A 72,089-nucleotide genomic window follows, 5' to 3' on the forward strand; every position below is an offset into this window, starting at 1 on the left:
AATTTTAATTTAATTTTAATTTAATTTTAATTTAATTTTAATTTAATTTTAATTTAATTTTAATTTAATTTTAATTTAATTTTAATTTAATTTTAATTTAATTTTAATTTAATTTTAATTTAATTTTAATTTAATTTTAATTTAATTTTAATTTAATTTTAATTTAATTTTAATTTAATTTTAATTTAATTTTAATTTAATTTTAATTTAATTTTAATTTAATTTTAATTTAATTTTAATTTAATTTTAATTTAATTTTAATTTAATTTTAATTTAATTTTAATTTAATTTTAATTTAATTTTAATTTAATTTTAATTTAATTTTAATTTAATTTTAATTTAATTTTAATTTAATTTTAATTTAATTTTAATTTAATTTTAATTTAATTTTAATTTAATTTTAATTTAATTTTAATTTAATTTTAATTTAATTTTAATTTAATTTTAATTTAATTTTAATTTAATTTTAATTTAATTTTAATTTAATTTTAATTTAATTTTAATTTAATTTTAATTTAATTTTAATTTAATTTTAATTTAATTTTAATTTAATTTTAATTTAATTTTAATTTAATTTTAATTTAATTTTAATTTAATTTTAATTTAATTTTAATTTAATTTTAATTTAATTTTAATTTAATTTTAATTTAATTTTAATTTAATTTTAATTTAATTTTAATTTAATTTTAATTTAATTTTAATTTAATTTTAATTTAATTTTAATTTAATTTTAATTTAATTTTAATTTAATTTTAATTTAATTTTAATTTAATTTTAATTTAATTTTAATTTAATTTTAATTTAATTTTAATTTAATTTTAATTTAATTTTAATTTAATTTTAATTTAATTTTAATTTAATTTTAATTTAATTTTAATTTAATTTTAATTTAATTTTAATTTAATTTTAATTTAATTTTAATTTAATTTTAATTTAATTTTAATTTAATTTTAATTTAATTTTAATTTAATTTTAATTTAATTTTAATTTAATTTTAATTTAATTTTAATTTAATTTTAATTTAATTTTAATTTAATTTTAATTTAATTTTAATTTAATTTTAATTTAATTTTAATTTAATTTTAATTTAATTTTAATTTAATTTTAATTTAATTTTAATTTAATTTTAATTTAATTTTAATTTAATTTTAATTTAATTTTAATTTAATTTTAATTTAATTTTAATTTAATTTTAATTTAATTTTAATTTAATTTTAATTTAATTTTAATTTAATTTTAATTTAATTTTAATTTAATTTTAATTTAATTTTAATTTAATTTTAATTTAATTTTAATTTAATTTTAATTTAATTTTAATTTAATTTTAATTTAATTTTAATTTAATTTTAATTTAATTTTAATTTAATTTTAATTTAATTTTAATTTAATTTTAATTTAATTTTAATTTAATTTTAATTTAATTTTAATTTAATTTTAATTTAATTTTAATTTAATTTTAATTTAATTTTAATTTAATTTTAATTTAATTTTAATTTAATTTTAATTTAATTTTAATTTAATTTTAATTTAATTTTAATTTAATTTTAATTTAATTTTAATTTAATTTTAATTTAATTTTAATTTAATTTTAATTTAATTTTAATTTAATTTTAATTTAATTTTAATTTAATTTTAATTTAATTTTAATTTAATTTTAATTTAATTTTAATTTAATTTTAATTTAATTTTAATTTAATTTTAATTTAATTTTAATTTAATTTTAATTTAATTTTAATTTAATTTTAATTTAATTTTAATTTAATTTTAATTTAATTTTAATTTAATTTTAATTTAATTTTAATTTAATTTTAATTTAATTTTAATTTAATTTTAATTTAATTTTAATTTAATTTTAATTTAATTTTAATTTAATTTTAATTTAATTTTAATTTAATTTTAATTTAATTTTAATTTAATTTTAATTTAATTTTAATTTAATTTTAATTTAATTTTAATTTAATTTTAATTTAATTTTAATTTAATTTTAATTTAATTTTAATTTAATTTTAATTTAATTTTAATTTAATTTTAATTTAATTTTAATTTAATTTTAATTTAATTTTAATTTAATTTTAATTTAATTTTAATTTAATTTTAATTTAATTTTAATTTAATTTTAATTTAATTTTAATTTAATTTTAATTTAATTTTAATTTAATTTTAATTTAATTTTAATTTAATTTTAATTTAATTTTAATTTAATTTTAATTTAATTTTAATTTAATTTTAATTTAATTTTAATTTAATTTTAATTTAATTTTAATTTAATTTTAATTTAATTTTAATTTAATTTTAATTTAATTTTAATTTAATTTTAATTTAATTTTAATTTAATTTTAATTTAATTTTAATTTAATTTTAATTTAATTTTAATTTAATTTTAATTTAATTTTAATTTAATTTTAATTTAATTTTAATTTAATTTTAATTTAATTTTAATTTAATTTTAATTTAATTTTAATTTAATTTTAATTTAATTTTAATTTAATTTTAATTTAATTTTAATTTAATTTTAATTTAATTTTAATTTAATTTTAATTTAATTTTAATTTAATTTTAATTTAATTTTAATTTAATTTTAATTTAATTTTAATTTAATTTTAATTTAATTTTAATTTAATTTTAATTTAATTTTAATTTAATTTTAATTTAATTTTAATTTAATTTTAATTTAATTTTAATTTAATTTTAATTTAATTTTAATTTAATTTTAATTTAATTTTAATTTAATTTTAATTTAATTTTAATTTAATTTTAATTTAATTTTAATTTAATTTTAATTTAATTTTAATTTAATTTTAATTTAATTTTAATTTAATTTTAATTTAATTTTAATTTAATTTTAATTTAATTTTAATTTAATTTTAATTTAATTTTAATTTAATTTTAATTTAATTTTAATTTAATTTTAATTTAATTTTAACCGTAGTGTGGCCAGCAAAAAAACACCCGTAGAAGGCCGGCAGGGTACCCGGGTACCCACGCAATGGAAATGATCATATCTCAGCGATTTTTCCACCGATTTCAAAAGTTTTTGCCTCATTCAACTCAGAAACTCATTATCTATCGAGATCGTATTTGGTTAGACCGGTCGATCACCATAGGTACCGGAAAATCCGGATTTCCGGATCCCTGTTTTTATACAATAGAATATACGGGATTTTCGGTAGGTTAGTAGCAATTTCGGTACCAAGCATCGTAAAATTGCTTTGGCATATTGTATCTGACCGGCAGGGAATCATAAAACGTGTTGACTTTGAAACTGTGATTTCGGAACACGCTTCCCGTGAGGCCATGGTTGACCATAAACACTTTAAGGTATCCTAGCCTTAACAATGTGGGTTTCAATATGGTATAAGGACATGCTCCCAAAAATATGGATTTTCCGAAAACCACGGTGATTAGATCGGTCTAACCAAATATTTTCCCGATAGATGATGAGTTTCTGAATTGAATGAGCTAAAAATTTCCAAAATCGATGAAAAATTGACGGAGATATGATCATTTCAATTTCGTGGGTACCCGGGTACCCTGCCGGCCTTCCACGTAATAAAAAAATGCAGGAGCCCCTCCCCCTGCCCCTCCTCACTTTAAAATTTGGTCAACCCCAGTAATAGATGTATATTCACGAGTTCTAAGATCTAACAGAGTTCCAACATCCTAGTCTCAATAACCATTAAAATATCGAGATTTGAAATTGAAAAAGGTACCCGGGTACCCTGCCGGCCACATAAGTGTTAATTTAATTTTAATTTAATTTTAATTTAATTTTAATTTAATTTTAATTTAATTTTAATTTAATTTTAATTTAATTTTAATTTAATTTTAATTTAATTTTAATTTAATTTTAATTTAATTTTAATTTAATTTTAATTTAATTTTAATTTAATTTTAATTTAATTTTAATTTAATTTTAATTTAATTTTAATTTAATTTTAATTTAATTTTAATTTAATTTTAATTTAATTTTAATTTAATTTTAATTTAATTTTAATTTAATTTTAATTTAATTTTAATTTAATTTTAATTTAATTTTAATTTAATTTTAATTTAATTTTAATTTTAATTTAATTTTAATTTAATTTTAATTTAATTTTAATTTAATTTTAATTTAATTTTAATTTAATTTTAATTTAATTTTAATTTAATTTTAATTTAATTTTAATTTAATTTTAATTTAATTTTAATTTAATTTTAATTTAATTTTAATTTAATTTTAATTTAATTTTAATTTAATTTTAATTTTATTTTAATTTAATTTTAATTTAATTTTAATTTAATTTTAATTTTATTTTAATTTTATTTTAATTTAATTTTAATTTAATTTTAATTTAATTTTAATTTTATTTTAATTTTATTTTAATTTAATTTTAATTTTATTTTAATTTTATTTTAATTTTATTTTAATTTAATTTTAATTTAATTTTAATTTTATTTTAATTTTATTTTAATTTAATTTTAATTTAATTTTATTTAATTTTAATTTAATTTTAATTTAATTTTAATTTAATTTTAATTTAATTTTAATTTAATTTTAATTTAATTTTAATTTAATTTTAATTTAATTTTAATTTAATTTTAATTTAATTTTAATTTAATTTTAATTTAATTTTAATTTAATTTTAATTTAATTTTAATTTAATTTTAATTTAATTTTAATTTAATTTTAATTTTATTTTAATTTAATTTTAATTTAATTTTAATTTTATTTAAATTTAATTTTAATTTAATTTTAATTTTATTTTAATTTAATTTTAATTTAATTTTAATTTAATTTTAATTTAATTTTAATTTAATTTTAATTTAATTTTAATTTAATTTTAATTTAATTTTAATTTAATTTTAATTTAATTTTAATTTAATTTTAATTTAATTTTAATTTAATTTTAATTTAATTTTAATTTAATTTTAATTTAATTTTAATTTAATTTTAATTTAATTTTAATTTTAATTTAATTTTAATTTAATTTTAATTTAATTTTAATTTAATTTTAATTTAATTTTAATTTAATTTTAATTTAATTTTAATTTAATTTTAATTTAATTTTAATTTAATTTTAATTTAATTTTAATTTAATTTTAATTTAATTTTAATTTAATTTTAATTTAATTTTAATTTAATTTTAATTTAATTTTAATTTAATTTTAATTTAATTTTAATTTTATTTTAATTTTATTTTAATTTTATTTTAATTTTATTTTAATTTAATTTTAATTTAATTTTAATTTAATTTTAATTTAATTTTAATTTTATTTTAATTTAATTTTAATTTAATTTTAATTTAATTTTAATTTAATTTTAATTTAATTTAAATTTAATTTTAATTTAATTTTAATTTAATTTTAATTTAATTTTAATTTAATTTTAATTTAATTTTAATTTAATTTTAATTTAATTTTAATTTAATTTTAATTTAATTTTAATTTAATTTTAATTTAATTTTAATTTAATTTTTTTAATTTTAATTTAATTTTAATTTAATTTTAATTTAATTTTAATTTAATTTTAATTTAATTTTAATTTAATTTTAATTTAATTTTAATTTAATTTTAATTTAATTTTAATTTAATTTTAATTTAATTTTAATTTAATTTTAATTTAATTTTAATTTAATTTTAATTTAATTTTAATTTAATTTTAATTTAATTTTAATTTAATTTTAATTTAATTTTAATTTAATTTTAATTTAATTTTAATTTAATTTTAATTTAATTTTAATTTAATTTTAATTTAATTTAATAATTTAATTTTAATTTAATTTTAATTTAATTTTAATTTAATTTTAATTTAATTTTAATTTAATTTTAATTTAATTTTAATTTAATTTTAATTTAATTTTAATTTAATTTTAATTTAATTTTAATTTAATTTTAATTTAATTTTAATTTAATTTTAATTTAATTTTAATTTAATTTTAATTTAATTTTAATTTAATTTTAATTTAATTTTAATTTAATTTTAATTTAATTTTAATTTAATTTTAATTTAATTTTAATTTAATTTTAATTTAATTTTAATTTAATTTTAATTTAATTTTAATTTAATTTTAATTTAATTTTAATTTAATTTTAATTTAATTTTAATTTAATTTTAATTTAATTTTAATTTAATTTTAATTTAATTTTAATTTAATTTTAATTTAATTTTAATTTAATTTTAATTTAATTTTAATTTAATTTTAATTTAATTTTAATTTAATTTTAATTTTATTTTAATTTAATTTTAATTTAATTTTAATTTTATTTTAATTTAATTTTAATTTAATTTTAATTTAATTTTAATTTAATTTTAATTTAATTTTAATTTAATTTTAATTTAATTTTAATTTAATTTTAATTTAATTTTAATTTAATTTTAATTTAATTTTAATTTAATTTTAATTTAATTTTAATTTAATTGTACTGGTTGTTGCTACTAGAGACCGAGAGCACTCTGCGTCCCCACAATCAGCACGGACTGGGGTATTTGTTAGATGGAAAGGATGAGAGATCTGGGAGTCACCGTTGGGTCGGTGATGCGATCCATGGATTGGGGGTTATTTATAGTGTTCGTGATAGATTGTGTGGTGAATAAGGTGAATAAGGTCAAGCGGCACAGCACGCTTTGGTTGCATAACTTATAGGCGTTATATATTCACTGCACAGCTAGTTTCGATTACCAACTTCGGTAAAATTTTACTGGGTTTTTGAACTGCTGACTTCTCGGTAATGTTGCCATTACTGAAGAGTCAGTAAACTAGTAAGTTGATCAGCTGTCAAAAAAATACTGGGCAAGTCAGTAATTGTTTAAGGGCAATTTTACTGAACTTCAGTAATTTGTTTGTTTACCGTGGATTACCGAGTTTTTCAGTTTTCCTAAATTATTCCCGCATCCCGTACCCCGGCTTTCCAGTTCTAGTTTATTCGTATTTCATTCTGGCATTCATGAATACAGTGAAGAGGCTCGATTTTCTCTGCATTCCCGCCAACATGTGAGCGGAATGTGAGGGATCTGCGTCGAATTTGTGAAAGAAGCGAACACGGAGTTGTATCGGTAATAGTATCCGGCTGGAGAAGCCTCGTCAGCACCTTCGTCGATCTAGTTGTTTTAGCTCCAAAATAATCGCCTAATCACTCGTTTCACAAATTTACCGCTGATATTTACTGCTTATGGCTAGTTTCCACTTCGTACGTACTGTGCAAAAAGATAGGACAAGTAATGGTCAAGTAATGATTTCGCTTCAAAATTACTTGTGCAGTTCGCAGATGGCAAGTAAGGAGAAAAGTGTAACACTCGTAACGCCTCCTGTGCGAATCAAATGGAGCTGTCACTTTTCCTTGCGGAAAAATTGTCCGCGCTATTATTCCGTAAGGAAAAGTGACGTTTCTCCCCATACTGGATCAGTTGTCAAAATTACTTGCGGAAAAAGGTGGAATTTTACTTGAGCGCTCTACTTGGCAACACGAAACTTAGCTTTACCTGGCAGTTGGAGGGATCACAGAGAAAATCAATCCTCTTGTGCGTTCTGAAGACATTGTACCATTTTTCTTGTGCATCTGGCTACTGAGCGATTCCAAGCAACAGCATCAAAATTAAGGAAAATTTTTAATTCATGATTTTCTATTGAACTGAAACTTTGCACAGTTTTTCAGTTCCATCTAAATCGCCATTTTTCGATATCAAATTTTTATTTAGAGCCACGACTAACTTTTCAAAAGGGTGTATGTGAAAATGGTTCAAAAATATTCAAAAATATGCACAGCAAAAACGGATTGTTCGATTGTTATGAATTTTTCAGCAAAGTTAGATAGCTAAATGGTGATTTCTAAGAAAATATACACTGTGAAAAAAAATCTATTTTATCATTGAAAAACATCATTTTTGTCACAAAAACTCAAATATCTCAAAACCCTATCTTTTTACCAACTTGAATTTTTTAGGGAAAACGGTCCATTGTATTAGCAATCTACCATAAAAATTTGGTGATGGTAAACTAATAAACAAAACTAATAAACAATTTTTACATTTAGTAAAAAAAAATTTTCTGTGTAAATTATTTCGGCCGGGAATCGCGATTTGATGCTGATTTTATTGTTCAGCAAAGTTAGATTACTAAATGGCGATTCCTAAGAAAATATACACTGTGAAAAAAAATCTTTTTTAACATTAAAAAATATCATTTTTGTCACAAAAACTCAAATATCTCAAAACCCTATCTTTTTACCAACGTAATTTTTTAGAGAAAACGGTCCATTGTATTAGCAATCTACCATGAAAATAAACAAAAAAGTTATGACAATTCAAACATTTCACAATTTTCACATTTAGTAATAATTTTTTTTGGTGTAAATTATTTCGGCCGGAAATTGAAGTTTGATGCTGATTTTATTGTTAATGGCCTTGCGTGAGTAAAACAAGTTGTTTTTATTATATATTATATATACATATAATATACTATGTACCGTAATGTTCCGATTTTATCACGCCCTCCGCGCATTAGTCGTTTATTCATTAATTTGCTGTTACATTTGAGGACAAGTGTTTTCCCTCTTCTTCAAGATGAATGTTGAAAGCGTGTTTTGCAACGTTAAAAATATTGAAATGGGAATAGATGATGAAGAATATTACAGGGCATTTTTGAAAAGGGGCGTAATTAAATTGTTTAAACAGATGTCGCTGATGGCAATTTCTCAGTTGTTGTCGTTTTCGAACTTCCTGCGCCCTGCTTTACCGATGATATACAGATGGCTCGTTTGTCAAATTTTAGACGGCAGGACGTGCAAATGCGTAATTTTGTACACAATGTGGACATTTGGGCATAACCAGTCTCTTTCAGTTTATCTATGGTGCTTTCGGTGAGATTTCGTAACTCTTTTGAACATTTTTTTTCATCAAACGGTCTACAAGAGAGCGTTGAGTTGAAGACCTTTGAGAAAGCGACTGTTCATCTTGTTCGTTAGATTATAATAAACAAAATCACTTATTAATTTTAACTTACTTGTTTGGTGTTGGTGGCTGAAGAAAAAAAATACTATACAATTTTTAATATTCATAGCGGTAGTATTTTTTTGTTTTTTTTCGTGAGCATTGTCAGGTATGTACAAACAAACGTAACACTGGCGAAATTTTCATTGACCACGCCTTCAACGATCATTTTGAATCTTGGTTGTGGCTTTCATAACAAGAAGAGCGCCCATCGTTTTTCTTTGCGTTTGACGTTTCACACTAGCGCCTTCTGATGACGATATTGCACAACGCAGTGTTTCGTGAAACATTTCCACCAGGTGGTGATAGTGTGAACTGGGCGATGAATTTTCACTAAAATTGTTCTAGGCGTTTCGTCTGTTTGTCTGTGGTATGTACCTCTTATGCATTTGTTGTTGTTGAAGTTACTTGCATTCTTCCGATCATAAAGTCTGTTCTCTACACACTTAATTTTGATTACCGAGTTCGGTAGTTTTTTGACGAGATTAAAACTGCTGAGCACCGAACTCGTTCAGCAAAAATGCATTGTTTACCTTTTCCATACGATTTTGACAGTTGTTTTACTGAGCCTCAGTAAAATCGATTACCGAAACTACCGAGATCGTACTGCTGTTATAATCTCGTCAAAAAAGTACCGAACAGGCAATTCAGAAATAAGTGTGTAAGAGGGATTTTTTTTGCGGATAAACTAGACGTATACGCGTATAAAAAACTTTTATTATACAGCTTTTGTCTTAAAAATAAATTCAATTCCATTTTTTTTATAATCAACAGCTTTTCAACACTATCAAGGGATTTTTTCACCAGTCACGTACAATAAAAAGTATGACAATCTCAATATTTTTGATCACAACACTGGATCGCGTCTAAGTTTCAAATAGATACTATAGTAATTACGAATAATCAAACTAAAGTATCATGAAAACAACTTGTTTAATTCAGGCGGTAGCCTTTACAATAAAATCAGCATCAAAATATAATTCTCGAAATAATTTACACAGAAAAAAAATTTTTTTTGTTACTAAATGTAAAAATTGTGAAATGTTTGAAATGTCATAACTTTTTTGTTTATCAGTTTACCATCACCAAAATTTTATGGTAGATAGCTGATATAATGGGCCATTTCCCCTAACAAATTGAAGTTGGTAAAAAGATAGGGTTTTGAGATATTTGAGTTTTTGTGACAAATATCATATTTTTTCAAAGTAGAAAAAGAAATTTTTTACAGTGTATATTTTCTAAGGAATCATCATTTAGTTATCTAACTTTGCTGAAAAATTTATAACAATCGAACAATCCGTTTTTGCTGTACAGCTTTTAGAATATTTTAGAACTATTTTCGCATACACCCTTTTGAAAAGTTAGTCGTGAGTGAATATGAAGGTTTAATATCAAAAAATGGCGATTTATATGAAATTGAAAAACTGTGCAAAGTTTCAGATATTTTTGAAATGGTCGCTCAGGATCGACTGACATGACTCCGTGGAATTCCTCTACTGCTGCTGCTGCTGCTAGAAATGCTTACGCTTTGACAGCTTCTCGGTGGGGTAGTCGAATGTTTACGTTTATTTCTCGCGAAAGCTCGGTAGAAAAGCAAAAACTACTGAAAGTCGGTACTTGGCTTTACTGATTTTTTGACTGAATTCAGTAAAGTACCAACATTACTGTAGATCAGTTGTTGCAGTTTCCATACTCAGTAAAAAGTGATGTCTTTTCACTGAAAGTCAGTAAATATTCGTGCTGAATACTGAATTTTCGCTACTTTTGTGATTTACAATCTGAGCTCGGTTGAAAAAATTACCGAAACCCTAAATCATGAATAAGTGTGTGTGCTGTGAGTGGAAGTTGGAAGGGAGGGAAACGACTTTTTTCAATTCGTTTCTGGCTCTAGCGATGGCTATGAACATATGAATATATATGAGTTGTATATGTAGAGAAGAGAGAGCGAGAGAAAGTGGGTAGAAAGATACAAAGTAGGATGAAAAGGACGGGCCAGGGATTGAACCCATGACCTTCTGCATACGAATCAGAAGCGGTAGCCACTAGACCACCAAGCCCGTCTTAGGAACATTAGGAACACAATGTTCTTTCAGATAAAAACGAATAAAATGCTCATAACAAACTCAAAGTGGCAATATTTCGTTATTTTCTCGTAGATAAAGGATAGATTTTATTATTTTCAACTCAATCCATGTAAAAAGTTTGCTTGGGGCGATACAATTGTGGTTTAAGCATGAACCCAGTGCTTAACTCCTCCATGATCGGATCAATTACCCTACCATGCCGATTGTTTATCTTTTGGAATTCGATAAGAATTTTTAGAGAAAAGATGTTCTGCCCCTTACGATTTCTTCAGAAATTTCTCCTCGGATCAACCTAAATGTCTTTTTGTAAATTTCTCCTGGAGTTTTTTTTTGGGGATACCTTCAAATATTTTACCAGGAATAGGGTCCTAAAATTAAAGACAAAATCTCGCTTATATTGAATAATACGATCAAGCATGGTATTCTAATCGGAATTGTACTTTACTCGAACTTGAAAAACAAAGGAATAATGAGAAAATTCGAAATAAGTAAAATGGTAAATAGTTCTACTTTGACATTTGAGGACAACCTTGTGTGACTGAGCTCGACATTTTTCGCACTGGGATTTCAAAAATGTTCCTATCTGACATACACGGTGAAAAAAAATCACTCAAAGTATGTGTTTTAAGCTAGGGACGAGACAAAAGGCTAAAAAAATAAAAATTATATATTTTCAACTATGGTTCATAAAAACGTCAAAAAATGAGTAAATATGTACTCTTGAACCATATATTGTGGTTTAAAACAAGAATCCCGATAGGACTTTAGGAGCCTATTGAAATTTATTAACCTTCCTTATGCATTATGTTGGGAACAGCTCGCTGACGTAGTGTACGCTTGGGTCTAGAATGGCCCTAATGCACAAGGTGGGCTGAGAAAATCATTCTGGGATTTAACCTAGACATCCTGTTGAAATTCAGTTGCTCTGGAGATTCGCCAGGATTTTACTTTTGAAATACAGGTCAGACTCGATTATCTGGAGTAGGGTTTGGCGCTTCCCAAAAATATATTTTGCAAACGGTATGCTGAAAGAATCTGAAATATTGACTGATTACTTATCAATGTTGCCTTGACAAAATGTCCATATTTCAGCTTTTTAGAGCATTCTATTCCCAGATATGTATTTGAGAAGCAGCAGATCCAGGCTCCGGATAATCGAGTCCGACCTGTATAGGAGTTTCTAAATTTCTTAAAATTTCCTACGGGAATTCTTTCAAGATTACTTTCTGAAATCCCTCCAGAAAAAAATTCTCCAAAGTTTCTTTCTGGGATCCCTCCAGAATTTCTGTTGGACTGTAGCAATATTGTGCATACTGTGGCAATGTTGGCCGCACTCACTGTAGGCATGTTGTGCAAATACGGCGCCGGCGAGAGCGCCAACAGTAGAGTAGAAGAGAGAGAGCAATCAGAAGTTGTGTGTTGCTTGACCAGTCAAGACGTGATTAAAGTGTACAGTAGCGAAATTTGAGCGTTTTATTTCTTCCCGAAATCCCGGTTCCGCGTTCCGCTTCGGAGACCCGTTGTGCTGCGTAGGTTGTGTCCACCTCTGCTCTACAGGTTATGGGCCCAGAGGAAATCCGAAAGAAATCTTCCGGATAGTGTAGGAAGAAAGTGTGAGAAACTGTGTTCCTGTTTCGGGTGTTCGCGCCGCGAGTTAATTGATTTCGTTTTCGACTGTGGTGATTCAGTGCGGAGACAAAATGGCGGAGCCGAACAAGTTTGCGTTTGCCAGATTGGGGAACAATAATTGGCAAATCTGGAAGTTCCGGATGGAGATTGCTCCTGACCAGGGAGGAGCTCTGGTATGTCGTCGTCGGAGCCAAGCCTGAGCCGGTCACTGAGCAGTGGAAGAAGGACGACAGTAAAGCACGTGCTACAATGGGGTTGTGCATTGAAGACAATCAGTTTGGGTTGGTGAAAACCGCGAACAGTGCGAGTGATTTTTGGAATCAGCTCAAAGCGTACCGTCTTACCCCGCTCGTTCGACACGTTTTAATTCGACACTTTTTAATTCGTACCCCGCTTATTCGACACATGTCGAATTAAAAAGTGTTGAAATGTCACAGTGATGTACACTGTAAATGCAAAACAGTTTAATATTGCGCTTATACTCGCACCCGCAGCAGCTCCTCTTGCAGACGCTAATTCCGGAAGTTCTGTTTTGGTGCTATTTGACGCCCAAACCGCCTCGAGACCAACCGGAATCGACTGAGGATGGCAACAATCGTAAAAAGAACGAGCTTTTCATTCGCACCACCGCAATATCTGTTGAAATTATGTTTCATAACAAATCCGGAAATCAAAACAAAAACAAAAATAGAGTTGCCAAATTTCAATGAGAAACGTGGTGTAGGGTGACCAGTTTGTCGAATTAAAAGTTTACCCCGGTTATTCGACAACAGTCGGTGTCGTATTAGCGGGGTAATACCGTAATACGGTACACTCAGAAATAAAAGTATACACGGAATTACTATTATTTATGCATTTTGTATCCGCATCTCTCTCACTCTCTGTTTTCATGCTATCTGGTGCTTCGCCTGGGTTGACAAAACACCTCTCTTCAACCCAGGCTAAACGGCAGATAGAATGAAAACAGAAAGAAAGTGAGAGAGATGCGGATACAAAATGCATAAATAATAGTAATTCCGTGTATACTTTTATTTCTTCGTCGCGTGTGTCGTTGTTAAAGAAACTTTGCAGTCTGAATCTCGCGGAGGGTGGTGACGTCGAAGGCCATCTGGTAGTGTTGGAGGATTTGTTCGATCGTCTGGCGAATGCGGGCCAAGAGCTGGAAGAATCGCTGCGGATTGCGATGATCCTGCGCAGCTTGCCCGATTCCTACAGTGGATTGGTCACGGCCCTGGAGAGTCGTGCCGATGCTGACATCACCATGCAGCTGGTCAAATCGAAGTTGCTAGACGAGTTCGAGCGGCGGCGGGAACGATCATGTGAATCGTTCGACATGAAAGCGATGAAGAGTGCAGTGCAAAGTGACGACGGTGGTTCGGACAGAGTGTGCTATTTTTGCAAAAAGCCCGGTCACGTGCGACGCAACTGCCGACTGTACCTGGCGAAGCAGAAGAACGAAGATGAGAAAAAGCCAGACGGCAGGGCGCGTGGTCGGCAGAGTGAAGAAAAGAGGAATAAGCCGAACGACAGAGTGCGTGGTCCGCCAAGTGCGAAGCACGTGAACGACGATGACTGTGGTGACCTTGATGGCAGCAATGCCAGTGTGTGCTTCATGGCTGGGGTGGATCAGCAGAAGAACTGGTATATTGACAGTGGGGCGAGTCGTCACATGACGAGTGACAAAAGTTTTTTCAAGTCGTTGAGGAACAGTAGCGGGCCAAGTGTAGTGTTGGCAAACGGTAAAAGGGTTACCGCTGCTGGATGCGGCGAAGGTATAGTGTTTGGAGAAGATGGAAACGGGAATCGTGTGGAGGTGAAACTAATCGATGTCCTGTACGTTCCGTCGTTGGCGAGTGGTCTAGTGTCGGTGAATAGACTAACGTCGAAAGGTTTTTCGGTGAACTTTGTGAGAAATGGATGTGATATCCGCGATACATCTGGGAAGAAAGTGGTCGTGGGTGAAAAAGCGGGACAGTTGTATCGACTAAAGTTGGCGAAGGTGGTGAAGAAGGTGGAATCCCGACCACCGAAGTCAAGCGAGAAGAAAGTTGTTGAACGAGGAAAACCAGTCAACGAGGTGAGCTGGTATTCGAAGAAGTCAAGACGAGCTGACGAGCGTGAAGAGGAAGACGAGTTTTACGACGTAGATACTTCAAGCGAAGAAGAGAGTCCGTTGGAGAAGACGACGAGTTCGGATCCGGATGACGACTGGAGAGAAGTCAGGCGATCCAGGAGGAGCAACCGTGGTGTTCGACCAGGCCGGTTGGGCGATTACGTAGTGGGCGCGTAAGACAGGAGGAGAATACCTGAAGTATTTTAAAGTAGAGACAATGCGTACAACATTGAGGAGGAGTGTTGGACTGTAGCAATATTGTGCATACTGTGGCAATGTTGGCCGCACTCACTGTAGGCATGTTGTGCAAATACGGCGCCGGCGAGAGCGCCAACAGTAGAGTAGAAGAGAGAGAGCAATCAGAAGTTGTGTGTTGCTTGACCAGTCAAGACGTGATTAAAGTGTACAGTAGCGAAATTTGAGCGTTTTATTTCTTCCCGAAATCCCGGTTCCGCGTTCCGCTTCGGAGACCCGTTGTGCTGCGTAGGTTGTGTCCACCTCTGCTCTACAATTTCTTTCTGTGAATCCTTCAACAGTTTTTCTAGAATTTCATCAAAAGTGTTTACTTTGATTCTTTAAAGAGTTTCTTATAATATTTTTCCTGGAATGTATTCCATCCAAAATTTTTTTAAAGGATTCCTACATAACTTTGATTTGGTATTCATGCTTAGTAGAAACACCTACACCTACTGTAACTTTTATTAAGAATACTTCCCAGACATTTTCCAAGAGGATTCCATCTTTCATCTTTGTTTTTTCCCCATGACTACTAGATAAATCAGCCTTGGGCTGAAAATCTCGTAAATAAAGATAATATAATAATAATTCTCCCCGATTTCTTACTGCGTTTACTGGGAATCTCCCAGAAGCGTCTAGTAAGAGTTATTCCTGAGAATCCTCCAGAAGTTCCTTGTGGGAATCCTTGAGAAATTCCTTCTAGGCATCCTGTATAAGTTCTTTCAAGAAATATTCCAATTGTTCCTCGAAGGATACTTTCAGAACTGATGGGATTTCTTTAGGATTTTTTGGGAATTCTTAGTTTCTTCTGGGAACCCTTCAGGAGTTGCTGGAGAGATCCCCAGATTGTTTTCCAAGATCCTAGGCTCCTTTTTCCAAGAGAAACTTATTTCTGAAGGAACTTCTGAATTATTTTCTGGCGATTTCTCAGAAGAAATCCATTAAGAAATCTGGAGGAATACACGGTAGAATCACAAGTGGGAATTACTGAAGAAACCCCAAGGAAAAGGAAAGAGCGTCCTGGAGAGAAGAATTCAGCACATCGCGTAATTTCAAGAAAATCGTGAAAAAAAACGAATCGCGTGAAATTTATTTTACTTAAAAAAGTATTGTAGAAAAGATTGTTGTGTAAAAATTCAGGCGGCCTTAAACTGTTAAATGTCTCGAATAACACTTGAAGAGGCAGGCCAAGTTCCGGTTGGTACGTAGAGCCGTAAAGATGAAGAAGAAGAAAGGAGAAGAAGGATCTTCAGAAGGAAGTTCATGGAGGAATAGTGGTTTCCTCGGTGGTTTCGCAGCGCGGTGTCACGAACACTAATGCAAATCTACTGGTTGAAAATATGCCCATTTGATTTTGCCGGGAACAGCTGATCTTTGTTTACTATTTTCAACCAATAACTCAGGTAGTGTTCGTGTAATGCAGCGTGTACGTACACGCAACACCACTAAAAGCAGAAACCACTATAGGTCACTGCATGAAATTCTTTCCTTCTCTTTCACTCTTACAGAAATTTTGTAAACAACAAGGCCAAGAAACGTCAAAAGTCCATACACATTCAAAACAGTGCAGTGCCCTATACCCAGATGGACATCCTGGAGCAATCCCCGAATGAGACACCAATTAAGTAAGCTAATGAAAAAAAAAAAGAAAAAAAAGTTCGATTATCCAGTGATTTTTTTCCTATTTCCGGATAGTCGTGTCCGTCCTTTGATGGTTTTATGCACATCCCATTTTGACATATGGACTTTTCCACGGTCTTTTTTTCCTCTGGATTGCTTCTTCTTTTCATCTGTAACTGCGGGCACTGTTTACAAAAAATGACATATTCATGAACATCCAGCGACCGAAAGTTCACTGGATGTTCACCGGATCTCGCCGGATGCAAGATGTGAGCAGTGATTTTAGTAAACACGGCCCGCAGTTACTGCTTCACAGCATGCTGTTAGTTGACGTGTGACGTCATCGTGGATAAGTTCATAGACGAGTGCACCGATGAACATTGAGTTCACTGAGCCTGAAAATTTTTGACAGCGCAGCGGGGTCGACTCTCAACAACTTCTACTCAGAGATGCATCACCAAAATGCGCTGATAATTTTTTTCTTCGATTTCTTACATGAATTTTCATTTAAAGTGATGCACATGCATATAGTTAATGCACTAGCCAATATTTTTGCAACTTCACCGCGAAAACTAGATGCAATAATTTAAACAAATTTTCAGCTGGGTAGAAGTTGTTGAGAGTCGACCCCGCTGTGGTGTCAAAATTCGCTGCCCGAGTGAACTTTCGGCGGGCGGTGCACTCGTCTATAATGATCAGCTACTTATGCTACACTTGAAAAATGATTGAGCCATTTTACAAAACGACAAAATTGTTGATGATATTGATATTCACGTGTTACCTCCTGCCACCTCCTGTCAGATTTTCATTAATTAATTTGGCTCGGTTTAATTTTTCTATTGGACTATTGGTTTAATTTTTCTCATGTTCAAATAAGAAGTAAAATTATGCGTGAGAGAAAGCATGAATTAACATTAAATATTTACGCCTAAATTTGAAATGTGTTGAAAACTGCTGTGGCGTATACGTCTTCTATGTCATCATTGGTAGTTGTTTCAATTTCATTCATCGATGCATTGCCTCAAGATTATTGTTAAGCTTTAAATAACTCGTGAACGAGAGAACAAATTTGACAAAAAAATTAGTGTTGACAAAAATGGAATGAAATGTTGACGAAATCGGATAGTGACAAAAATGGATAGTGATAAAAACGAATAGTGACAAAAACGGAACATACCTGTATTCATGAACATCCAGCGACCGAAAGTTCACTGAATGTTCACCGGATCTCGCCGGATGCAAGATGTGAGCAGTGATTTTAGTAAACACGGCTCGCAGTTAGAGTCAGTCTAGTTAGAGTCTGGCGGACTGTCACTTTCGATCGGAGCCAATCGAGCATGACGTCACGGTGTAGCATTTATCGGTGAGGACACTATGACGTCATGCTCGATAGTGGTATTCACGTTAAAATGTGTGCGTGTCTCTTTTGTAGATGTAGTTGTGAAACTTGGGGGAAAATATATGCACTCTTACCCCGGTTGTTAGTTTTATCATTATTTAGCCGTTTTACCCAAATCAATTGGGTAATATTTGCATATGCAATCTGAATAGCCTTTGAATTAGCGTGCATTTTTGTGTATGGAAAAATTCACGCTAGTGTTCGTGAGTAGAAATGTCACTTATCTCTATTGGCTCCGGTCGAAAGTGACAGTCCGCCAGACTCTAATTATAGGGACTCTACTCGCAGTTACCCCAGTTACCGTTTCACAGCATGCTGTCAGTTGGCATGTGACGTCATCGTGGATAAGTTCATTTGCAGAAGAAAAAAAATCAACTCGGGGAAAAAAGAAGACCGTGGATAAGTCAAATCTTGCCGTTCGTTGGCGTGTGACGTCGCCGTGGACAAGTTCATTGTAATTTCCTTCTCATGCAGAAGGCATAAAGAATCTTAAAAGTAAAACTAGAAAAACTTTTGCACAAATATCTGCTTATTCCAGGTGAGTTTATTATACAATTAATTGATACAATAATTGAAGATTTACGTGTATTCGGAATAATCGTTATTATTTCAGGAAGAAAAATGTCAGGTCATCAATATGTTCCGAGCCCGACCAATTTGTTTGCAGACGATGACGATGTCGATGATCAACTATTTCTTCGGAATGCAAGACGGGCAGGCAGTAGTAGTGCAAGTCCCTCTGCAGACCAAGGATACAACTTTGATCAGTATCAGAAAAATTTCTTATCCCAGAATTACGAATCGGTCGAAGAAGAAAAATATTGCTCATCAAGCGGTGTAAACGTGAGAGAAGATCACTTAAGAACAAATTTTACACGACCGGATGTGCTCGGACCGGAACCATTCGATCAATCTGGAGGACAGTTCAATAATTATGGTGGACAAATTACTGGAGGATATGCATCTGATACTTATGGAACAACGTCTGTAGCTACTTCTCCTTATAACACCAGTTCTCAACATTATCGCCAAGCTCCTGGTTCTGCAGTATATAGCGAAGTGGATTCCGATGTTGATGAAATAATTAAGCAACGTCAAACGTTTGAAACTAGAAGAAGAGAACTTGAAGAGAGTACTTTGCTTACATCCCAACGATGCCTTGGAGTGCTACGAGAAACTGAGCAGGTAGGAATCGCTACGGCCGAAGAATTGCATCGCCAACGGGACCAGTTGGACAAAACAAAAAAGCAACTGGACGAGATAAATAATTCGCTACGTTTCAGTCAAAAACATCTTAACAGTCTCAAAAGTGTTTTCGGAGGACTAAAAAACTATCTGTCTGGAAGAATGGGACAAGATCAACAAAACGGTCAAGCCGGAGTATCTCAAACCAACATATCACCCTCACCTTCAGAAGAAGTTTATCCAAATCCGCAAGATTTCCGAATTCCTGATAATTATTGGCCAGATGCAACCACTCGTAGACCTAATTATAGTTCGTCGCAGGAAATTATACATACTAATGGATCCACTATGTCCGCAGGAGGCTTTAGCCAACAACTGGATCAAAATTTGGATGACATGCGTGGTAATTTATCACGTCTTAAAAATCTTGCTTTGGATTTGAATCAAGAGATTGATAGTCAAAATGATCTAATCGATGATATTTCTAATCGCGTTGAAGATGTTGACGTTAAAATCGGTAAACAAAACAAAGACATAAATCGGTTACTACGAAAGTAAATTCAAAATATATGTTTATTAGATATAATTCGAATACATCTTATTACGTCACGTAAACCATTGGTATTGTAAATCTAATATAGCCTCGTATCTATGCTGAAAAGATTCGATAATTATGTTCGGAATTTAAAGAAATTGTGGACTAGTATAGGTATTTTACCTAAAAGAGCTATGTATGTTCAGATCTTCATTGTAAAGCCTAAAATTAATTTTAAATGCGTTTTAAAGATTCCACGATTTACAGCTCAGCAGTACATATAGGACACAATCAGTGAAATAATGAGCCTAATTTTTGTATAGTGAGAAGGCCAATAGAATGTGTGGTATTTCAATTACCAAAATAAAGTAACACGTTCTGTACATTTTACTATTATTGTTTATTATGAGTAAAGACACTGTATGCTAAAGACACGAAATCTGATGATTGTTGCTATTGATGATGATTGTCGCGTGATGACGATGATGCTTGTAAATTTCTGCCCTACAGTTTCGGCCGATTGCCGCAAAATTGCCTCCAGCCTCTTTTGGATGACACGTGCTTGCCGCCCGGTTGCTGCGATGCGAAGAGGACGGTCGTCGGCGGCGCGGTCTCTCCTGTCCGACCGGCTCGAATCTTCGTGTCGCTGACGACCGACGACGTGCGCGATGCGACGACGTGCGCGACGCGACGTCGCGAAGTCGTGATGTCTGATGGTGCGCGAATACTGTTGTCGCGGTTGGGTCGCGGTGTTCGATGATGCGCGAATGCTGACGATTCGCTTCTCTGCGCATAGGGTGCTAAACTGGTATGCCACATCTTCCTTCTCCTCTCGACAAAAAAACACACAAAAAAAAGGTTACCATCTCCCAGCTACATATTGTATACGGCCTTCATATGCGTCTGGAATATTATTTCGTCAACCTATTGATTTACTAAAACACAGATACCAATAACAGCCAATAACAGAAACATTTCGTTGCCAGGATCTCAGACGATCTCATGATTGTAAGAGTCGTGTGCCAGTTATATTCAAAAATTTTACTTCTTAGCTGTTAAAATTTGCTTCTTCGAGGTCCTGTACGTTTTTTTAATAAACCTGCACTTTTTTCTCACTTGCGGAACACCGGAAGAACCTTGGAACCACATCTCGTCATTTAGAGACGACTATGGTTTGACCAAATGCATAAATTACCACCATGTTTTCATTATACTCCTCCATTACTGCATTACAATGTAGGTTTAATAGCGACTCTTCCTTCACTCTATATTAACATTCAATCATAACGTTACTCAGGATGATTCTTCCGCCTTCGCTTGTCCTCATGGACCATAGATTTTAATTTAGCTTTGTGATCTCTCTAGTTGCTGTCATGGTTCTTCTTCTTCTTTTTCTGTGTGGCTCTACGTTCTCACTGGAACGACTGCTTCTCTCCAACTTTGTGTTCTTGGAGCACATTTACAGTTTTAGATTGAAAAGAAGTATTTATTAATGCGAACAAAGCATTTATTTGAGAATCCTTAAATATGTCATTATTCCATGCACGGTTTTGTTTGAAACATAATTATTCTGACGATTGTTCATGTTTCAAAATGCCCGTGTTAAGTGATTCATACCTAACAGTAATTTCGATGACATAATCTGTTGATCGATTTTAATTCGCGAATTTATACAAGTTGTTTTCAACATTGCCTTTTATTAAAAAAATACTGAACATGTTTTGGCAATCTAAATGCGGTGCATGTCCTAAAAGCTCCATATAATGGTACGTATGCCTTTGCGTGGCAGTAGTTTGACAGATTTCCCATTGAAAAACTTTCAAAAATGCAAACTTAGACGTTATGAATGATGTATTAAAGACTTTATATGTTGGTTCATATACTAGTTTTATGTCTGGTTGCTACCAAATTTGTTATGTTACTTTTTCTTGATTTTTTTCAACGAAATGTACCTTTCATCGTGAAACAAAGCTCGCCCGAGAATACTACTTAAATTGACATGGAATCTTTTCTAAGTGAAATCGTTCTCATTCAAACGGTTGTCCAATCGGTCCACAATAGCACCTCATAATTACAACCCTTAGAAACCACAACATGAAACATCTGGTGGACCAGTTGAGTATTTTTCGTTTAACAGAAATTTTTCTCCACCTGCAGCGCGAATCGAGTCGTCTGGGGCACTCACAATACGCCAAAATTACTAATGTCGCTACCTGCACGACGGTTTTTTCAAATCTTTTGTTTTTATGCATGAATTTCAACATTATAGGACACGTTCAACTTGTGAAAGAAGTGTTCAATGCTGCTCAAACAACTCCGGGATTTTCTAATCTATAAAAATTGTACAGTAACTTTTTTATATTTTCCATAGTTTCTCAATCCGAGATACTTCTTATTTCGGTGACTCTCCAAGCACATCCGAGGCTATCAGTACACCACAAAGGCGGACGCATAACCACGTCCGCTGGGTTTCTTTCTAAGGAGTCGCAACAAGCACTATTTGCTGTCGTTGTCGCAAGTCGTACGAACATGAATCCACGTGGGCATCCTGGTCTTGGAACCACATCTCGTTAAAATCAAGAAATGAATCCCCTTACAATATCGACGGTAGTCTGAAATTGCGCACACAAGCTCACGTATGCGGATTTATGAACATTGAGCTGCCACTTCTCGAGCTTCGATCTGCATCTTCTGACGGTAATCCACATGCATAAGATGCTCTTCAATACGAGCACTCAATCAAAAGCACAACCACGTGCATAACGTCTGGATTTTTTTCAATTTATCGACGATACTTCAATCTCTTACGGATCTCCACACTCCGATGTCGCTGCTCGTGTGTGGCTTTTTCCATTTTCCCCCGGCGGAACTCCAATCGCGCCAGATCCTCACACAAGTCCATGTGCGGCTCTTTTCATTTCCCCCCGGCGGAACTCCAATCGCGCCGGATCTTCACACAAGTCCATGTGTGGTTATTTTCACTTCCCCCGGCGGAACTCCAATCGCGCCAGATCCTCACACAAGTCCATGTGCGGCTCTTTTCACTTTCCCCCGGCGGAACTCCAATCGCGCCGGATCTTCACACAAGTCCATGTGTGGTTATTTTCACTTCCCCCGGCGGAACTCCAATCGCGCCAGATCCTCACACAAGTCCATGTGCGGCTCTTTTCATTTTCCCCCGGCGGAACTCCAATCGCGCCGGATCTTCACACAAGTCCATGTGTGGTTATTTTCACTTCCCCCGGCGGAACTCCAATCGCGCCAGATCCTCACACAAGTCCATGTGCGGCTCTTTTCATTTTCCCCCGGCGGAACTCCAATCGCGCCGGATCTTCACACAAGTCCATGTGTGGTTATTTTCACTTCCCCCGGCGGAACTCCAATCGCGCCAGATCCTCACACAAGTCCATGTGCGGCTCTTTTCATTTTCCCCCGGCGGAACTCCAATCGCGCCGGATCCTCACACAAGTCCATGTGTGGTTCTTTTCACTTCCTCCCCGGTGGAAGTCCAATCGCGCCAGATCCTCACACAAGTCCATGTGTGGTTCTTTTCACTTCCTCCCCGGTGGAAGTCCAATCGCGCTGGATCTTCACACATGTCCATGTGTGGCTCTTTTCATTTCCCCCCGGCGGAACTCCAATCGCGCCAGATCCTCACACAAGTCCATGTGTGGTTCTTTTCCATTTTTTTCAATCAGCACTCATAACCTCTCTTGCTCTTCAGCGTCATTGCACAATCAAATTGCATTACTTTGCGAGTATGAAAAAAAATCACTTCCACCAAATATGCTTACCATTTAGTTTATATTGGAATATGTTTTCCGCCTTCACAATTTATTTGCTCTTAAAACTTTAAGCAGCAAACCTGGCAGGATCACCAATGTAAATTTCTGCCCTACAGTTTCGGCCGATTGCCGCAAAATTGCCTCCAGCCTCTTTTAGATGACACGTGCTTGCCGCCCGGTTGCTGCGATGCGAAAGAGGACGGTCGTCGGCGGCGCGGTCTCTCCTGTCCGACCGGCTCGAATCTTCGTGTCGCTGACGACCGACGACGTGCGCGACGTGACGTCGCGAAGTCGTGATGTCTGATGGTGCGCGAATACTGTTGTCGCGGTTGGGTCGCGGTGTTCGATGATGCGCGAATGCTGACGATTCGCTTCTCTGCGCATAGGGTGCTAAACTGGTATGCCACAATGCTGTCGAGCAATGCTTTTAAAGCGCGTTTGACAGGTCTCCTGCTCGATTGGAATGACATTGACAGCAAATTTGGAATTCCAATTGGAACATTTCGTGTCTTTGCATATAGTGTCTTTAGTCTTTAATTATGAGCATCATCAATCTGGCATTTACATAGACAAGTAGACGACCAATGCGTCACAGACAATAGACATATAATTGACAAATATAATATAAATCTCATTACCATCTCCCTTTTTTTAATATTTTTTTAAAATATATTATAATGCGATCGACAAGTAATCATGCATCGAATATGTTTCGTTGGTCCATCTGGTGAGCTGAACGTTCTTTAATGCGATGAGTTGTTACCAACCCCCTGAAGAAAGCGTTAGTTCTTGAAGCCGCCGCCTTTGGTGGGGCGCCACGGGTTTGTTTACGAAATTTCAGTCTGCTGGCGAATCTGCTACGTGCGGAAGCGAACTTTGTCGTGCGAAGATAAATTCGTGATCGAAAAACGATCATTTCCACATATTGTTCAATGGGGTTAGTGTTCTTTGTTAAATTTACAAGACGCACAAGTATGAAAATACATTTAGTCCATCTAAAACAACACTAAAGTCAATTAAATTTGAATTTCGCACCTGCTCCAACAGAAAAAATCACTGTGTTTTCAGCCTTATGCAACCGCCGATTCAAATTAGCACCACGTCCAGCACCATATTTTTGGCTTCAATCCAGTTGTATATGGATGACAGCCGTTTCATGGGGTTGGTTGTTACAGTGTTGATATTGCCCTTCATCGTGGCATCAACTCACATGTAAATTGCATTGCAACGCATCAGACAACGTATCTGATGAAATGGTTGGACCTATTGTCGGCTGCTGGCGTTGATGATATCGACCGTCGCGATGGTTGGATTCCAGATGTATCTGTAATTGATTAAAATACAAAAATTAATGAAAGAAACATGACTTACTTCTTCGTAAACTCCTTTTCAATTTCATACCAGCCGTACACTTTGATTTGTTCAAGCACAGTTGAAGTACTGATTTGCTTGCCTTCTAGTTGTAACTACAGGTATTCTTCTATATAACGTACCCTCGATATAGCGAATTCGATATAACGTACATTTTGCTTCGATATAACGTACAACATTGAACCACAGACAAACAGACGTAACACTTGCGAAATTTCCATCGACCACGATTTTAACGATCATTTTAAATTTTCATAGTTGTGGATTTCACAACCAGAGGCGCTCGCATCGTTTTTCTATGCGTTTGACGTTTCACACTAGCGCCTTCTGTTGACGATATTGCACAACACAGCGATTCGTGCCACTTTTCCACCAGGTGATGGTAGTGTGAACTGGGCGATGGATTTCCGTGAAAATCGTTCAAGGTGTTACGTCTGTTTGTCTGTGATTGAACTTTTAATTTTTTCTCAGGATTAACCATCAGATAAACTACGAAATCACTCATATCAATGAGCCATTTTACGAGACGTTTCGGATCAGCTGATCGCTTATTTCATGAATGAAAATTTGACAGAAGGTTGCGACCAAGCCCGTGAGTGTTAATATCAATATCAACACTGTTGTCGTTTCGTAAAATAGACTATGCTGTGTTGCAACATCAGCCTTGTTTCCCAAAATTAGCGCAATTTGGGGAAAAAATTTGTGTACGTTATTTCGAAGCAAAATGTACGTTATATCGAAGCACAAAAAACGAAATGAGTTTTTCATGAAAACTCCTGTTTTTCATTAGTGGTTTTGTGAATTTCACCGAAATCATCATTTAGGGTTCATTTCACGTCAAAAACATCAACATTAGCATAAAAAATATTAAATTTTTCTCTGCTTCGATATAACGTACACTTCGATATAACGTACAAAGAGAAAATTTTTTTGTACGTTATATCGAAGAGTACCTGTATTCTCTTCTTTCCCTTCTTATTCTACTTTTTCTTCGTCATCTACTTTTCCTTATTCTACTTTTCCTTCTTTTCCTACTATTCCTTCCTCTTCTTTTTTAATTATTATTCTTCTCACCCTTCTTCTTCTTCTCAGCATAACGTCCCAACTGAGACAAAGTTCACTTCTAAGCCCAGCCCTCTAAGAGCACTCACAGTTATTGACTGTGTTATTTACATCGTGTATCAAACACGAAGACATTCCATTCACAAGGAAGTCGAAGAAACCTTGCACTACGGCAGGTTCCTGGATCGACCGGGAATCTTAACCGAAACCCTCAGTGTGCGCGAGGATGCCCACCGTGCACACTACCACCAACCTGGTCGATAAAATTGATCAACCTTCTGTATCGGGGATCTACGCAGCTGTCAACGAGGTGAACAAAGATAAAACAACACAAAACAAATAGCTAGACAAACGTGGTTTGGAATTTCTATTTTCTTGATTTCTATAATAATTACTGAATTACTAGTTGATTTGAATTAATTTCTATATTTATTATTGGAATTTGTAAGTACACCTAAATAAACATATATAACATTAAATTTACCAAAATTTGTACGACACAGACACATTAAAATCAACTAAAAGGTTGCGGACAGCGACAGACAAATTAAAAGGAAGGACTAAAAACGTAAGTCGTTAAAACACTATTTATTAAATATGTAATAATTAAAGAAAATAAATTTACAGCTTAAAGCATTCTCTAAAGCAAAAACGAGTCTGCTAAATAGGAGTCCCGAAACTTTTCCCATTGTCGCATCAACCGCAACAAACTTTAAGGTTTTTAACCTCACAAAGTGAGTGCATCAGGACGACTAGAATGTCGGGATCTGATAAATCGACCCGAAGACGCAGCGTCATCCGACAACTGACGGAAGAGGAGAGTTCGGCGACTGGATGTTGTCCCTTGTGCGACCGACCCGATGTAGCCGATAAATGGATGGTGCAGTGCGACCTGTGCGAGCGGTGGTTCCACTTCACCTGCGCGAAGGTTGACGAGAATGTCAAGGATAGAAGTTTTGCATGCGGGAAATGCGCTCTACCATCCGGTCGGGAATCGACACGAACTTCTTCCAGTACTAGTTCGTCGAGGAGACGGTTAGAACTCCTTCGATTGCAGGAGGAAAAGGAGCTCCAAGAGAAGTTATTGATGGAGCAAGCGGAGGAGGAATGCGCTCTGCAAAAGAAGGCACAAGAAGAGGAAAAGGAGAGGAGGAAGAGGATCATGCAGGAAAAATTGGAGATAGCCAAGCAGTATTTGAATAGGAAGTACGAAGTACTGCAGGAGGAGGAGCGATCGAACGAAGGTAGGAGTCGGAAAAGTCTCTCCAGCACTCGGAGCAAACTCAGCGACGTTCAAAAATGGGTCGAGAACCACGGTATGGCCATGGCAACTGGATCCGGGATGAGTCAAGTCCCCACCGGCACCACACCAATCACCGAAGCTGGCCCCAGGGATGAATCTGCTAGACTTCCGTGTGGCGGGACATTTCAAGGCACTGCTGCTCAACCCGATGTTCCTAAAGAGCCTGTTGCAGTTACTGGCGCGTACGATCAAAGCAATATTGCCTCGTGGGGAATTCTGGTACCTCGCGCGGTCCAAAATCCTGAAAATTCGGTCCCGGCTCCACCACCCCCACCTCCTACTACTTCTAGCACTCCTGTCTATATGAGGCAGGGTTCGCGCACCTCCGCTTTTCTCGCCGCAGCCGATATATCTTTGCCCACGTCTGCGCAGCAAGTTGGACAACTGATGTATTCAATGGAGATATCGCCACCTCCCAGCGGCGACAAGTCTAGGGCTGACTTAGAACGGGAAGTTCGAGAGCTGAAGCAGCAATTGGCCAGCATTCAACAGCCGTCGTCTAATCAGCGCCATCCGTTTCCCACTCCGAGTAGCAGCAGTACGTCGGATGCAGTAACTACTAGCATAAGTATCACGACAGGTGCAGGTATGTTAAACGCGCAAGCTCCGTTACCAACGGTTAGAGAACTAAGTAGGCAGGCACACAATCCTATTAGTTATCCGGTAAGGAATCAGGCTCAGAATGTTAGCATTGCTCAGGGGTTTGTAACAAATTGTAACACAATGAACACTGTAGTGAGCTCTAACTCGTTGCCTCACCGAGGCTCGATAGTTTCGTCAAGTGCTGGGCTATGGGATCCTAACTACACCGGTAGCTGTTTCTACCCGGTAGTTTCCGCCAGTCATTTATCGCGACAGTACGAACCAAGTGCCGCGCATCCTCCTGTTCGGCATTCGTCTTTCCCGTTTGGTGTTCCCACCGGGCATTCGTCGGGGCAATACGCACAAAGTCAGCCGAATCCTCGCAATCAATATTCGACATTTCCGCTTAATGCTCCCTCCTACCCGTTCGTCGCGAGTGTATCGAGTGTTCCAAATCCGATCGTTACGCCGCTACCGTCAAGCAGAGTCGCTCATGATCTTCCAGTCTCATCGTGTGGACCGAGTTCACAGCAAATCGCTGCAAGACACGTGGTGCCCTAGGAGCTACCAGAGTTTGCCGGCGACCCCATAGACTGGCCGCTGTTCGTGAGTAGCTACAACAACTCAACGCGTATGTGTGGATATACCGATGACGAGAACCTCATGCGTCTTCAGCGGTGCCTCAAAGGGAATGCGAAGGAAGCAGTTCGGGGACATCTCTACCATCCGTCATCAGTGCCACAGGTAATGGCGACCTTGGAAACACTCTACGGTCGCCCTGAATTGATAGTGAAGTGCCTGATGAATAAAGTGTATTCAACGCCGGCGCCGAAAGCAGACAAGCTGGAGAGCCTCATCAGCTTCGGACTCGTCGTTCAGAACCTTTGTAGCCAGCTGCAGTCCATGGGCATGGACGCCCATCTTTCAAACCCTTCGCTACTCCAGGAGTTGGTGGACAAGTTGCCGGCCAATATCAAGCTGGACTGGGCCTTGTACCAACGACAGATTCCAGTAGCAGATTTGCGGGCGTTTGGCGCGTACATGACAACAATTCTGTCTGCGGCCAGCAACGTCACACTTTACGCAGAGCCAGTGCGAAAGCAGGAGAAGTTCAAGGGTAAAGAGAAGGGTTTTGTGAACGCGCATACGACGGAGCCGGAACGGAAAGTCCTGCGGGACGTCAAGACGGAAGATGCTGGTGCTAGTACCGTTCGCCAACCGAAGCCGTGTCTACTCTGCAAGAAGGACGGACACAAAGTGCGCGAGTGCAATAGTTTCAAGAGCTTGTCCCTGGAGAATCGTTGGAAGACGGCCCAGCAGCTAAGCCTCTGCCGCCGTTGCCTGATTCCTCACGGTAAGTGGCCGTGCAAGGCTACGGTGTGTGGTGTAAGCAACTGTGAAGCACGCCATCACAAGCTACTGCACCCGGGAAACCCTCAGGCGCCGACTATCGAAGCAGTGTCTTCAGCGAGAAGCCAGGTCACACCCACAACATCAGCGACGGTGAACGTTCATCGTCAACTTCCGTGTCCGGTGCTATTCCGGATTCTTCCAGTTACTCTTCACGGGAAAAACAAGTCAGTCACCACGTTGGCATTCCTCGACGACGGATCTTCCTACACACTAATGGAAAAAGAGTTGGCTGATGAACTGGGCGTTGAAGGTGAAGCCGAACCCCTGTGTTTGCAGTGGACCAGCAGTATCAAACGAACCGAAAAGGATTCACAGAACGTACAGTTGGAAATCTCGGCGGCTGGCAACAGTCAAAAGCACACACTGGAATACGTGCGGACGGTAGAAAGCTTGGATCTTCCCCCGCAGTCTTTGCAGTACGAAGAGATGGCGCGCAGATACGATTACCTCAAAGGTCTACCCGTAGACAGTTATCCTATCGCTACACCCCGTATTCTGATCGGTGTGGACAACGCTAAATTGCTGCTGACGCTGAAGAAGCGAGAAGGGAAGTATTTCGAACCAGTTGCAGCAAAAACAAGGCTTGGTTGGACCATCTACGGGAAAGCAGAAGGACTTTCGAGTACACCAGAACATCGTCTTCTCCACATCTGCGCTCGCTCATCCGACGAACAGTTACATGACGCAGTGAAAAACTTCTTTTCCATCGAAAACGTTGGCGTGGCACTTGTTCCACAAATCGAAGCTGAAGAAGATCGGCGATCGCGTGAGATTCTCGAGAAAACAACTATTCGGACATCATCCGGGCGCTTCCAAACAGGACTGCTCTGGAAGTTTGACTGCGTTGAATTTCCTCAAAGCCGATTCATGGCTGAAAAGCGACTGTCTTGTTTGGAACGGAGTTTGAGCAAGAAACCGGAGCTGTACGCAAACGTCCGACAGCAGATCCTCGATTATCAATCGAAGGGCTACGCCCATAAGCTTACAAATGAAGAAGCCAGCCTCAGTGACCCTAGAAGAGTCTGGTACTTGCCGTTAGGTGTGGTTCAGAACCCGAACAAGCCTGGAAAAGTCCGGGTTGTGTGGGACGCAGCGGCAACTACCGGTGGCGTATCACTAAACTCCATGCTGCTGAAGGGGCCGGATCTACTCACATCGCTACCATCCGTACTATTCCGTTTCCGCCAGCGAGAGGTGGCCATTACGGGTGACATAAAAGAAATGTTCCATCAGATCCTGATTCGGCCGGAGGATCGACAAGCTCAGCGGTTTCTGTGGCGGGACAGTGCAACGGAACCAGTGCAGGAATACGTGATGGATGTTGCAACGTTTGGGTCAACATGTTCGCCATGCTCTGCCCAATACGTAAAAAACAGAAATGCCGAAGAGTGGAAGCAGGTATACCCGGACGCGGCCGCGGCTATCGTGGAGAACACCTACGTAGATGACTACGCGAACAGTTCAGATACGGTTGCGGAAGCAGTTCGCATAGCGCTCGAGGTGAAGGAGATACACGCAAGTGCTGGTTTCGAGATTCGGAATTGGCTTTCAAGCTCCAAACAAGTTCTTCGACGGGTCGGGGAAGAAACAACGCAAGTCTCAAAGTGCTTCATTGCAGAGAAGTCCACCGGTTCAGAACGGGTACTTGGAATGGCGTGGCTACCAGAACCCGACGAATTCACGTTTGCTCTTAAGCTTCGTGATGAAGTTGTTCAACTGTTGGCGGAAGGATTCATTCCGACAAAGCGTCAAGTGCTAAGAGTGGTCATGAGCATCTTTGATCCTCTCGGGCTTGTTGCAGCGTTTGTAGTGCACGGAAAATGCTTGATCCAGGACATTTGGAGAGCGAAAGTGAACTGGGACGAGCGAATTCCAGAAGAATTGGTCATCAAGTGGCGGCGTTGGGTGGAGGTGCTGCAAAACCTTAACCAGGTGAAGATTCCACGCTGCTATTTTCCTGGATACGATCACCGCAGTTTGAAACGCTTGGAACTTCACGTGTTCGTAGATGCAAGTGAGGCCGCGTATGCATGCGCCGCTTATTTCCGGATTGTCGACCGAGGACAGGTACGCTGCGCGCTGGTGACGGCCAAAACAAAAGTGGCACCTCTAAGTGCAATGTCGGTGCCTCGTTTGGAACTGCAAGCCGCAGTTATCGGTGTCCGACTAATGAAATCGGTGCAGGAAAACCATACATTACCGATAAGCCGTCGCGTAATCTGGGGCGACTCTAAAACAGTTCAATCGTGGCTTCGATCGGATCAGCGGAAGTACCGACAATTTGTGGCGTTCAGGGTCAGCGAGATTCTGAATGAGACGAGCCTGGAAGAATGGAAATGGGTTCCTACACGACGCAACGTAGCAGATGAAGCCACCAAGTGGGGCAAAGGACCGAGCTTTCAACCAGACAGTCGATGGTTTACAGGACCTGAATTCCTTTACGAGGATGAATCTAGATGGCCAGAACAGGAATACTCGCCGCCGGATATCCAGGAAGAAATGCGACCAGTCCACGCCCACCACCGCCCATCTTCGAATCCAGTGTTCAATTACCAGCGGTTCTCCAAGTATCAACGACTTCTACGGACGGTAGGGTATGTACTGCGCTTCATTGATCGTTGTCGTCGAAAGCCTGCAACCGATTCTTCCGATACTGGAGTACTGTCGAGAAAGGAGCTGTTGGAGGCGGAACTCGTGCTGTGGCGGTTGGTGCAGAACGAAGAATATGCCGAAGAAGTGTCGACGATTCGCAAGAACAAGGAACGACCGCCAGGAGAAGTCAAAAGGTTGACGAAAAGTAGCCCGTTACGCAAGTTGACGGTTTTTCTCGACGATAACGGAGTTCTGCGTATCGAAGGGCGGATTGAGGCAGCAAAATTTGTTCCATACGAGCCCAAGTATCCCGTGGTGCTCCCAAAACAACACTACGTTACTCGACTGCTCGTCGATCACTTTCACCGACGGTACGCACATGGTTACGGAGAAACGGTGATCAACGAGCTTCGACAGATCTTCCACATTCCTGGTTTGAGAACTCTTGTCCGACAGATTGCCAATCGTTGCTCATGGTGTACCGTGTATCGTGCAGCTCCCCGGTCCCCGCGAATGGCACCTCTTCCAGCTGCGAGAGTGACCCCGTACGTCCGGCCATTCACATTTATTGGCATCGACTACTGTGGGCCTTTCCTGATTCGCATCGGTAGAAACAACGTGAAGAGATGGGTGGTACTCATCACTTGCCTAACTGTACGAGCCGTTCATCTAGAGATTGCCTGCAGCTTGTCCAGTGAGTCATGCAAGATGGCTATTAGACGGTTTATCGCCAGGAGAGGAGCTCCGCAGGAGATCTACAGTGACCAGGGCACAAATTTTGTTGGTGCAAGCAAAGAGTTACGGGAGGAAATAGCTGCGATGAACCATACGTTGGGCAGAACCTTCACCAACCGTGACACTCAGTGGCGTTTCAACCCCCCGGCCGCCCCCCACATGGGTGGAGCGTGGGAACGCATGGTGCGAACCGTGAAAGTTTCGCTGCAGACGCTCCAGACCAGTAGGACACCAGATGAGGAGACGTTCCACACCCTTCTGACTGAAGTGGAAGGTATAATCAACTCGCGACCGCTGACATTTGTTCCGTTAGGATCAGAGGAAGAAGAAGCTCTTACACCTAACCACTTCCTGATGCTTAGTTCTAACGGTGTAGTTCAGCCACCACAGGAACCGGTGACGGATAGCGGACGAGCACTCAGGGCTAACTGGGATCTGATACGAAGTATGTTGGACCAGTTCTGGACGAAATGGATAAAGGGCTACCTGCCCACGATCTGTCGCCGCTCCAAGTGGTTCGACGATATCAAGCCAGTACAAGTAGGAGATTTAGTGGTGGTGATTGACGAAGGAACCCGGAACAGCTGGACTCGCGGAAAGGTGGTTAAGGTCTATCCTGGAAACGATGGCAGAATACGAAAAGTGGACGTGCAGACTGCGAATGGAGTGTTCCAGCGACCGGTTACCAAGGTAGCTGTGCTTGATGTGGCTGTAGGTGGTATAGCTGAGCCTGAGGCAGGACAGCAGCAATACGGGTCGGGGAATGTGCGCGAGGAAGCCCACCGTGCACACTACCACCAACCTGGTCGATAAAATTGATCAACCTTCTGTATCGGGGATCTACGCAGCTGTCAACGAGGTGAACAAAGATAAAACAACACAAAACAAATAGCTAGACAAACGTGGTTTGGAATTTCTATTTTCTTGATTTCTATAATAATTACTGAATTACTAGTTGATTTGAATTAATTTCTATATTTATTATTGGAATTTGTAAGTACACCTAAATAAACATATATAACATTAAATTTACCAAAATTTGTACGACACAGACACATTAAAATCAACTAAAAGGTTGCGGACAGCGACAGACAAATTAAAAGGAAGGACTAAAAACGTAAGTCGTTAAAACACTATTTATTAAATATGTAATAATTAAAGAAAATAAATTTACAGCTTAAAGCATTCTCTAAAGCAAAAACGAGTCTGCTAAATAGGAGTCCCGAAACACTGGACTCACTGTAATAACAAATTTCATATTTTCCTATCAAACATCTCAAACAAAGTACTGTGTAACATTTATTGGGGATTTGCAATGGGTTGTCCTAAAGACACTGTATGCTAAAGACACGAAATCTGATGATTTTTGCTATTGATGATGATTGTCGCGTGATGACGATGATGCTGTCGAGCAATGCTTTTAAAGCGCGTTTGACAGGTCTCCTGCTCGATTGGAATGACATTGACAGCAAATTTGGAATTCCAATTGGAACATTTCGTGTCTTTGCATATAGTGTCTTTAGGTTGTCCGACCTAAAGACACTGTATGCTAAAGACACGAAATCTGATGATTGTTGCTATTGATGATGATTGTCGCGTGATGACGATGATGCTGTTGAGCAATGCTTTTAAAGCGCGTTTGACAGGTCTCCTGCTCGATTGGAATGACATTGACAGCAAATTTGGAATTCCAATTGGAACATTTCGTGTCTTTGCATATAGTGTCTTTAGTCCGACCCTGTGAGTGTAACACCCCTACTTGGCATCATCATCATCGACTTCGTCGTCGATCAACCACCGACGCGCAAGCGGAGCGCGCGAACGCAGACAGAGAAAGAAGAAACATTTTTCTAAAGACACTATGCTAAAGACACGAAATCTGATGATTGTTGCTATTGATGATGATTGTCGCGTGATGACGATGATGCTGTCGAGCAATGCTTTTAAAGCGCGTTTGACAGGTCTCCTGCTCGATTGGAATGACATTGACAGCAAATTTGGAATTCCAATTGGAACATTTCGTGTCTTTACATTTTTCATTCCACCATTGTTAACCGACCGAAGTAGACGTGAATTATAAGTTCAGTTTTTCTATCGCAAAGTGTCCGTGTTTTAATTCGGTTCTTCCCAATTCCCTATCGCAATTTCCACTGCGCGTGTGTCCTCTGTTGCCCTCGCTGTTGCCCTCAGGTTAGGGGCCCAGAAAGTTAGATTGCGGAAGACTGGAATTTTGCGGAAAAGTGCGGGTTTTCCGGTTCAATTGTGAGTGCGTCGGGCACGATTCGAGTGTGCCGGCAAGATGGCGGACGCAAGTAAATTCTCTTTTGCGAAATTGAACAATAATAATTGGCAGTGCTGGAAATTTCGCATGGAGATGCTGTTGACGCGTGAAGAGCTCTGGTACGTTGTTTCGGAAGCAACACCGGCGGCGCCGTCAGCAGAGTGGAAGAAGGACGACCAAAAGGCACGGGCCACGATTGGCCTGTGTATTGAAGAAAGTCAGTACAGTTTTGTGAAAAGTGCTACCTCGGCGAAATCGTATTGGGACAATTTGCGCGTATATCATGAGAAGACGACCGTTACCTCGCGAGTGTCTTTATTGAAAAGGTTATGTAATTTGAACCTTGCGGAGGACGGTGATGTGGAAAGCCACTTAATTGAAATTGAAGATTTGTTCGATAAGCTGACGGCGGCTGGTCAGCAGCTGGAGGAATCATTGCGTGTCGCTATGATCTTGCGGAGCTTGCCGGAGTCTTTCGGCGGGCTGGTGACGGCACTAGAAAGCCGTCCCGATGCGGATCTCACTCTGCAGCTAGTGAAGTCCAAGTTGCTCGACAAAAGCGAGCGAAGAAAAGATCGTTGTCGTGATTCAAGTGGTGCAAAAGCGATGAAAAGTGCTACAAAGCCGTGGGCCAAGCCCGGTGATTCTAAAAGTGATTCCGAAAAAGTGTGTTTCCACTGCAAGAAGCCGGGGCATTTTCAGCGCAATTGCCGCTTGCTTGCGAAGCAGAAGAGTGATGAGAACAAGAAGAAGAAGGAAGTGAAGCCGAACGCCAAGCAGGCGGCGAAAGATGAACATAGTGGAGTGTGTTTCATGGCTGGCGGTGAACAAAGTGACTCGTGGTACATTGACAGTGGTGCCTGCTGCCATATGACGAACGATAAAAGTTTTTTCTCGGCGCTCGCCATGAAAGTGGGTCCGAATGTGATTCTGGCGGATGGCAAAGTGGCCGAAACTGCCGGATGTGGTGAGGGAATAGTGCATGGAATCAACGGAGAAGGCAAAGTGATTGAAGTCAAGTTGGAAGTGCTCTATGTCCCGTAGTTAACGAGCGGATTGGTCTCTGTCGACCGATTGGCCTCCAAAGGATGTGCAGTCGTTTTCCGTGCGGATGGATGTGAGGTGCAGGACGCGGCAGGTAAAGTGCTGGTCGTCGGTGAGCGAGTCGGCTGCCTGTATCGCATAAAGCTGGCCGAGGCATCAAAGCAAGTTCAAGGTAAGGTACACCATTTAAATTGTCAGCACCAATGGCACCGACGCCTGGGGCTTCGAGACCCTGCGGTGATTTCGAGAATCAGCAATGAGAACCTGGGTATGGGTATGACTGTGAGCGACTGCGGTATTCGTCAGACATGTGAGCCGTGCCTGGAGGGAAAACTGGCGCGAAATCCTATCCCTGTAGTAGGCTATGATGTATTTATACTGTAAGTTGTCAGAATAAAGAATTGTTTGGAAGAAATGGACGTCTTTCAATAAATCCCTACAATTTCAGAAGTGGGATGAAGCCTTCGTTCTTCTCGAAATGTTCTAAATTCCAAGTTATCCGTCAAGAAAACAGTTTCACACGTAAGTGAAGTCGACAAGTAGAACAGAAAGTGATCCGGATGTGGTACATTACTTTCAAACTGATCAGCGTTTGAGAGGAGTTACGGAGCCTATAGAAGAAACGGGATGTGCACAACAAACTGGTTGTTGAGGGCAGAAGCTGGATGTGAAGATGGGATACTGGAAGAGGCGTTAATATGGCGCATTACTCTCGAGCTTGAGAATCTGCGAGAGGAGTTTCGAATAAAAGAAGCTAGATGTAAGTGTCAAGTATATGCTCAAGAAGCAAGCACATCACAACATCGGAGAGCGTGTCACCGAGTTGGAGTTTAACTGACATTAGGCGGGTATTTCGCATCGAGGACGATGTGTGAAGTCAAGATGGCCGAACTGTAGTAGGCTATGATGTATTTATACTGTAAGTTGTCAGAATAAAGAATTGTTTGGAAGAAATGGACGTCTTTCAATAAATCCCTACATCCCTAAGGTGGCGGAGCGAAAGTCGACGAAGGTGTTGGACCTGATCCACACCGACTTGCGTGGTCCCTGAGAACAACGACACCCGGGGAAAGCGGTTTCTCATGACCATGATAGACGACTTTAGCCGATTCACAGTTGTCTATTTGTTGGAAAAGAAGTCGGATGCCATATAGCGGATTAAAGATTATGTTCGATACGTGGAGAACTTGTTCGGTCGAAAACCAAGAGTCATTCGATCGGACGGAGGGGGAGAATATGCCAACAATGAGTTACGTCGGTTCTTTGCAGCTGAAGGAATCAAGGCGCAGTATACCACGGCGTACACCCCTCAACAGAACGGTGTAGCAGAGAGGAAGAACCGTTCCTTGCAGGAGATGGCGACGACAATGCTGCTCGATGCCGGTCTAGCGAAGCGGTATTGGGGCGAGGCGGTACTGACCGCCGCATACCTTCAGAACAGGCTACCGTCGCGATCCGTCGATTCTACCCCGTATCAGAAGTGGTACGATCGGAAACCAGAGCTGGGGCATCTCAAGGTGTACGGGTGTCCAGCGTACGTCCACATCCCGGACGTGAAGAGAGGAAAGTTCGAGAAGAAATCGCAGAAATTGAGATTCATCGGATACTCGGATGAACATAAAGGATACAGATTTGTCGATACGGAGACGGACCGAGTGACCATCAGTCGCGACGCCAGGTTCCTGGAGATGGACGATGGGTCATATGCGGAGAAGAATAGCAAGGATTCTGTGGCGAGTGATGGAGACGAGTGGAGCTTCGTACCGGAGCCGGAACCAGTGAAAGAGGTTGAGGAAGATCAACCCGAAGATTCCGATGATGAAGAAGAAACAGTAGAAGAGTGTGATGTGAGTGAACATGAACAATTTTTCGATGTGAGTGCTGAATCTGGAGACGATCCCCTGTTTGTGAAGGAGGAGCCCGAGGAAGCTTCAACTGGAGAAACCGAAGGTGTCAGGCGATCCACGCGGCGTACTCGTGGTGTATTACCTGGCCGAATGTCCGACTTCGTGGTTGGGATAGCCACACACTCGGCAGAGGAACCTACAACTTATGCGGAGGCGGTAGCAAGTTCGGAACGTGATCTTTGGAAGGCCGCGATGGATTGTGAAATGGAATCGCACCGGAAGAATGAAACGTGGGAGCTGATGCAACTGCCCAAAGGGAAGAAGGTCGTAGGCAGTAAATGGGTTTATAAGGTGAAGCGGAATGAGGCAAACGAGATCGTAAGGTACAAGGCTCGCATTGTGGCACAGGGGTTCACCCAGCGTTATGGCGTAGACTATGATGAGGTGTTTTCCCCTGTGACCAGACACGCTACCCTGAGAGTGCTACTAACATTGGCTAGCCAACAACAGCTGGTGTTAAAGCACCTGGATGTTCGAACGGCGTACTTGTATGGAGATATCGAGGAAGACATTTTCATGCGGCAGCCCCCTGGCTATGAAGTTCCCCGGATAAAAAATTACCATTCATTACATGGTAAATATTATTAACATATGACTGGTTTTATTGTTCACAATAAAACACATAGTAGATATATTGTTACTTTTTACAATAGAAATCAAGCCCATATAGTTCGTACAATAAGTGAACATTAGCTTTATTAGTGACTAATTGATTCGATTGTTTTTCAATAGTTCTATAATAATTTAAAATTACTATAAGTAAAAATTGATTTAAGTTGTTTTTATATAGTTGCAAAAGTGCCTGCAAAGTTCTCATGGACTTTTTATTAAAAAAGTGTTTATTTCTCAATTACACTTGAAAACGATTCGTAACATATAAATAACAATAAATATTATTGTTGCTTGGATCATGTTTGTATAATCAAATACAAAATCACTTGACATATTTTTTTTTTGTTTTCGTTTTAAATTTGAGTACAGTAGATGTTTCGGTTATCGAATATTATTCGCTAAAACTTCAACGACTGACAGACGTCAAGCCGTGTTGACAGAGGAAGCTCTCAATGAATAACTGAGGAAGTACTTATAGAAAACTAGCTGAAAAGCAAGTTTAGCCAAGTGAGGATGTTACGACAAGAAAAAGATGAACAATGATTTTTCTAATGTTTTCCAATAAATTAAAGGAATCTAGTGAATAGTAAACTACCATTGATAACAATACAAATACCACAGACAAATCTGTCTGTGCAAATACAATTAGTTTAATGGGGCTAATGGACTACCCGCTTTGCGCGCAGCCACAGTTGATCAGCAGGAGTAAATCAATTTAATTTTGTATGGCGAAATGCATCTAAACTTGAATTACTTGAAATACAAAGCTTTTCCCCAAAAAAATATTTGGTAGGCTTAATAGTGGTCACCATTGTGCACAACCACTACCAAATATTTTTTCGAATAATGTGTTCCACTTTGAAGAATTTGCCTTTAGATAATATTCGCCATACAATATTTTTGCGATTTACTTTTAGCGTTTTTTCGCGCATAGAAGCTAGCGCCACATTGGTCGATGCGGAGAGTAGGAAAACAGCCGATGCAGGTAATTAATTGAACCGATGTTAAAATAAACATGCAATAATATTTGTTGTTATGTAAACAGATTTCGCCTTTGATAAACCAAAGTATTCATATTTCTCGGTAACATTTTTCTCCAGCATTTACAGATACTAATTGCCACATGAATTGTAAACGATTTATGGTATGGATCATACGACCTGAGGTCTGACTTGTGATATTTGGCAGTTATTTGAAAAGATCTTATCAACAGCTGCCAAGCAATACTTACCAGACAGACATCAGAGTGTTTGATTCTTATCATAAAATGTGCATATCATTCTGGAGGCCGTTAGTGCTCGTAAATGCTGGATATAAATGTTAGCGAGAAATATAAATTCTATAGATTTTCAAAAGCGAAAACTGCTTACAAATAAAAGCAAATATTATTGTATTTTTATTGTAACAACGATTCATTTGATGCCATTCAATCAATTGTATTTGTATTGTAAGAACAATGAAAAAACATTAAGATATATTGTTTTCTTTTGAAAATTGCCCTAAAAATGTCTCATAAAAACACAATACATTCTATTGTTTTTCGCGAAAAAGTGTATGAAAATTTTCTCAAAATTTTATGGTTAAGATACATAACGACCACCATTTTTTATTGTAAAAGTGCCATTTACCATTCGCCGAATGGTATAGAACAATAAGGGTGATGGTGAGTGTGCTGTGTAAATTACAATACGTATAATGGTGAATATTTTTCGAAAAAATGGTGTTATAACAATAAAATTTATTGTATTTTTATGATATTTTTTATCAGGGATCGGGGAAAGGAGGAGTACGTCTGTAAGCTCCGTAGAAGCATCTACGGGCTAAAACAATCAACGAGATGCTGGAATCGCAAGCTATCCATCCAGCGTATTGTCCGGCATGGGGTTCAAGGCAAGTTCAGCCGATCCTTGCCTGTACGTGGCGACTAGAAACGGAGAGAAGATCTATCTGGTCGTATATGTTGATGATTTCATCGTCGGATGCCGTAACGATAAGGAGATTTGCGGAGTTTACGAAGAACTCGGCAAGCATTTCGAGATCGTGTGCCTGGGAGACGTTAAGTATTTCCTGGGTCTTGAAGTAGGAAAAGACAACGGGATCTACAACTTGAACTTGACGAACTACATCGACAAGTTGATCGTTAAGCTGGGACTAAAGGACGCCAAGGTGGCTAAAACTCCAATGGATAAAGGCTACCTTAAGGACGAGACGGAAAGCAAGGCTTTCAAGGACGGAACGATGTATAGGAGCGTCGTGGGTGCACTCATGTATATCGCTGTCTGTGCACGCCCCAATATTATGACGAGTGCTGCTATCCTTGGTTGAAAGTTCAGTTCGCCAACAGAAGCCGATTGGACAGCTGCCAAAAGAGTTGTGCGGTACTTGAAGAATACCAAGACATGGAAATGGAAGCTAGGAGGAGGAAGTAACGACGAGCTAATTGCTTTCTCTGATTCGGACTGGGCAGGCGACAAAAGTACACATAAGTCAACGACCGGAACTGTAGTGTACTACGGAGGAGGAGTGGTATCCTGGTCAAGCCGTCGACAGGAATGCGTGACGCTCTCCACGATGGAAGCGGAATACGTAGCTCTTGCTGAGACATGTCAAGAAGTGATTTGGCTGCGACGTTTGCTCGAGGATTTTGGCGTGAAGCAGAAAACAGCAACTGTGGTGAACGAAGATAATCAAGGCTGCCTAAGTTTCGTGAAGTCAGAGAGGTCAACGAAGCGCTCAAAGCATATCGAGACGAAACACCATTTTGTGAAGGATTTGTGCGACCGTGAAGAGGTTGTACTCAAGTATTGCCCTACAAATGAAATGAATGCGGATATCCTGACGAAGCCGTTGGGGCTAGTGAAGCACTACCATTTTACGGCTAGTTTGGGATTGTTCGGAGAGAAGCAAGAGGCCAACCATTGAGGAGGAGTATTGGGGATTTGCAATGGGTTGTCCGACCCTGTGAGTGTAACACCCCTACTTGGCATCATCATCATCGACTTCGTCGTCGATCAACCACCGACGCGCAAGCGGAGCGCGCGAACGCAGACAGAGAAAGAAGAAACATTTTTCATTCCACCATTGTTAACCGACCGAAGTAGACGTGAATTATAAGTTCAGTTTTTCTATCGCAGTGTCCGTGTTTTAATTCGGTTCTTCCCAATTCTCTATCGCAATTTCCACTGCGCGTGTGTCCTCTGTTGCCCTCAACATTTTCCTAACTCTTACTGAAATGTATATTTGCTTGATGTAGTGCGTAGATTATGAACAATAATGTTTCGATAATAACGTTATTTTAATGAATTTCTTGGGATTTACGCACTGCGTTGTTACACTTGAAATATTGATGATTTACAACAATACAGTCGTGATCAGCTCATATCCTACAATAAAAAAAATCAAACGATCAAGTCGCTCATTACTCAAATAACAGTTGCAACATTCCATTCCTCTATTTTTTCCTTCTTTGATTAAACGCTTGTAGCCTCTGGCTGCTCAGAGGGAACTTGTGTAGGAAAGTTGGTTACACACAGGGTCGTTAATTATAATTAGCACCGTTCCACTTACTGCAACACCTGTCACTCACCTTCGAGGTACGTTTACAATGGCTGATACTAGAATTCAATTTTAACCAAAGTGGATTAAACCAAAGGAGGTAGACGTCGTCTTAAATGTTGACTACGAACACCAAGGCTTGGGTACCCCTTTTGGGCACGAGTACGGAAAACTGAACGAAGTGTATAACGTGAGGGAGTGCGTCCTTGAAATGACCTAACACCCTATAGTAGTTCACATTCTTACATATTTATTTGCCCTGCATTAGGCCTTAATCTACAGAGAGACGAACACACTGTATACTTGCGCTTTAACACTGATTTCGGGCAGTAATCTAGGGCAGGGTAGGTCCGTTGTCTGGCCGGGGGGGGGGGGTCGATGGAGGGGGGGGGGGGTCGATGGTCGAAAACCAAGAGTCATTCGATCGGACGGAGGGGGAGAATATGCCAACAATGAGTTACGTCGGTTCTTTGCAGCTGAAGGAATCAAGGCGCAGTATACCACGGCGTACACCCCTCAACAGAACGGTGTAGCAGAGAGGAAGAACCGTTCCTTGCAGGAGATGGCGACGACAATGCTGCTCGATGCCGGTCTAGCGAAGCGGTATTGGGGCGAGGCGGTACTGACCGCCGCATACCTTCAGAACAGGCTACCGTCGCGATCCGTCGATTCTACCCCGTATCAGAAGTGGTACGATCGGAAACCAAAGCTGGGGCATCTCAAGGTGTACGGGTGTCCAGCGTACGTCCACATCCCGGACGTGAAGAGAGGAAAGTTCGAGAAGAAATCGCAGAAATTGAGATTCATCGGATACTCGGATGAACATAAAGGATACAGATTTGTCGATACGGAGACGGACCGAGTGACCATCAGTCGCGACGCCAGGTTCCTGGAGATGGACGATGGGTCATATGCGGAGAAGAATAGCAAGGATTCTGTGGCGAGTGATGGAGACGAGTGGAGCTTCGTACCGGAGCCGGAACCAGTGAAAGAGGTTGAGGAAGATCAACCCGAAGATTCCGATGATGAAGAAGAAACTCACCGAACCTTCCGCGCGTGATCGGAGCTTGACCAGTACAGTTGGCTTTGATGAAGAGGGAGCTTGTTCCTGGGATTTTACCCCGAGATTATCGGTCCTTGATTGACACCGGGGCTTAGGAGAAAGAGCCGGTTGCACACCGGATGCTTCGGCGTGGTGGTCGGGTTCTAACCGACACTGATGGCTTGGATGAAACGTGGTTATCGGTCCTTGATCGACACTGGTGGCTTGGAAAAATGGGCCGGTTGCTCACCGGAACCTCAGGCGGGGTGGTCGGGTTCTAACCGACACGGATGGCTTGGGTGAAACGTGGTTATCGGTTCTTGATAGACTCCTCGGAGCGTCTTTATGGTGACTTAAAGGTCAACGGCTGGTCATGCAGATTGTGGTCGTTTCCCCAATGACGTCGGGATAACAGCCAAGGGTCCGAAGTGGCTCGTTAGCTTTCTGGGGCGAGGAGATATGCTCCAGACAAGAGTGCTAGAGGCCGTAAAAGAAAAGGCCCGAATAGCACACGGACCTATTACAGTGGCGTTAGTATATGTCGTCTCTCTCTTTGTCTTACCATTAACAATAGAAACATGATTACAAAAGAACAATACAATTACCTTCTCTTTTTCTCTTCTTCAATTTTCACCCAATATCCGCAATATAATTGTGGCTAATAATCAACCTAATCCACTAGATAATCTAAAAGGAGGCACAAAATCACATTATACACTTTCCAACATTACAGGCACTTCAACTTTACTTTAATTTTCTTGAAACGGCGCGCACTACTACACGAAAAGAAATTTAATTATGTTATTTATAAGGATTGATTCATCTTTTTTATTAGATGCGTCCTAATTGCTTCTATAACATCCACCCATTGGCGTAAATAGGGGGTGGCCAGGGGGGGCCTGGCCCCCTCCAGAATAATCCATTCCGTATAAAAAATCGCGCAATACAGGCGAATAGTATCTTTTTAGTATGAAAAATCTATATCGACATGGCCTTGGCCCCCCCTAGAGCTATGACCTAGTTACGCTTATGCATCCACCCATTCAAAGCTATAACATTTCCTTATATCATGTATAAGTTTTGTGTTATGGCGAAAAAGTATTAGTTTAAACTAATATATTAATTAAGGTCTTGCTTTGAAAATTCGCTCCACTACAAACAAACGGCGCCGTCGTGTTCAATGTAAGAAGCCATTGTTGCTCTCGTGTGGTTTCGGCACAGAAGTGTTTTTTGCCGTTTTTGTGCAATTCTCAGCTGGAAGCGCTTGTGGATTACGGTAGGTATTAAACCATAAACAAATAAAAATGTTTGCAGCAGCTTACATAACTTCTCTCTTTTACAGAGTACCCCTGGAGCCATGACCACGTTATCTGGAAAACGGCACGGTCACAATCGAGGTCCCAAGAAGTTCTCCAGGATGCAATCGGAAAGCTCTGTCCGGAGCGTTTATTCAAGATCCTCGGTTCCGGGAGTAGGAACAAACTACAGCTCTACACGCAGCAGCTCTGGAGATGTTGCTCGGAAGATCTCGGGCGGGATCTTGGGAGGAGCTCAACCCAACGATCAACCTTTCAGCGAACATGAGCGGACATGCTGGCCAATGAGGAGCAGCTTCGGAAGTTATTTTGAGAGCAGCGTAATCGATACAGGTCCATTGCAGTATTTCAAATTATAAAATAAAATAATTATGTCAGAATCAGCATCTGAGTCACAGTTTATTTAACTTTCATTTTTGCTCAAAAAATAAAAAAAAAAAATAACAAGGATATAGTCAAAACATACGGTAATAAAATTCATTAGATTTTACCCATACATGGCATAACATTCGTAATACCAGTTATTAGAAATAGCGAATGAAATTCATAAGTTGAACTTATACATTTTATTAACTGTGTGTTATGCCTCATATTACACTCTCAGATGAGCTTTATGAGGAAAACGAAATGGCAAAAATGTATAACATTTTCTTATACAATCAATGAGGATTTTTCTTTTCGTACACAGTATACTGTGTTCAGTAGTCAAACAAGAATGAGAAGCAATTCCTCCTTTCCAATTGGTTTTTATTATCCTCTTTGGTTAAATTTCTATAAGGAGCCGAAATTTGACAGCTATCCTCTTCGTAACAGTTGCCAACACTTCCGCGCAGGGCGGTGATTTAGGTCGACTCCGTTTATAACATAACGGGTTGGCGTCCCAGCTTACCACGGTTGGTAGAGTACGGGAGTGAGCGAGTGAAACGGGTGCTGATTAAACAAACGGATTTGGTTAACCAATTCTATCAGACAACTAGGTTTACACTGCCAATAAGGTTGTCCTAAAGACACTATATGCAAAGACACGAAATGTTCCAATTGGAATTCCAAATTTGCTGTCAATGTCATTCCAATCGAGCAGGAGACCTGTCAAACGCGTTTTAAAAGCATTGCTCGACAGCATCATCGTCATCACGCGACAATCATCATCAATAGCAACAATCATCAGATTTCGTGTCTTTAGCATACAGTGTCTTTAGGTTGTCCGTATATTATTAGGAAAAGGAAAAGGGCTGGGGGCTTACTGGCAGGTCGGGGAAGAAGGTGTGGATGTTTGTGGAGGAGCCAACAAGCTACAAATTGAAACCAACGGTTACACACTCTGGTTAACTGTGATCAATGATATGGCGTCATAAAATGTCTAAACATTGAACCATCATAAAGCAACCCCTTTCCACCAATTACAGCACTCCATACTTTAACCTTCAAATGGCATGGCTCCATAATCGGTTATGCACAAATCAAAATCCCTAAATCAAAATTCTCTCAGATTTCACGTTAATATAATTCCAAATGTATTCAAAGAATAATCTGGTAATGACTCATCATTATCAAAATATATTAAGTCAGATTCACAATTCAAATCGACATCATTCCAGTTTTCTAACTGGAACCCAAAATCTAATTATTGTTATGATTGTAATGAGTAAAAACTTATTTATCGTTTTAATCTGATCCAACCAACAAAACATACATGTAGTTCCCTCTCTTTATTCACTTCTCTTTACTCCCCTTTGGTTATTTATTTCTTTTGGTACAGTGTTCATTTTAATTCAATATGATTTATTATTTAAACTCTATTTGATACTACTCTTAATGTTCTAAATCCTTTTTCCAAATATTAATACCAAAGCTCAAACAAATGAAGATTACTAAATCAATGTCTCGTCTCCTTAAAATTGGACATTAACTCAGAATTGAGCCTTGAATATAGAAGCACAAACATATATACATATCGTATATACATACATGTATACATATCTTCCCCTTTCCTTCCTCCGAAACACACAAGATCAAAACCTACATCAGCCGCTTGCTTGCTCAATGATTACCTGAAATCACTCGAACGATTCAAAATGTATAGCATACCAAACAGCCGTTAAGATACCAACATTCGAACGGAAATGGCCACAAAGCTGGTGTTATCCAACCAACCCAAGCTCGCTTAAACACCAAGTTTCATCGAATCATATTAAGTAGGCGCCAATTCATTCTCTATCAACCATCTTGTTCCGTCTACCGTCGGAAGTTGAACCACCACCACCAAGCAATCAGTCTCACCAACATTTAAAACCCACCACCAGTCATCGACTGCCACATTTTGCGCGCGCTCGGCCCGAGTCGCCTTCGAACCCGAAATCGAGCCAGCGCACGAGCGACAGCGAAGTTGCACTATTACCACTAAAGACACTATGGACTTATCCACCGATGAACCAAATTCATCGCGGTCCGAGAATTTTGACACTAGAGCGGGGTCTGTTCCAATCAGAATCGTCCAATTCTGATTGGAACAGACCCCGCTCTAGTGTCAAAATTCTCGGACCGCGATGAATTTGGTTCATCGGTGGATAAGTCCATATGCAAAGACACGAAATGTTCCAATGAATTAACTACATCGGCTGTTTTCCTACTCTCCGCATCGACCAATGTGGCGCTAGCTTCTATGCGCGAAAAATCGCTAAAAGTAAATCGCAAAAATATTGTATGGCGAATACCATCTAAAGGCAAATTCTTCGAAGTGGAGCACATTATTCGAAAAAATATTTGGTAGTGGTTGTGCACAATGGTGACCACTATTAAGCCTACCAAATATTTTTTCGGGAAAAGCTTTGTATTTCAAGTAATTCAAGTTTAGATGCATTTCGCCATACAAAATTAAATTGATTTACTCCTGCTGATCAACTGTGGCTGCGCGCAAAGCGGGTAGTCCATTGGAATTCCAAATTTGCTGTCAATGTCATTCCAATCGAGCAGGAGACCTGTCAAACGCGCTTTAAAAGCATTGCTCGACAGCATCATCGTCATCACGCGACAATCATCATCAATAGCAACAATCATCAGATTTCGTGTCTTTAGCATACAGTGTCTTTAATTACCACCAACGAACCTCATGCCACCGCGACAGCGGCGGCGACATCAGTCTCAACCGAAGCGTCGATCCAACCGCGGACATCCGATCGCAGCAGTAGCAGCAGAAGTGCAATTTAAAGACACTGTATGCTAAAGACACGAAATCTAATGATTGTTGCTATTGATGATGATTGTCGCGTGATGACGATGATGCTGTCGAGCAATGCTTTTAAAACGCGTTTGACAGGTCTCCTGCTCGATTGGAATGACATTGACAGCAAATTTGGAATTCCAATTGGAACATTTCGTGTCTTTGCATATAGTGTCTTTAGTCACGCAATGTCAACGCATACCCCACAGGAACGCTGCGGCGACGCAGCGTGAATTTACGCAGCGTCAAGTAACGCTCGTGTGCATCGGAAAAGCGGAATCGCTCGGTATTTTTTTCTCGGATACAGAAGGAAATTAACAATATTTAATGATCTACCTAGGATGTTGATGTTTTACCCAACGCTAGTATCGAAGATCTACACGGAACCGCCAAACTACCCAAAATTGAGTTCTTTTGACGCAATCCCATAGCTCCGCCCAATAAGCCAAATTTGAGTTAATCGATTAAACTCACACTAGGTAAATTGCCTTTACCTCCAGCAAAAAAATATACTTAAGAGTAGGTAAATTCAACCCAAGACCCCCCCTCATTCAACCCAAATTTGAGTATACCTACATTTACTCAAAATTGGCTTATTGGGCTCAAGGACCCCCATTGGGTAGACGCATCTCTGTTTGTTTTTGACAACATCGGTGGGGGAAAGAGGGAAAACAACCTAATTTTGGGTAACTAGTTTATTCGATATACTCAGCTTTGAGTAAAATCTACCCAAAAATTAGGTAGTTTGATTTCTTCGTGTACGATTTAGTACACTCAAAAACAAAATAAAACTTCGATCGATTTTATTTAATACCATTTTCGTTTTCTCACCATTTACACATTTAGTTCAGTTTAACAAGAATACTTAAGATTGTGTAAAAGTTATACTTTGGTAAAATAACATGAATTTATTTTACGCAGTGTATTCAACAAAGCGAAAATAATTTTTGAACGTGTTGGACCAACGGCCGGAATAATTCCAACATTGTAAAATTTCTAAGTTCTGGGGTCTTTGCGCCGATTCCATAATCGGTAATCGGCGTGCTTACCTGCTTTGGCTTGAAGTTCATTGCCAGTGTGCAATCAAAATAGGATTTTGTGAGAAATGGTAAGTGTAACGAACGTGACTGACTTTGACTAGAATTAATTGAATTTTTGTTGCAGATCCAGGAAAGCAAACTGAAGCCAAAGGCAGTACCCATGTCTCCGATGTTCCGGTCTGGATCAAAAGCAGAACCGATAAGCACTTATCCACAATAGTGTTCTCGTTGAAGCTACGATTAGTGTTGCATGATGTTGGTAGAACAGACATCTCCCCGCCACAAAGAAGGATTCCAACGAGCGTATTTTGACCACGACGATCGAAAGGGAACTCTGATTTCCACCGGTATCGTAATACTGTTATGCGCAGGTGTGTTTCCCGTACTGCCGGAGCTGATGCACGTTTCGCGGAGGCTACCGAAACTGTGCACACATGGAATACAATATCTTGGAGACCGATTCCGGTAGCAAATTGGCCAACCGCGGAGGTGAAAGTGGACAGAAGGACGCTGACTTCACTTTGCTGATTCTGGGGGCCGTGATGCTGCCATTCCTGGCCATTTGCGGCGACCACTAGAGAGTAACCGAGGAAGTACCAATGACGATGTCACCCAAACCGTTGCTTAGTCATGTTCCTTCAGGTCCACTATAAAAACGGCCTGGTTGTCGATGGAAAAGGAACCGTGCACCATTCATTGAAGCTACATGCATTATTTAGTAAATTTATCTCAATATTTATATGCCTGTAAAAATTTTAATAAATGATTGCTTATTTACTTTATTTCTTCATTTTTCTAAAAAAGAAAGCAAAACAAACATTCTCGTCAAATTGAAATAAATCTCGGTTATACTGGCTTCAATACATCGAAGTTATACACTAGCATATGTGTATATCGAAGTTATACTTAGGGGGTTTAACTTGCATATATACTTAGCCTGGGGTCAACCAGGCGAAATTGATTTAGTGTGGGATTTATACTATTTAGTTTAGATTTTTTTCTGAGTGTACCTACTACATATGATCGTTCCACAACATTTGGTGTTCGAATTTGCCTCTCATTGTACAAAGTTGCCACATTGCAGAAAAGGCGTTGCAATGTTGATTTTATGTTTTGATATCCATAATCTGTTGGAAGCACCACACAGCGGACAACTTTACAGCGAGACGAAAAAGGAAATTTTGCGGACCGGACAAATAGCAAAACAACTTGCGTTCTCTACAGCTGTACACAAACGATTGGTTTTCCTTTATTTACATTCAGATTAAACATAAACATATTGACAACACGGTCATGGTGTATTAACAATATAAAAGTTGTTTCGATGTCGAGGGGTGATCGATTGAATCATACACACTCAACACCCCCTCTCAAGTCGATAACCCTTAAACATCAATCTTATTTCAAAAACACAGACCTATCAAAGATAGTACACTTCATTTCTACTCTAAAATTGACAATTTGTTCTTCCAAGTTTCACATCTCTTCGAAAATTTATCCTGAATTATTCACTACTTTGCAATTGAGTCATGATCATTTGCTTAAAATAACCTCCTATCACATTTCACAAATACATCCATACACAAACAATAACTCTTCCATTCTGATTCTTACTTCAATCCTTGTTCCAATCATGTTTTACCCGACCACTTACTTCTACCAGAGGCCCCGTAACAAAATCAAACAAAAAAAAAAGTTAAATGCGTCCAGCCAATTTGCTGATGTTGTTATTCATTGCCATTTCGATCCACGTCGCTTGCGCCTGCACAACACGTCCAACCCATACAGCTTTCCTGTGTAGTGCGCAAACGCCATCACTTTATTGTTTTTCACCAATTCTGCGCTGTTACCGACAAATCTAACCTGTAAGCCCGATCTTGCTGCTCGATTCACCGAGAACAAATCACAAGTCAGTCCGGGCAGGTACAATACATTCATTCATTTATTTAGTATTACATCAAATTCAAGATAAAACTGAATCAACAATATTTCTCCATAATACACGGTTCGTGGCTGCCGCTCTCCATCCTCGGTCGCGCCCAATGCTCGCCAAGTCACGTTCCACCTGGTCCGCCCATCGTGCTCTCTGCGCTCCACGCCTTCTTGTGCCAACCGGATCAGTTGCAAACACCAGCTTTGCAGGGTTGTTGTCCGGCATTCTTGCAACATGCCCTGCCCACCGTATCCTTCCGGCTTTGGCCACCTTCTGGATGCTGGGTTCGCCGTAAAGTGCAGCGAGCTCGTGGTTCATTCTTCTCCGCCACACACCGTTCTCCTGCACACCGCCGAAGATCGTCCTTAGCACGCGTCGCTCGAAAACTCCGAGTGCTTGCAGGTCCTCCTCGAGCATGGTCCATGTCTCGTGCCCGTAGAGGATTACCGGTCTTATTAGCGTTTTGTACATGGTGCATTTGGTGCGTGGGTGAATCTTTTTCGACCGCAGTTTCTTCTGGAGCCCGTAGTAGGCCCGACTTCCGCTGATGATGCGTCTCCGAATTTCACGGCTCACGTTGTTGTCAGCCGTCAGTAAGGATCCGAGGTAGACGAATTCCTCCACCACCTCGAAAGTATCCCCGTCTATCGTAACATTACTACCCAGACGGATCCGGTCGTTTTCGGTTCCGCCTACCAGCATGTACTTTGTTTTTGAGGCATTCACCACCAGTCCGACCTTTGCTGCTTCGCGTTTCAGGCGGGTGTACAGCTCTGCCACCGTTCCAAATGTTCTTGCAATAATGTCCATGTCGTCCGCAAAGCACACAAATTGACCGGATTTTGTGAAAATCGTTCCTCGGCTGTTGAGCCCGGCTCGTCGCATCACACCTTCCAGAGCGATGTTGAAGAGTAGGCATGAGAGTCCATCACCTTGTCGCAGTCCCCGGCGATATACGAATGAACTGGATAGTTCACCCGAAACCCTTACGCAGTTTTGCACACCGTCCATCGTTGCTTTAATCAGTCTAGTCAGCTTCCCAGGAAAGCCGTTTTCGTCCATGATTCTCCATAGCTCTGCGCGGTCGATACTGTCGTATGCCGCTTTGAAGTCGATGAACAGGTGATGCGTTGGGACCTGGTATTCACGGCATTTCTGGAGGATTTGCCGTACGGTAAAGATCTGGTCCGTTGTCGACCGGCCGTCGATGAAGCCGGCTTGATAACTTCCCACGAACTCATTTGTTTTAGGTGACAGGCGACGGAAGATGATCTGGGATAGCACTTTGTAGGCAGCATTCAAAATAGTGATCGCCCTGAAGTTCTCACATTCCAAATGGTCGCCTTTCTTGTGAATGGGGCAGATTACCCCTTCCTTCCACTCCTCCGGTAACTGTTCGGTTTCCCAGATCCTGACTATCAGCCGATGCAAACAGGTGGCCAACTTTTCTGGGCCCATCTTGATGAGTTCAGCTGCGATACCATCCTTACCAGCTGCTTTGTTGGTTTTGAGCTGGTGAATGGCATCCTTAACTTCCCTCAGCGTGGGAGTTGGTTCGTTTCCGTCCTCCGCTGCACTGGCGTCGTCGTTTCCTCCGTTGCCGTGGGCTCCCGCGCCTACGTTCTCCACGCCGTTCAGGTGCTGATCGAAGTGCTGCTTCCACCTTTCGATCACCTCACGTCCGTCCGTCAAGAGGCCTCCGTCTTTATCCCTGCAGATTTCGGCTCGCGGCACGAAGCCGTTGCGGGATGCGTTGAGCTTCTGATAGAACTTCCGTGTTTCTTGGGAACGGCACAGCAGTTCCATTTCTTCACACTCCGCTTCTTCCAGGCGGCGCTTTTTCTCCCGAAAGAGCCGGGTCTGCTGTTTCCGCTTCTGTTTATAACGTTCCACGTTCTGTCGAGTCCAGGTACAATACATTGTTTGCTTCATATTTTACACTCTTCCCACCGACAACTGCATAGACATTCACATCGCCACAATACTTCGCCATCAGTTTCTCGCCATTTGCAAGGGGCTAGTCGCTTGGAACATTGTGCCAAGAGGTGCCAAGCACACCGTCTTATACGCTGTGTGGCACACCGAGGCACTCTGAGGCACAATTTTGACACTTGAGTTTGGGCGAAAAAACTAGGCAACCATGTTCATTTGTCCTGCAAAATGAAAACAAACAGTTGGTTGTCTTGGTAGTTGCCAAGCAAAATCTGAATCACCAAGCAGTGGCACTTCGGGGCACACTGAGGCACAATTCAATACCCGGTGGCACACTGAAAATAATAAGCGCAAGTAAAGATGTGCTCAGCGACTCCCCCTTGGCCATTTGCCACTACCACTTCTACCGGTTTCTCCAAACGTCGTAGCTCACTAAAACAGCTGGCATCGTTCACCATATGATCCGTAGCACCTGAGTCTAAGAACCATTCCATTTCCTTCGGTTCTTCTTCTTTCTCCCTAGCTACGAATACAACCTCTGCGCGATCCAGTTCACCTCTTTCTTCAACAACTACGTCAGTTCTACGATTTCGGTAGCCCTCATTTTCGTTATCATTAAAGTTTCGAATCACTGATACACGACAATCGGCTCTTCTGTGTCCAAGTTTGCCGCACCGGAAACACCTTGTTTTCCTCCAGGTGTGCCTGGTTACCATGGCCAGATCGTCATTTTCACTGTCAGGTTCCATCAGATTTCTCTTCTTCATGTCAACGTCGAGTAACCGCTTCTTCACAAAGGCCATGGTTACACCATTGGGAAGCGTCTCAATGGCTGTAATCACTGGATCAAACGATGAAGGCAGCGTCAACAATAGATGGCACACTGCATCTGAATCTTCCACCACAGCACCACTTTCCTTTAATTCGCGAATCAATTTATCGAACACTAGCAGGTGCTCCGACAAACCATCACTGTCCCCCTCTACGTACTTCAACGTTAGCAGCTGCTTCCGGATGAACAGTTGACCGGCAACACCACGACGTTCGAAAACTGCTCTTAGTGTTTCCCAGATTCGCTTCGGAATTACACAATCCTTGACGAGCTCTAGTTGATTATCAGCGATGGCCTGAATAATCATTGCTTTGCACTTCTTTTCCGCGGTACGCCGTTCCACCGTCTTCTTATTCTTTTCTCGTTTTTGTTCCGCGGAATCGGTGGCCTCCTCACGCAATTCCTCTATCTCCGCGATCTCCCGGTGAACACAGTCAAGAAGCTCGAACGTGTCGAGGATGGTCTCCATCCGGAACATCTAATTGTGGAAGCCTGAGCCATCAAACGCGACGATTTTCACTTTTTCGTCCATTCCTGGGCTCATTACCTGTTGGAAGCACCACACAGCGGACAACTTTACAGCGGGACGAAAAAGGAAATTTTGCGGACCGGACAAATAGCAAAACAACTTGCGTTCTCTACAGCTGTACACAAACGATTGGTTTTCCTTTATTTACATTCAGATTTAACATAAACATATTGACAACACGGTCATGGTGTATTAACAATATAAAAGTTTTCTCGATGTCGAGGGGTGATCGATTGAATCATACACACTCAACATAATCGCCTTCGAATAAAGTTGCATTTCGATAGTGAGTTTTTCAAAATGTGTTTGTCGTGAGATGCTCCAGAGTTCAGACCATTTTTCGAATATGTTTAAAATTATGAACTGTGTATTCTCAATTTAGTTGAAAATCGGAGTTTTCGACTAGCGAAGTTGGATTTTTCTCCAAATCCGTGCGTCGGACCTAACTTCGGAAGTGGTGCGCTGTATAGCAAACCTGGTCCGCTATACAGCGCACCACTTCTGAAGTTAGGTCCAATGCACGAATTTGGAGAAAAATCCAACTTCGCTAGTCGAAAATTTCGGGTTTCAACTGCACGTACAATATGTACATTCAATGAAAGCCACAGCAAAGTTCAAGTTACACTTGAAACTGAAATCCCTTAATAGAAACAGTTTATTCCAATTTTTATTCCATTCGTTGGTGTTTTTAATACCGAGTTTAATACTTTATTTTAAAAATGTTTAGGTGCCGTTCACAATGCTCTAAAGAAAAGGAAAATATGGTCGTGCGTTACACTTGCAGTGGAAATAATAACGTGTGGTGTGTGCAGTGTCTGAACAAGGAATGAATTTATTTTTCACATCTATTGACTAGCTAATAACAAACTCGGTTGCCAGGACCTAACTAAATCGTAGGTTACTACAATCGCACGCTACGCCTCAACACTCCTCCTTAACCTACGATACCTATCATCTTCCGGAACTCCACATGCTTCAGTCTTGCCAACGGCTTCGTGAATCCATCCGCTGGTTGTTCTCTTGTAGAGATGTAGCCAAGTTTGATGTCGCCATTTTCAATAGAGTCCTTGACGAAATGGTAACGGATGGATACATGCTTGGTCCGGGGTTTGAATCCATTATTTCCGGCGATACAGATTGCGGATTGGTTGTCACACAAAACTGGTACCACCTGCTTGCCATCAATTTGTTCCAGTAGCTGTTGCCACCAGAGAGCCTCTTGAACCGTTGCCGACAGTGCCATAAACTCCGCTTCACAGGACGACAACTCCACGGTTGCTTGTCGTTTTACGCTCCAGGAAACAGCTTCTCCCATCTTCATGAAAATGTAGCCCGTAGTCAGGGTTGCCACTATTTTTTCGAACTTATCTGGCAAGTCAGTAATAAAAAATCTGGCAAAATCTGGCGCTAGTCGTGACTTCGAAAATCTTAAACATTGATTTTTTTTACTGAATTCAAAATTTGAATAATAAACAATGTTGTTTTTTTTTTTTTCAATTAAATGATGACTTTATTATTTAGATGCTCTCGAAAACATTTGATGACAGCATGGGATGTTGTCAAAAACAATTCCATTTGAAGTATGATAAACATACTTATAATTTACAATAAAGCGTTTGTATGTTCAACGTACACAATGTTCTCAGTTATTGAAAAAGAATAGTGTTAACATTACTGCATTGAATATTCAAAACAAGAATGATATTGCCGATTCTCCTCTTCACCTACTCAGTTATTTCTTAGTCAATGAATGCAAATTCGATCGAGATTATCCAATCCCATTTCCACCAAAAACACTACAAAATAATCAAATTGTACAAAAGCTGCGTAACACATCTTGAAATGTATGTTGTACGAGTATTCATTGAGCCTTAGTCAGCTGAAAAACAAGTATCAGGCAACCGACTTTGATACTTTGAATGTGCAAGAAAGTTAACGACAAAAGAAGCATAGTGAATTTGAACGCATCTGCTCGAGATTTTGCCGCAATAGTTGTGATTATAACGTATAGGTAATTTTGAGCTGACTAAAATTCTCTTGTCGAAAAGATAAACTTTCTAAACACCAAGATGGAATTCCGTTGATCAATAATCTGTTTTGAAAATAAAAATCTGGCAAAATCGCTGGTTTCTCTTTTTGTCTTTTTTCCTCCTGAAAATCTGGCAGTGCCAGATAAATCTGGCATAATGGCAACCCTGCCCGTAGTTGATTTCCGCGTATCCACGTCTCCTCCCCAATCCGCATCGGTATAGCCGGTCAGTTGCGAGGTGTCATTCGCCGAATATTCCAATCGTGCTTCAATGGTCCCACGAAGATACCGCAGAATTCGCTTCACGGCCTCCCAGTGCCGCTGTCCTGGATCGCTGCAGAATTGACTCACCATGTTTACCGCATACGCAATATCCGGTCGGGTTGCTTGAGCCGCGTATAAAAGGGAACCAACTGCCTCCTTGAACGGAACAGCTTTCATCGTTTCTGCATCGTTCTGCTACTGGGGCTCATCGTTTTGTCTAGCTTCAAACTTGCATCCGCAGGAGTCGACACAGCATTACTATTTGCCATATTGAATCGCTTTAAAATTTCCTCAATGTAGTTCTGTTGATCGATGAAAATCTTGCCTTTCTCGCGATCTCTTGTTATTCGCAATCCCATACAGAATTTTTCTTCGCCTAAATCCTTCATTTTGAATCTGCTATTGGTTGAAGTACAAACAGCTGAAATTGAACATTAGTAAAACTAAATTCATGGTCATTTCGCGGAGTAGAGTTAACTCTGAAGTCTCTGTAGAAATTGATGGTGAGACAATTGATCGCGTGCGCGAAATTAAATATCTTGGCGTGATTATTGATGACAGACTAAAGTTTAACGCTCACATCGACAATGTCATCAAGAAAATAGCCAAAAAGTATGGTATTCTATGTCGATTAAAAAACGATTTGACTATTGCTAGTAAAATACAGTTGTACAAATCAATCATTTCTCCACACATTGAGTTCTGCCCGTCCATTTTGTTTTTAGCTAATGAAACACAAATATCAAGGCTACAGCGTTTGCAAAATAAAATAATGCGGTTGATTTTAAGATGTAACAGATTCACTTCCTCAACTTTTTTGTTGGACGCCCTTCAGTGGTTGTCAGTGAAGCAAAGAATTGTGTATTTAACGTTGGTGTTCATTTTTAAATTAAAGAATGGTATGCTGCCTAGATATTTGTGTGACCGAATTGAAAGAGGAAGTGACATTCATAGTTATAACACTAGAAACGCGGATCAAATACGAACACCCTACTTTTTGCATGGTGCTTCACAAAATTTCTTGTACTATAAAGGTATAAATGTTTTCAATTCGATGCCTGACCACATCACGAATGCAGCAACTCTATCACAGTTTAAGAGACTATGTATTTCACACGTAAAAGCTGCTTTTTGAACAGCTACTCTGTTGACTTTTTATTCTTGACTAGATTTTGTATCTTGACGAAGTTTACCAACGGATATTTTTGTGGACAATTTATATTTTGTAATAGGAGGCACGAACAAACTATAATGGTCGCCCCGATGATGATGATGGATTTTATATTTGTTGACGTAGTATTATTAACTGAACTTATTTTGTGTAGTCTACAAAAGTTTGAGTCTCGCGCGCGGTGACAGGTATAAATGACATTTTTGTATTTATTTATCATATGGAATATTTGTACTGTTGAAGGATTCTGTAGATTAGTAGTGAGTTGTCTAGTTGAATGTCGGGAATTTCTTGAGAATGAGAATATTGCCGACTGTTTTGACATCGCGCGAACGTTATCGAACGTTATCAATCCTCGCAATATTTTTGATTTTCTGATCTTTCATGATCACTAGTAACGCTTGCAAACATCTGTAGTTGAGAGCAGCAGTATTTTGAAATTTATGTTTTTGCTGTATAGTATGACAAATTATAATGTTGTTTATATCTGTAATAAGAATCAGACCGTATTTAGTTTGCAAATCTGATTTCATTGATCATTATTAATAATTATCTTAAAGATATATCGTCTAGCTCAAACCTTTGTAGGGGTATGTGGCGGGACCATCATCATCATCATCATCATATTCAGGAAACGTTTCAGCTTCAGTTTCATTTCCGCATCGTTTGAAAAAATCAAAAAATCGTCCACATATACGGTAATAAACGTCATTCGTTCTCCTTCACGAATCTTGATTAGATCTTGTAAGGCCGAATTCTTGTAGTGCCTCGTCCAGCTGGTTATTCCAAACCCTGCTCGATTGTTTGAGCCCGTACAATGCACGCTTCAGCTTACACACCTTCTTTGGGTCGCCAGTAAAGCCTTCAGGTTGCTCCATGTAAATATCCTCATCCTTCAGCTTGCCTTGCAAAAATGCTGTTACTGCGTCCATTTGCTCGATGTCCAAATTGAACTGCACCGCTAAGGCCAACAGGTAGCGAATTGTGGAATACCGTACAACTGGTGAATATACTTCGGTGTAATCAATTCCGGGTCGCTGTGAACATCCCTTCACTACCAGCCGCGTTTTGTGTCGTTCTACCTGTCCATCAGCTCCACGTTTGGTTTTAAAAAACCATTTCGATCGAATCGCCTTTCTGCCTGGGGGAAGGTCGGTCAACTCCCAAGTTTCATTCTCCTCCAGAGCTCTAATTTCGTCCTCCATTGCTTGCTCCCACAGCCTGTGGTCATCTCGCTGCAACGCCTCGGTAACTGTTTGCGGATCATCATGGTCGATCATTGCCACATCCAACTGCTGGGGAAAATCTGGGACAGTATTTTGACTATAACACACAAAATCGGTATACTTGCCTGGGAATAAGCGCTCCCGACCGCTGCGCCTCAACCCTTGCTCCTGTTCAGCTGGTCTTGTAAGTTGCGGTGGGAGCGCACGATCAGGCATGGCATCTCTGGAACCACGGTTGTAGTTCCAATTGCCTCAACTTCAATCTGCTCTTCTGGCTCAATCCAGGTATAGAGTTCCATGAAATCAACTGGTTGCTGTTCGCACGCCAATGAGGAAAACGATCCAAACTCGCCTTCGCTCACTATTACCACGTCTCGACTGATGATGACATCCTTCAGATCCGGGTCGTAGATTCTGTACCCCTTCGAGTTCTCTGCATATCCGATAAAGATTCCTTCCATAGCCTTCGAATCGAACTTCCTTCGCTTCTGTTTTGGAATGTGATACATTGCTCTTGAACCGAAAACTTTAAGATGTTGAAGGTTCGGCTTCCTTTGGGTCCACGCCTCTTCTGGAGTAATTGCTTCTAACGATCTGGTCGGACATCGGTTTACTAAGTAAGCTGCTGTCGATATTGCCTCCGCCCAAAATTCCTTCGGTAACTGCGCATCCGTCAACATGGATCTTGCTTTTTCAACGAGAGTCCGGTTCAAACGTTCCGCGGTTCCATTTTGTTCCGGCGTATACGGACACGATGTCTGGTGAACAACTCCATCACGCTTCATGCTGCCTTTCATTCTTGAATTTACGAATTCTGTTCCATTATCGGTTCGCAGGATCCTCAGTTTCCGTTCAGATTGACGGGTCCACATACGTCCGCATGAACTAAATCCAGCAAACCTTTTGCTCTCGACGAACTTGAACAAAACGAGTCTCTTGCCTGTTTGCCTTTGACACACGATACACATTCCAGCTTAGGTTCCTTCTTCAGTTCGATTCCATCCACTATTGTTGCCAGTTTGTACATACCTTGTTGATTCAAATGTCCAAGTCTCTTGTGCCAAATTCCAGCATCAACCGTCAGGAAGGATTTGTGGGTCTTCTTCTGGTTCAATCGATACAGCCCGTCCACAACGGATCCAGACGCGATCACATGTCCTCCTTTATCTACGACTTCACACCTTTCTGCGTTGAACACCATCGCCAGGCCTTTCTTACAAATTTTGTTCACCGATAAAAGATTGGTCGCCAAATCAGGAACTTGTAGAACGTCTTGGATTTCGATTGGACCTTCATCGAGCTCGAGATCCACTTTGCCTTTAGCAACAGATGCGATCGACTGATTATTTGCTGTGCCAATCGAGTGCACCAGGTCTTCCTGCTTAGAAAAATTCTCCCAGCTTCTGGTCATATGCGAACTTGCTGCCCGGCTTAAAATGTTGCTAAGCCTGGTTTAAAATTTAAGCCCGGGTGAAGAAATCGGCCCTATGATCATTGAGAGCGTCACAATAAATTATCCTTTGCGTCCGGATTCTAACTGGACAATGCTTTAAGCGAGTCGCACAAATTCGTAGGTGGTACAGTCCTAGACCGCTGTTATGAGGGTTGCCTCCTTCCCGTCCGAACCAAAGCACAAAGATTTGGGACTAATCTCTGACTCTTAGACAAGACTGATGCAATCCTCCAATGGTCGAGCACTGTCCTGGCCACGTCCTTGCGACTGCTGAGGAATGGGAAATGATGGTTAGTTTTGGACATCTATGAAAAATGTTGACAACTCTACGATTTCTCAGCCCTAGGTGTCACGGGAATTTGGGTGTTGTTAGTGGAAGGGTAAACTCCAAAGGATACGCTTGGTTAACGTTCAGGCACACCATTGTTAGACTGCTTCGAATCAGTTGTCTGCCCAATTTATCCTGGTTTCCTCGTCATCTTGTTGGCATTTGGTTGAATTACTAGATTCTTCGGTTGATAATCTGAAATATAAAATAATATTAACATCGTACGTCAAATAAGCTACATACTAGTGATACGCTCGCCACAGTTACATATTTTTGAAATATTATTTATATCGTACAAAACATTTACCTGAATCCTGCTGAAATAAAATTTTAATTAGCAGTACATTGAAACACAAATACTACAAAACACAAGGAAAAGAGCACCAAACTTTGATCTAGGAATATTTAAAAATACGGTAAATATCAAGATCAAAATTTGATTTGGTAGATCTTACACCGCAACGCACCATTCTAAGGTGATCTACCCACGTTACGGGGTATACACCTTCTATAGAAGGTGTTAAAATAAAGTTGTCGCAAAAATAGGATCATTCGTGAAAGATACAAACATGAAAATCATGAACAAATTCACCCAGTCTTCACGACCGCATACTATACTGAATGGGACAACAAAAAAGGACATACGTTTAATTGGTGTATGTCCGCATATGCATCATCCCATTTAGCAATATTTGCAAATACACTATGTATCATAACTAAAGATCCAAACAATATTATTGAATATTCGAATATGGAGAATGAATTAAATCTATATTGTTTTATTGTTTAATTCGTTATTAAGAGTAGACATGAGAAAAATAATAATATCGATTTTACATGTGTTCTCTGAATCTGATTTATAATATAATAGAAACTCCCTTGTTTCATAACAATAGATCCAAGCGAGAGATCATTCCAGTTAATTAAAGTTATATAAAATACTAGCTGTACCCGGCAAACTTTGTCTTGTCTACTGCGTTTTTTGACGTTTCAAGTTTCTAGCCAAGACCAAGTCCCCGGTCAAAATGTATGGAAGATCGATTTTCAAAAACTCTCACTTTCTCTATGTTTTTTGCCACATAAACCTTCCTTGGGTGAAAACTAACAGACCAAAACTAAGACGACCAAAATCGGACCTTCCGTTCGCAAGTTATGCGCGGTCCCACGTATGCCACTGCATTTTTATATATATAGATTCAACATATCAATAATGAGTAGTCTCTCTTTTGTTCTCAATAAGCTCAAACTGCCTATCCACGGTATTTTTAATCGATTTTTTTTGAGTAGATGCTTGGATTTTATTCTACGTTCAAAATAAATCACGATTTAGATCTGGAATGACTCCGTACGGCTTATTTTATTCATACAATGCTTTTAAAATCAGCCCTACATATGTATTCTCAATTGGGTTCTGGCCAGAATAAGAAGCCGACCATTCCTTAATCCGAATGTGCTTTCAACGGAACCATCTCCATACCATTAAGCCACCCCCGAGAAATTCCTTGAGAAGTAACGTGGTTCTTTTTGTAAATCTCTCCAGTACAAAAAAGTCATTCGGTCGATTCTACCTGAATTTTTTTTCGTCCTGAAAGATCACCTAAAGCCAATCAAATAAATATTTAAACAAATAGCAGTTGATACTCCGCATCTTGAAGGACCATCCCCTATATCGATGGTTTCTTTAAATATCGAGATGCACAGAATGCACTGTAATTTGTTAAAGCATTTCGATATCGAAACGATGAACCAATTTTTAATTCTCTGTAACTAGAAAACCTTTATCAAACAGATATCACTTCACCTTTCCTTCCACACTTCAGTTTGCATCTTGGAAACCAGGTACAGTAACTTGTAAAAAAAACAATATATCGACAAATGTAGAGAAAATCTAGGACAAAAACCATCGAGATCGCATAAAGAAAGGAAGATGTCAGGATAAAGTGATATCATCCTGTAGAACATCAAGATGTAGAGTCAACTGTAGTACCTTGTGTGTGTAGGACCTACTTTACTCTAATCTCGACGCATGTTATCGCAATAAACGATGAAATTGCCACACAGAAAATATTGTATAACTTTTGATTGCGTTCGCCAAAATAGCTAATTTTTTTTTTGAATAGTATATTATGTATAGCTAATACCATAAAGTTTTCATTAAAATTGGTTGAGTATTGGCGGAGAAATCGTTGAAACAAGGAAATTACTACTTGAGAATCTTGTGCAAACAAACATTTTGGAAAATATCACTTTTTTGCCGTTTCAACGCTGGCGCCAAAAATACTGAACCGATTTCAATGAAAATTTTTATGTGCGTAAAGTATGTATGTAGAAGTAGTTTGTCAGAATTGCATTCAATTTGATCATACCGCTAAAAAGTTATAGCCATATATGTCGCACTATGTCACAATAAGCAGATGTGGTTTTTGGTATACACGGTCGTTTGCGAAAACCCATTAATGGGTGAAAAAACACCCATGTTCGCTAGAAGTGCCTCTCCCCATTTAATGGGTAAAGGCTGTTTACCCATTAACGGGTAAAGACGGTTTATGTCAGAAGATGGGTATTTATTTACCCATTAGAGGAAGCCGACTATTTTGAAAAAATGGGTGAAAATTCACCCATTTTCATGATTTTTACCGGGACGAATTATTCAGGGTTTTCATAATGGAAAGATGAGGATTATCAACCAAAATTACACCCGAATTTTATAAGTTTTATTTAAATAACGAAATATACATATCATTTACACTAATATTGACGGTAGCAGAACTGATGATGAACAGCACTTGCAGGAGAACGTTGATAGCACTTTTCAATTATACCTATCAAATATCGATCCGTATGTGACAGAGAATGATATTAGATTAATGGTATCCCGATGTCTTGACTTGAATTGTACGCATACATTAGACGTAAAAAGGTTGGTTTCAAAAGGTATTGATAATTCTAAGCTCGATTATGTGTCTTTTAAGATTGTTTTGAATGAGGATCAAAGAGTTAAAGCTATGAATGATACAACATGGCCTAGAAGAGTTAGATTCCGCGAGTTTATTAATCGACACGATGATACATGGAAGCCTTAACATATTTTTTAACCAATGATATGCCTTCGAGTTTTGCGCATGCTGAATTTTTGAGTTTTGGTTTGTGCGATGTATTTACTGTTTGTTACGAACATATGTTTATAATTGTTTGATTATTGGAGCTAGTCTTGATGTTGTGTGTTTCATATCTTGTATGTGTTTCGATATCTTTATGATGTATAACTTGTGATTTAGTTTTAAGTTTTCATTAAGATCTTTAAGATCAGATGGATAAATAAATAAATACAAATACAAATACAAATTTGGCATACATTTGTAAAAATAATAATCTCTTTTTTGAGTCAACGGAGATAACATTTTGTACTGGCGTTCCTTCACTATCGATGCCAGAGAACTGGCTCCATTTGAGGGTTGCGGAATTGCGTCCGATGCGTCCATCAAGAATAGATACGGCGAACTTTGATGTCATTCCGGAGTTCCGGAAACCTTGAGGACAGGCTTGAAGATGACATCTTGTGGTCTTTCTACTGAAAACCTCAGTGACTCAGGTTACCTCACTAAAAACAAAGATGTCATTCAGGCCCCATCGATGGTTTTGATTTAAAAGTACTTACCTTTAATAATTCATTGTTTATTTCTTGATACGCACCAGAGACTTCTTAAAAATTCCGAATAAAACACTTCGGCTGCGACTAAAATTATTGATAACTATTTTTTCACCCATTAAAGTGTAAAATCAATATCACTTTATCCTGACATCTTCCTTTCTTTATGCGATCTCGATGGTTTTTGTCCTAGATTTTCTCTACATTTGTCGATATACTGTTTTTTTACAAGTTACTGTACCTGGTTTCCAAGGTACAAACTGAAGTGTGGAAGGAAAGGTGAAGTGATATCTGTTTGATAAAGGTTTTCTAGTTACAGAGAATTAAAAATTGGTTCATCGTTTCGATATCGAAATGCTTTAACAAATTACAGTGCATTCTGTGCATCTCGATATTTAAAGAAACCATCGATATAGGGGATGGTCCTTCAAGATGCGGAGAATCAACTGCTATTTGTTTAAATATTTATTTGATTGGCTTTAGGTGATCTTTCAGGACGAAAAAAAATTCAGGTAGAATCGACTGAATGACTTTTTTGTACTGGAGAGATTTACAAAAAGAACCACGTTACTTCTCAAGGAATTTCTCGGGGGTGGCTTAATGGTATGGAGATGGTTCCGTTGAAAGCACATTCGGATTAAGGAATGGTCGGCTTCTTATCCTGGCCAGAACCCAATTGAGAATACATATGTAGGGCTGATTTTAAAAGCATTGTATGAATAAAATAAGCCGTACGGAGTCATTCCAGATCTAAATCGTGATTTATTTTGAACGTAGAATAAAATCCAAGCATCTACTCATAAAAAGTCGATTAAAAGTACCCTGGATAGGCTGTTTGAGCTTATTGAGAACAAAAGAGAGACTACTCATTATTGATATGTTGAATATTTTATATAACTTTAATTAACTGGAATGATCTCTCGCTTGGATCTATTGTTATGAAACAAGGGAGTTTCTATTATATTATAAATCAGACTCAGAGAACACATGTAAAATCGATATTATTATTTTTCTCATGTCTACTCTTAATAACGAATTAAACAATAAAACAATATAGATCGAATTCATTCTCTATATTCGAATATTCAATAATATTGTTTGGATCTTTAGTTATGATACATAGTGTATCTATTTTGGCCAGGGTGCTTCTAATTTGGCCACTCCCATAAGAAATACACGTGATTGGCCAAAATAGAAACCAAAGCTAAGAATATGGCCAAAACTGCGACAAGGCTTAACTCTTTTGGCCAGTGCCATTTTTAACACTTATGTGCCTGAGCCTCATTTTGCACCCAATTTCAAAACTTCAAAAAACTGATTCTCAGCCGTTTCTCAACGAAAGTTAATGAAATTTTGACAGTTGATCACAAAATCCTTCTAGTTTATGTAACCGGTATCATTTCCGGATTTTTCCGTTTATCCGGATTTATGGCCGGGGGTACTGGGGTAACCTCTTTATCAGATACAGGTGCAACCTATTATTTGCCTTCGAAAACTAGCTTGCGACATATCAAACTTTATGATTTTGCAATACAAGAGTATTGGACCATGTTTCCAGAAATTTCGGATATACTGGCCACTTCTCCGGATGTTCCGGAAACCTGGTGCCCCCAGGGAAATGGCCACTTTCTGGCCTGTTCTGAAACCTAGCTTGCGACATATCAAACTTCATGATTTTGCAAAATAAGAGTATTGGACCATGTTTCTAGAGATTTCGGATACACTGGCCACTTCTCCGGATGTTCCGGATCCTGTTGCCCCCAGGAAAGTGGCCCAGTTCTGACACCTAGCTGGCGACATATCAAACTTCATGATTTTGCAAAACAAGAGTATTGGGCCATGTTTCTAGAGATTCGGATACACTGGCCACTTTCCGGATGTTCCGGATCCAGGTGCCCCCAGGGAAGTGGCCACTTTCTGACCGGTTCTGAAACTTAACTGGCGACATACCAAACTTCATGATTTAGCAAAACAAGAGTATTGGACCATGTTTCCAGAAATTTCGGATAAACTGGCCACTTTCCGGATGTTCCGGATCCAGGTGCCCCCAGAGAAGTGGCCATTTACTGACCGGTTCTGAAACCTAGCTTGCGACATATCAAACTTCATGATTTTACAAAACAAGAGTATTGGGCCGTGTTTCTAGAGATTTCGGATACACTGGTCACTTCTTTGGATGTTCCGGATCCTGGTGCCCCCAGGAAAGTGGGCACTTTCTGACCGGTTCTGAAACCTAGCTTGCGACATATCAAACTTCATGATTTAGCAAAACAAGAGTATTGGACCATGTTTCCAGAAATTTCGGATAAACTGGCCACTTCTCCGGATGTTCCGGAAACCTGGTACCCCCAGTGAAGTGGCCACTTTTTGACCGGTTCTAAACCTAGCTTGCGACATATCAAATTTTATGATTTTTCAAAACAAGAGTATTGGACCATGTTCCCAGAAATTTCGGATACAATGACCACTTCTCCGGATGTTCCGGAAACCTGGTGCCCCTAGGGATGTGGCCACTTTCTGACCGGTTCTGAAATCTAGCTTGCGACATATCAAACTTTATAATTTTGCAAATAAAGAGTACAGGTATGTTCCGTTTTTGTCACTATTCGTTTTTATCACTATCCGTTTTTGTCACTATCCGATTTCGTCAACATTTCATTCCGTTTTTGTCAACACCATTTTTTGCCTTTCTCGTACACTAAGTGTACTGGAAAGGTAATATGTTCACTCCAAAAATGACTTTTTGATAGAAGGCCCGGAGGGTCGAGTCACATATACCAATCAACTCAGCTCGACGAATTGAGGTGATGTCTGTGTATGTGTATGTATGTGTGTGTGTGTATGTATGTGTGTGTTTTTTTTTCTTCCTTCTAAACCATAGGGGGATAATCTGCACAACAGACACCCTAACAGAAGGTTAGGGTAGTGTAGGTCTGACAGGCCGTCTTCTACAACAAAAGTAAAATCCAGGACTACTCTCTCCTCGTACCCACTAAACCATTCCTATGGTCGCCAAACCCTACGTCTCTCCGGAACAACCCCCCACTACTTGACAGATGAGCTCAGTTTCGCGTACCTACTTGCAAATCGTAGATGTCGCTACTGTACGTAAACAACGGGTCCATCCTTCACTGACGCAACAATTTTTGTCCATGCGAAAACATCTTTTTGTTGCGTGGTGAGTGGAAGCCAAAGAGAGGCTAGCGTTTCGTATCAAAAGGACGTATTCTACAGAAGCGCAAAAACTAATGTTCATTGAATTCAAATCATTTTGAATTTTCTTTTTGTTGCTGTAAGAAGTGTAATAAAAGCACATGTTTAAACGGTCGTGCATATTAATTTGTTACTGCACATACAGAATCAAACCGAGGATAAAACTCGAAAAAAAAATTGCAAATGATTATTTTTAACTTCTTTTTTGGCTTTGGCACCAGATATGCAGTTGTAAAACGTTGGCATAAGTAGTAATTTATTACTTGCAGCTGCTTATTAACTGCACCAGAAGAAAACATGGATTTTGAATTATTTTTATGGAAGTCGACAATATTGCCTCTACCCGTTTTATAGATATAATTTTCGATTCTAGTAAACAAAGATCATCATGTCGAACTTAATTTGCGTTCTACTACGCCATAAAAGTGAAAACAACACATTAAGGTTCCTGTTTATTGTTTTAATATGTTTTGTGCGGTGTGTTATTCTTGGATTTCGTCCTTTTCAAAAGTAGCACTTGCCGCTTTGAATTTGACAGTACCACCCGGACCAAAATTTTTAGGTACGCTGACGTTGTTCGGCAGCTGTCAAGAAGCTCCCGGGTTGCTCCGGAACCACCAAGAAGGTATTGCTTCAGAGAGGGGCTAGTGCACATCGCACCCACAAGGTTAGCTGCGTAGCCTGCAGCAACGAACATCGATGACTCGCTTTGGAGAGTCCATCACGGTAGCATGCTGGCGCTTAGCCAGTTTCCCGAGTGGTCCTCGCCACTCCCTTTGTCCTCGGAAGGTGGGCAGGGTCAACCCCGCCCGCGCCCAACTGCTGAGCGGACATCAAGAACTGATGCCCACGTGCAACCCGATCTGACCTGCCCGCAAAGGAAGGGTATCACTACCCTTCAGGCCCTATCAGATGCACCCGTAGGTTGCAGACAGCAGGATCTCACCTACCCCGACCCATGCCGGGGACCCCTTTCCAACCGCGGGCTCGGATCCAACCCAGTAGACCGACGCCACGACAGCACCGCTACCGGGACTTCCTCTCCGCGGCCACTTAATCGTTGTAAGGGTCGATCTCGACCGCAGGGCACCGGTATGACCTACGAAGCCGACTCCGAACCCCTGGACCACCTCTTGTACTGCATCTGGACTAGCCATTCTCCGAGTCCACGCGCCACCTCCTCTGTAGCTCCCAGACGATGTGGGTAATAGCCGTTGAAACGGCGTTCCAGCCAAACTCATCCCTACACATCCTCTGGACCAAGTTGTCCGGAGTTGTGTCCTCCCCGCATGTGGCAAGCATGCGGTCACGCATTGTGCGAAAACGCGGGCACACGAACAAAACGTGTTCCGCCGTTTCCTCTAAACCATTGCACACTGGGCATTCGGGAGAATCCGCATGCCCGAAACGGTGTAGATACTGTCGGAAGCAACCATGACCTGTAAGGACCTGTGTCAGGTGGAATGTGACTTCCCCATGGCGCCTATAAATCCAACTATCTACCCTCGGTATCAACCTATAGGTCCACCTTCCTTTGGTGGAACTGTCCCACGCGCGCTGCCATTTGACCATAGAGGCCATCCTGACAGTCCTGCGTATGCCTCTTGTGCCGCGCATTTCGAAGCACTCCATGTCCTCACTGATAAGAATGCTGATAGGCACCATACCAGTAATGACGCAGAGAGCGTCGTGTGACACGGTACGGTACGCGCTCGCAACCCTCAGGCACATAAGCCTGTAAGTACCTTCCAGCTTCCGTCGGTAGCATTTAGTACTTAGCGCAGTGCCCCACGCCGGGCCACCATACCTAAGTATGGATGTAGCAACACTAGCCAGAAGCTTGCGCTTACTGGCGTACACCGCAGAGCTATTGGACATCATCCGGGACAGTGCCGCAATAGCTGTGGAGGCTCTTTTACAGGCATAATCGACGTGGCTACCGAAGGTAAGCTTATCGTCGATTATCACGCCCAAGTGTTTGACGGAGCGCTTTGACAGGATAGTACAGTCCCCTACACTGATCTCCGTCTGCTGCTCCGACTTCAGGTTGTTAACAACCGTCACCTCTGTCTTGTGGTGAGCCAGCTCCAGTTTTCTGGACCGCATCCACGCCTCCACAACCTTGATCGAGTGGTTGGTAGTCAACTTTACCTCCTCGATCGTTTCACCGTAGACTTCGAGCGTAATGTCGTCGGCAAATCCGACAATCACCACTCCCACTGGATACTCTAACCTCAACACCTCGTCGTACATGACATTCCATAACACCGGACCCAGGATGGAACCTTGCGGGACTCCTGAGGTTATGTGAAAGCACTTCCGACCCACCTCCGTGTCGTAGACTAGTACACGATTCTGAAAGTAACTTCCGAGAATCTTGTACAGGTACTCCGGTATCCCCAGACGCAAGAGCGCATCGGCAATAGCAAACCAGCTGGCGCTATTAAACGCATTCCTTACATCCAGAGTCACTACCGCGCAAAAGCGAATTCCCCTCCTCTTAGGCTCAAGTGCTTTCTCGGCGGTTTTTGTAACCGACAAGATAGCGTCTACGGTGGACCTCCCCTTCCGGAAGCCGTACTGGTTACTCGAAAGACCATTTTCGCCCTCGGTGAACCGCAACATTCTATTGAGGATGATCTTTTCGAGCACCTTCCCCGCCGTGTCAATCAAGCATATTGGTCTATATGCCGACGGGTCTCCGGGTGGTTTCCCCGCCTTTGGCAATAGTACCAGGCTCTGCCTCTTCCAAGCTTCTGGGAAAACTCCCTCGTCCAGGCATTTCTGCATAGCAGACCTGAACATCTCGGGAGCTTCTGCAATAGCTACTTTTAAGGCCAGGTTCGGAACTCCGTCCGGACCTGGGGCCTTACCTACGCTAAGGGACTTAGCTATCCCCGCAAGTTCCACATCGGTGACCCTCTCCTCATCACCAGCCCCAGTCCCCGGCTGTCCTACGTATGGAGGCCAAGGACTAGGATCATGACGCGGAAAAAGTCCTCCAATGATCCCCTCCAACATCTCTGGAGATTGCTCTGTAGGAGCCATCACACCTCTCGTCTTGGCCATAACGATCCTGTAGGCGTCACCCCACGGGTTCGTATTGGCACTCTGACAGAGACCCTCAAAGCAGGCCTTTTTGCTTGCTCTTTTCTCGGTCTTAAGCGCGGCTTTTGCAGCGGCGAACACCACCCGCCGTTCGTTTCGCTCTTCCTCTGATCGTGCTCGCTGCATCCGCCACCTAGCCCGTAGGCAGGCGCGATGCAGGTCCGCAATCGCGTCGGTCCACCAGTAAGCCGGTGGCCTCCCATTTCTAGGGTGGACTCGCCTAGGCATGGTCGCATCACACGCACGTGAGAGCACCGCTACCAGCTCGTCGCCGTCTAAATCGATTAAGTTTCGCTCACGGCGGAGCGCCTCCCTAAATACCCCTTCGTCGAAGTATGATGTCTTCCACCTGCGAGGGCTTGGCCTTGGCCTAGCCGCCTCTTCTTCTATCCGCTGTCTGCTGTTATTGTAGTCGATACTGTAGCGAACCGCCAGGTGGTCGCTGTGAGTGTAGCCATCATCTACTCTCCAGTTCGAACTACTTGTTAGGCCAGGACTACAAAAGGTCACGTCAATAATTGACTCCGCTCCGTTTCGACTAAAGGTACTCTTGGTACCGACATTAGCCAAGTCGACATCTAAGATGGCCAGTGTTTCTAGCAGGATCTGACCCCGCTGGTTCGTGAAACGGCTTCCCCATTCCACGGCCCAGGCATTAAAGTCGCCCGCTATTACCACCGGCCTTCACCCTGTTAGCACGGTCGTTAAGCGGTCCAGCATTTGCGTGAACTGCTCGATCGGCCACCGCGGAGGCGCATAACAGCTACAGAAGAAGACCCCGTTTACTTTGGCGACCACGAAGCCCTCATAGGTAGTAGACACCAACTCCTGAACGGGGTATTTACCCGTCGTCCATATCGCCGCCATTTTTCTGGTCCCATCCGGGACCCAGTTGCCGTTGCCGGCGGGTACTCGGTATGGGTCCGATATGATGGCGATATCCGTCTCCCACTCAGAAACTGCCTGACAAAGCAGTTGCTGAGCCACATCACAGTGGTTCAGGTTCAGCTGCGTCACCTGCACTGTGATTTGTTGTTCACTGCGGCTTTCTTGAAGGCCGGGCACCTTGGACCACCCATCGGATGTCTGTTGTTCGAGGATTTCCCGGTACAGATCATGCAGATGGGCGGACTCGTGCAGCTTTGGGCCTTATGACCTTCAGCGCCGCATCGCCGACACAGTTTGCGCCTGTCGGGGCCTTTGCAGTCCCACGACTTGTGTCCTGGTTCCAGACACCTGAAGCAAACCTCTGGTGGCTCGTGGAATGTCAGGTGACATACACACCAACCCACCTTTATGCTCCCTACTTTAACGGACTTTTTGACGTCCGCCACAGGTAGCTGAACCAAAGCTATTTGTGTCCCTGCTGGCCCTTTCCGTAGCTTAACGGCTGCGGCGGCCACCTGCACATCGCACTGTTGCCGCAGTGCCGTGACGAGCTCTTCCACTTCGGTGATCTCATCGATGTCCTTGACCTTCAGAGTCGCCTCATGTGTCAGAGCCCTCACCTGCACACCCTCACCAAGGACCTCTTCTGCCAGCCTCTTATAGGCGGCGCCCTTGTGCTCCTTCTGGCGCTTCAGCTCCAGGATCATCTCGCCCGTACGAGTACGTCTAATAATGCGTACGTCGGCTCCAAGACCCTCAAGCTTGGCGTCGCTTCGCATCATCTTCAAGACGTCCGAGTACTTGGACTGTTCCGTCTTGATGACGATAGCGTCGCCTTTCTCGCGCTTGCCACCTGCCCTCCTACGCCTTGGCTTGGCGTCCTGCGCTACTACCTGCGGATTCGCCT

At 39.9% G+C, this 72,089-nt stretch overlaps 3 protein-coding genes across 3 annotated transcripts; all 3 read left to right on the forward strand.

Annotated features, from left to right (window-relative positions):
• Positions 1-18,431: 18,431 nt before the first annotated feature.
• Positions 18,432-20,157, forward strand: LOC109416515 (synaptosomal-associated protein 29). The gene is made up of 2 exons (XM_019690587.3): positions 18,432-18,585; positions 18,661-20,157. The coding sequence occupies exon 2, from the start codon at positions 18,669-18,671 to the stop codon at positions 19,788-19,790; it is 1,122 nt and encodes a 373-aa protein (XP_019546132.3). The 5' UTR covers positions 18,432-18,585; positions 18,661-18,668; the 3' UTR covers positions 19,791-20,157.
• A 5,278-nt stretch (positions 20,158-25,435) lies between these two features.
• Positions 25,436-28,540, forward strand: LOC134291277 (uncharacterized protein Rv2082-like). Its single transcript, XM_062858799.1, has 2 exons — positions 25,436-26,553; positions 26,613-28,540. Exon 2 carries the CDS (start codon positions 26,743-26,745, stop codon positions 28,429-28,431), a length of 1,689 nt encoding a protein of 562 aa, XP_062714783.1. The 5' UTR covers positions 25,436-26,553; positions 26,613-26,742; the 3' UTR covers positions 28,432-28,540.
• LOC134290600 (uncharacterized) lies at positions 28,504-33,423 on the forward strand. The gene has a single exon (XM_062857766.1). The coding sequence runs from the start codon at positions 28,504-28,506 to the stop codon at positions 33,421-33,423; it is 4,920 nt and encodes a 1,639-aa protein (XP_062713750.1).
• Positions 33,424-72,089: the final 38,666 nt, after the last annotated feature.

The sequence above is a fragment of the Aedes albopictus genome, chromosome 3 (genome assembly GCF_035046485.1).
Source record: "Aedes albopictus strain Foshan chromosome 3, AalbF5, whole genome shotgun sequence".
Taxonomy (NCBI): Eukaryota; Metazoa; Arthropoda; class Insecta; order Diptera; family Culicidae; genus Aedes; species Aedes albopictus.

What these genes read in the sequence shown, in the direction of transcription:
- LOC134290600 (XM_062857766.1), top strand. Translation starts at nt 28,504, where the DNA reads ATGTGTGGATATACCGATGACGAGAACCTCATGCGTCTTCAGCGGTGC.
- LOC109416515 (XM_019690587.3), top strand. Translation starts at nt 18,669, where the DNA reads ATGTCAGGTCATCAATATGTTCCGAGCCCGACCAATTTGTTTGCAGAC.
- LOC134291277 (XM_062858799.1), top strand. Translation starts at nt 26,743, where the DNA reads ATGTCGGGATCTGATAAATCGACCCGAAGACGCAGCGTCATCCGACAA.